At 44.9% G+C, this 72,089-nt stretch overlaps 1 protein-coding gene across 1 annotated transcript; it reads right to left on the reverse strand.

The window, feature by feature from the left end:
* Positions 1–6,577: 6,577 nt before the first annotated feature.
* On the reverse strand, positions 6,578–57,136 carry Y14 (RNA-binding (RRM/RBD/RNP motifs) family protein). The gene is made up of 5 exons (XM_086522239.1): positions 56,790–57,136; positions 55,788–55,924; positions 7,152–7,297; positions 6,956–7,063; positions 6,578–6,856 (listed from the first exon to the last, which is right to left on the reverse strand). The coding sequence occupies exons 1-4, from the start codon at positions 57,079–57,081 to the stop codon at positions 7,015–7,017; spliced, it is 624 nt and encodes a 207-aa protein (XP_086378365.1). The 5' UTR covers positions 57,082–57,136; the 3' UTR covers positions 6,578–6,856; positions 6,956–7,014.
* Between the last annotated feature and the right edge of the window lie 14,953 nt (positions 57,137–72,089).

Genomic DNA, 72,089 nt, shown 5'->3' on the forward strand with positions numbered 1-72,089 from the left:
TGTCCACGATCAAGCTTACATACAACCATTGTACTTGTACAGTAAATCTCTGTGTACTGCACTTTGGAGACCTGTTCAGAAACTTGTACGAAAAACCCCAAAACTTGTACGCATATGGTACGTGGATTGCGAACGAAGAGATTGTGATGCTCTTGCTCTCTTAGCCTCTCTTGTCTGCACCAAGCTCTGATACCATGTAAAGAATGAGGATGCAAGAGAGCTACACAAGATAAGCACAAAGCACACAGACATGGAAAGCTTCTTCTTCTTCTTCTTCTAGGCTTAGAAAAGAGAGTACAAAATGACTAAGTGCTAAAGCTGGAAAGTAACACATATGTACATGCGGTCACTAAGTGTGAACTCGCTAGAAGCGTACTAAACTGGCACTATAAGTGTAGTCCAGCTGTAGAATCACTGGCAGAGATCCTCCGGTCGGTCACCTAACACGCCAGTGAGTAATGCCGTAAGCGGCCAAGACCCGTAGTGGATGCCAACTCAAGATGTAGAGCTCGACATCTCAACAGATCCCCCATTTCCTTTTACAAATATTGCCACATCAGGCACCATTTATATGGTTTAAAATATCTTTATCAAAAAACGATTTTCAGGCGCTTTAACCAAGCTACAAAAAGGCAAAAACTAATTCCCCTACAATGGCCAAGAAACCAAACAGTACTTAGTATGATCATCAATGTATTTCAAGCCATCCTTTAATTACCTAGTTATGCAGTCGTCGCAGAAAAAAAATCAAAAAACAGGTATCGTTAGTTGGTAACTGCTCGGTTTAGCAAGAAAAACATTAATCGTATCTCATCAAGGTATCAAGGCGAGTACCAATCTGAGATGGTAGCTCAACAACTTCCATATTTGCTTAGTAAAAAGCCACCCTCACACCTCTTCTTGAAAAAATCACATAGAGGAGAATAAACCCATAGACTAAGTGAGGGGTCAGAGCACCCTCACTTTATATAGCACCTCCGGGAAAGTTCAAGGTGAAGATGCCCACGATCAAGTGTTCATTAGCTATTGCTTCCCAAGCCGCCCTATATGGCCACTCTTGCTTACATACGGGGTGCTAAGAGGGAGAGAGACGGGGGTATCATATGCATTGTAGTTAAGTGAGACAGACAGAGCCAGCGGACGTGAGGTTTAAGGTAATGAAAGTAGGTAAACATGTGTGTGTGTGTGTGTGTGTGTGTGTGTGTGTGTGTGTGTGTGTGTGTGTTTTGTTTGGAGGGGGGGGGGGGGGGGGGGGGGTGGTAATAGACAAAGGGGGTGAGAAAGTAAAAAAAGAGGAAGAAGAAAATGAGAAAGGAGAAAATGAAAGAGATAGTGTGTGTTTTGGTTTGGGGGGGGGGGGGGAGGAGAATAGACAAAGGGGGTGAGAAAGTAAAAGAAGAGGAAGAAGAAAATGAGAAAGGAGAGGAAGGAAAGAGAAATCAAAAGAGATAGTATGTGTTTGGGGGGGGGGGATAGACAAAGGGGGTGAGAAAGTAAAAGAAGAGGTTGAAGAAAATGAGAAAGGAGAGGAAGGAAAGAGAAATCAAAAGAGATAGTGTGTGTTTGGAGGGAGGGAGGGAGGGGGGGGGGGGCGGGGGGGGGGGGGGGGGGGGGGGGGGGGGGGGGGGGGTAGACAAAGGGGGTGAGAAAGTAAAAAAAGAGGAAGAAGAAAATGAGAAAGGAGAGGAAGGAAAGAGAAATAAAGAGAGATAGTGTGTGTGTGTGTGTGTGTGTGTGTGTGAGAGAGAGAGAGAGAGAGAGTGAGAGAGAGAGAGAGAGGCATAATTAGATAAAGGAAAAAGAAATCAAGAGAGATTGTGTGAGAGATGGAGAGGAAGGGGGGAACAAGCGCGCGTGAGAGAGACAGAGAGAGAGAGGGGGGGGGGGGGGGGGGTTGGAGGTTGGAAGAGGAGGTGGCTTGGAAGTTGGTGGTGCAATGTGGAGGAGCAAGAGGGGTTTTTGTGGCTCAAAAAAAATGCCCCTTGTCGTCGATGGTAGAGGCAGCAATGGTTGGCATTTGGTGGTAGTGAGTGGCAGGGGTGGAGGAGAGGGAAAAAGCTCGCACCAAAGCTCCCTTATTATCCTTCCGCAACTTGAGCTTCAGGCAAGGGACACAATCCTGTAGCATCCACAATAGAGAGGAGGGTGTTTGCGAGTTGCTTAAACACATCTATGTTGTGAGCAACACATAAGAAAGAGCCATTGGATTTAACACTATTGACCATGTGATGATAATCTACCCGCCTTTTTGGAACAAACAAAAGCTACAAAACACAGTTAAAGCATGTGTGTTTAAGGAAATGTGCTTCAAAACAAAGAAATGAATAACTAAAGACTTGCAGTTGCTCTGTAGATTGAAGAGGGGCCGTCGGCAATGGTCAAACAAGAACGTGCCCCTACATCGCTCTTGGTTGATAACTCAACCTTCACCATAGTGAAGAAAATGGTAGGCACAAAATCAAGATTAGGTGAATCTATGGCAAGCTATGCTCTGGAAAGAGAAGCAAGCTTTACTCAAATGTCTTGGCTTTTACAACAAGGGTGGTTGCATCCACATGGAATGCCCACAAGAATATGCCACCATCTTTCAACACTTTTCTCTTCACACAAGCTTTCTATGACTCCACAAATTTAGACTGGTAAATCTCAGTCACGACAAAAGTTATTGTGTGCTTATTTTATCAAGAATGTTAACTCTAACATATCGGCCATAATAACTTTTAACAATTTTAAATGGTGCCATATTTTGACACCACCTTCCCCTCCAAGGCAAAACAAAAGCTAATTGTATCAGATAATCATGAAATTGTAAGAAATTTCATGCTAGGGGCCAAAGCCAATTGTGAGATAAAAGAGTCACTAATAGACTCTTAATCATATTTGTTAAGAGGAAAGTGCACTCAAATTTCCAAATGACTTGGAAGCTTAACCTGTCAATAAAAAAGAGTAAGGACATACTCAAATTTCCTAATGACTTGGAACATGGAAGCTTAACCTGTCAATAACAAAAGAGTAAGGACATATTAAAGCATTTCACATGGATAAGAGAGATCAAAACAAGTACCTCGTACTTGAAGGAGCACTTTTCTAAATGCTTTGTTGGAGGATGATTTTTTGAGCTTGGACCTAGGATTGAGTTTTGTAGTGGTTGAACTTTCCTTAAAGACATTCTTAGAGTTAGGGGATAGTTTACAGAGACGATTTGGTGAAGTAGCCACCAATGCAGCACTAGCGACACCAAAAGGAGCCTCAAAGGCATCTTTCTTAACATCTATTCATTAATATCTACAAACAAGTTCTCAAATCAAAATAAGGCTCTAGTTCAAGTGCTCTTCTAACAATATTCAAAAAAAAGCAAAGGATATGGCGATCCATTTGTTCAGTTGTCGCGACAAGTAAGTGATGACTATAAAGAAAGAAGAAAAAAAAGGGACTTTATCGCCAATTTAAATAAGATAATGGTGTGCTCAAAGAAGCTTGATAGAAGAACATGCAGCCAAGATAGCCTAAATTCATTGTTAGCAAGCTAAAAGCAAATATAAGACTGAGAGTGAAAGAAACTAAAGCCACAGTCCAAAAAGATAAAGGAAAAGCAAACTTTATATACAAATAAATTTGAGAACGAGCTTGAATAATACCAAATCTTTTTCATTAAAGTTCTCGGTAGTGATTAATGATGATCATATTGCACTCAACTAAGAACTATTTAAAAACAACAATGCGTAGAAGAATGTGATAGTAAAAGACGAGAGAGAAGAAGAGTAGGAAGAGAGAAGAAAGCAAGGGATAGAAAGATAGAAGTTCAAAAAGAGGGAGATAGAGATCGATGAAATAGGAGAGAGATATAATTAAAGAAGAGAAAAATGAAATAGTTTCAAGTGTCATTTAGAGGCTAGAGAGAGAACAATTGAAAATTTTCTAAAATTAACTTAAATATAGCATTAAAAGATAGAAGACTCATGGATTTTTCTTTAAATATGTGTATTTATAAATGTAAGTCTAGACAAAACTTTGCCCTTCATTACCAGAGCTCAAGGTTTCTACAATGTCATCATCGCAAGCATTTCTATAATCATAAAGTACATCATGTCTGCAATCTCTTCAAGCCCTTTGCTCAGTCAAATCTCCAAGACAGTAGCTTGCATAGTGTGTGGCATGATATCTTTAATTTTACCATCATCAAGAATCCCATAAATATAAACTACCAAAAAAATTTGATCAGAATTTTTATTTATTTATTTCTAGCACTTTCGTTCTTAGCACCACAAAACCAAACATAAGGAGTGTCTCAAAAATTCATTGGATCAACAATGGAAAGCACATTTTGTGAAACAAAGCAAAATGAAGAAAAGCATTCCAAAAATAAGGAAGGTAGACCTAAGTTATCATCACTTAAAAAGCTTGAAAATTGCCATTGAAGCATGTTTGCTAATTGGAGCCAAATCCTATGACTTTCTATTCAAAAACTAGTCTTGCTTGGTTGGCCTTGTCGTGACAATTTATTCCTGCAAGATATAGTACAACACTATTGGAGAACTTTTTTAGCAAATAACACATCAAGACGAACATTAAAGAATTTTTTTCAACACATTTTTAAATGTGAATCATTTCCGAGCAGCATTCGACGTTGCCTTGCATTTAAAACTTTTTGTATCTCCTCTTGCATGCCAACAACTGCATAAGCTTATTCGTTAAGGTAAATGATTGACCACTATATATCCATGTGATTTACTAGAACAGACTACGGGAAAATATACAAAGCTTCAAATTTCCACACAAAGAAAACCACACTGTACTCTGCCTTCCAAGAGGTAACATTCTCGATAACAAGCTTGTCGAGCACGTGCTTTTGCAAACACACAACATTTGGCATACATGTTGATAAGCATTTCCAGAACATCAATATCTTTCGCCGTTGGGAAGTGTCTTTGTGAATTTGTTTAGCACATGCCTTCAACATGAAAGCATGGGCCAGTACGTTTAGAGGTGAGCCCTGGTTTTTCTCATAAAAAACCTGAAGCTTTGTGGCCTTGTCAGTGTCTTGCGTGTATATCAGACAACCAAATGCCATCCAACATACAACATTTCAGAGCAAACTCTCTGGGGGGGAAAACATTGTGCATTTAAATTGTAAGTGAACGTGTTATACCTAAGCACTTTCAAGCACATCTTTTTTCCAACAACCCCATGCCAGATTCACTTGCAATCTCATCGTGAATTTGTTTGCCCACCTCTAGCTCTCGAGTATTACCACATGCCTCCACACACAAGCATCGGGAGCAGATTTTGCTGCAAGGCTACATGAGCTGCAATAGAGGCTACAGAAGTGGAGGATGGGAGCACCATATGGTGGGGTGAGAATGGGCGAGGAGCAGAGAAAAAGACAGAGTTGGCTGCTACAGAGGTGAAGGAAAGACGGTGGCAAAGCATGATGATACATGCGAGTTAGGGTTTCTTGTGGCATTGAGAGGGGAGCTGAGGTTAATTGTCATGGGCCTGCAGCTGCCTGGCAGAGCTGTGAGGTGTGACTATAATAGTGGGTGCGGAAGGCCAACGAAGTGTAGTGGTCAAGGGTGCTGTATTATAGTGGAAAAGTGGGGCAGCAAGACCGAGTTGGCCAGCGCTGTGGATGTGGTAAGATCACGTTGGTACTGGCAAGATGGCTGCAGCAAAGCAGAGACTATAACATCTCCAATTGCCGGCATGGGAAGGGGCATCTGCATGGCACAAGGTTGTGTAATGCACCATATCCTCATTCTAGTATAACAGCAGGACCCTTTCACTGCTACATGCCAAGAACATCCACGCTCATATTATCCCCAATGTTATCACTTTGTCACTGCTCATCTTGAGGAGCTCGAGGTTCCACTCAAGTTTCTCTGTAAAACTGACGATCTGTGTACCTCATGGAACCCATTTGACTCTTCACCACTTTGTACTTGCGATGATGCCATTGATATAGATGCAGATAGTGTTGGTCTGGTTGGTCATCTATGAGATCTTGATCACAGACTAAAGCCCTTGGAGAGCTTGCGAGTAAGTATATTTAGCTGTCTACCTGATTACAGCCTCAGTCCCCCGCATGGCTGTGCTCGACCGTCCAAACTGCTGCAAAACACTTCATTCCAACATTCTACACATAGTTCCCCCCAGTCCTGTGATTTCCAGAAGTCTCACTTGCTCCACATGATCCTCACATGCATGTGCCGTGTGTACAAAGTGCAATGCTTTTAAATTAGCATACAGACCAAAAAAATTGATTGCAACAGGCGACAATAACAGGCATGAATGAAATACTTCAAGAGTGCTCATAGGGACACAAACTGTTCGGAAGTCCCCTCTCAAGGGAAACAACCCCAAAAAAATGACTTTATAAAAAAGGCATTTGATTTAGTTAAATATACTTGCCTCTAACACAAAATAACTTCACGAGCATGAATATGAACACAATATGATACCTACCACTACATTCAAGAATTGACTTTTTTAACTCTTCCAAACCGTGCACACAAACAGAGAGAGAGAGAGAGAGAGAGAGAGAGAGAGAGAGAGAGAGAGAGAGAGAGAACCAAGGAACTGTGCACACGGATAGACAAAATTACATTATGGTAAGTGTTTATCATTAGCAAGTTACTGTATATTGATTTCCACTATAAAGAAGCAAATGAACAAAAAAGCAGCAGCATCAGGTGCACACAGGGTGAAAGCAACAGGAGAGTTCTTCCAAAAACCAAAAGCCAGGTGGCTTGAAGTACATCGGTGCCTCATCAAACGTCATTGTCGTCCTTTAAACAGACAACACAGCTAATCCTCCTCCAAATCATCTTCAGTATTCAAGAACCATTCAAATAATTACCTGCATAAAAAGAGAACTATTAGCTCAATTGGAACTTCACAATATCTCATGTCTTAGCAGACCTCATCATAAAATAACACGAAAAAGTGGACCAAATACCTAGGGGTTCCCATACATTGCAACATACAAACTTGCATGTTGCTCAATGCACCATCCCTTTAATAGCGTCGTTTAGATGGGCTTCGCGAGCGATGTCCTCGAGGAGACCTGCAATACTCAGACCAAGGATGTCAGCACAGACACGTCACTACATCTCAGGGTTTTAGAGGCTCCTGCACATTCACATGATGCTCACCTTTTTCTTACATTGCGACGTCGAAGAGGCCCACTGCTAAAAGCCCAATCCACAGCAACAGTCTGTGTTAGAAGCTTTGCCCCATTCATCTGATTGATTGCAGCTTGTGCTTCCTGCTTCTTCTCATACTCTATCAAGGCATAACCCTAGGAGTGGACACAAGGCAAAGCCAAAAGGAAAAATTAGGTGATTCAGCTGGACATGGAGCAACCAACAACATTTAAAGATTAAAAAGATGTCACATTCCAATAGAAAAGAACTTGTATCCTTTTTCTATCAGTCATAAATTTCATTGAGATATCAGCTTTTAATCTCGTAAAGGAAAAGATGACTTCGAATCCAGTAATTGTTTTACCAAATCTCAGCAAGTCATTTGTGGTCTAGTGTGATGCATGTGGCATTAGTATTGGGGCAGTGTTAATGCAAGATGGTCGGGTAGTAGTTCATGAAAGCAGAATCTTGCAAGGGCCAGAAAAGACTACGCAAATCTATGAGAAAGAACTACTTGTTGTGATTCATGCGCTTTCTAGTTGGAAGCACTACCTGCTATGTGCTGACTTTGTTGTCCAAACAGATCATTAGACCTTGCGATACTTCTTGAAATAGTCAAAGTTATCTGAAAAGCATATACAATGGGCAGACTCTCTCTATGTTCCATATCAGATTGTGCATATGGAAGGCAAGCAGAATGTTGTGGTTGATGCATTGTCAAGAAAGCCACAAGTATCAGCTGGTGTCAATTCCTTATCATCATAAGCTTGATGACATGAAGGAATAGTATGCTACTGATGATAATTTTGCAAGGATCTTTGAACAGTTACAAGATGGTCAATGCCATGAGCACTATCTCCTCATGGACGATTTTCCGATGATGCATGGCAGACTACGTGTCACTAGGCCATTGCGACATAAAGTTATAGTTGAAACCACGTGCCACCGTATGCAGGGCATCGTGGTATAGATGAGACACTGAAAGCGGTCAAGACATTCTTTTATAGGCCTACTTTGAGGAGAGATCTGGATGCCTTTGTGGGAGCATGGTTGTTTCAAAACATGGGCACCACGCTCAAGTTTTCCTCCTCATTTCATCCACAAACTGATGGACAGTCAAAAGAGGCTCATTCTACTATCTTATATCTACTGAAATGTAATGTGTCAGATAATAAGGGCAAGTGGGATCAGTATTTACCCATGTTGGAGTATGCATACAACAATACGATGCATTCGTCAACAGGCAAGGCACATTTGAGATTGTTGAGGGTGGCAAAAAAGTTCCTCCTATTTTGCATACAAAGGACAAGATTTTCGAAACAGATCGATATGTTGAGAACATGAATCAAATGTAAAAGAAAATCAAGCTTGCCTTGGAGAAGACTCGGGCAAAGCAGAAAAGGGTTGTTGATTGTCACCGATGTGAATTGTTGATTTCACTTGGTAATTGGGTACTTTTACTGTTTGAAAAGGCAACGAAAGGTTATTTCCCAAGCTTAGCATGCGTTACTATGGGCCTTTTCAAGTACTTGACAAGATAAGCGATGTTGCTTATAGGTTGAAATTGCCAAACACTTGGAAGATTCATAGTGCGTTTCACATGACCCTTCACGGGTGATGTGCCGGACGATATGGCAGATAAAGATCAACCAGAAGAGAAGTTGAGGAACTTGATGAGATCCTGGTTCCTGAGCAGATTTTTGCACATAAGCAAAGAAAAGTTAAGGGAAACGTTGCACGACGATATTTGATGAAGTTTAGGAACTGTCCACCTATGGATGCACAGTGGATAGAGTGTGAATTGTAGAGTCACCGAATGTATTGCAACGTTAGCTTGAGGCCTTGTGTCACAAAGTGATGACGTGGCTGTCCGCTCTGCAAGAAACCCTAACCCTAAAATCAAAAACCCTAATTTTTGTTGAAACCCTAATCCTAACCCTAACCCTAATTTTTGCAGAAAATCAAAACCCTGATTTTATTGACGTGGCAATTGACACGTGGCAGCTGTACGGATCCCCGCGTTTTGCACCGCATATTGCGAAAAGCATCAGTGGCGGCAATCGCGGCACCTATGGATTCAAGCAAGGGTAAGTCGACTCCCTCTGCATCCAGAGATGCGGGAAGGGATCACAACAAAGATTTGCACGATGATGAGTATGGCCTGCCTCGGCCTACTAAGGCGGAGCGTCAAGAGATGAAGCGCCGACAATTGATCGGCGATGCAACAATGATGATGCTTAATTTTGCCAAGGACCCAAAAATGGCAAAATATATGAGCAAGACCTCTTTGGAGGAGGTGTACACGCAGTGGCAGAAAACCACAACACCACCCCCAAAACCCGCTCTCAAGAAACCTCCTGTTCCCAACAAGTAAACAGAGAAGGAATTAGAAGAGGTGGTGGATGCACGAATTGCTCAGCTTTTTGACACGCAAAACAAAGCTGAAAAGCACGGCAAAAAGCAAAAGAAAGGCATTGACTTCCCGAGCTATTGGTTCGTCAATCGACTTTTGAAAAGACAAAGAAACAGAAGAAGCGTGTTCGATTTGAAGGAGTACCGAGTTCTTCTTCTTCTTCTTCTTCTTTTGAGAGTCCTTCTAGCTCATCTGACTCGAGCGAAGAAGACCGAAAAGGCAAAAAGCGAAGCAACAAACAACGCTTCGGAAAGGGCAAGAAAAAGGCAAAGAAGTCAAAATCTCGCCCCATGAGTGACAATTCTACAGAGGACTCGTCTACAGACACTTCAAACTATGATGAGGGCAACTTCTATGCAACGAAGAAGAATTTCTATAAAGGCAACCAGTATGACTTTCTAGAAGACAAAAGCAAGAAAGTCCGAGAGTTTAAGGAAGGTGGACAGTCAATTAAATTTGACACGTTTTCTGGTTATAGAGATGCTTCGAAGGCTTTGTCTTTTGTATAGCAGTTTGACATCGCTTTCGCAGGAGGACGTTACTCAGAACACTCTACGATTCGAAGAGCTGCCTCTTACTTTAAGGGGAATGCTCGAACTTGGTGGTCCACGCTTCTATTAAGCAAGACTACGCCAATTAAATGGCTGAAATTCAAGAGGCTTTTTATTTCTTCTTGGTTGACTGGAGAGTATGAACGGGATATCCGAACTGCTTGAAACCATCTTCGGATGACCAAGAAAGATACAGTGGACGCTTATTGCGAGAGATTCTGGAGCTCTTTTCTACCTGCCTCTTCATTTAAGCAGATCTCGTTCAAGGAACAGATAGAGCGGTTCACCTTGGGTCTACCTACAGAGATCCGAGATCACTGCTTGGAACAGAAGTCAGCTTCTATTCAAGAGTTGATGAGTCATGCGAAACGGGGTTTTGCCATCCACTCTAGCAGTCTGACTTACCCCACTGTTGAGATCATGACACAAAGAGCTGAACAGACTTCGACAAATGAAAGTAGAAAGAGAAAGAGCAACTCAAAAAAGAAAGATGCACGACCCAAGCTTACTCCTCAGGAGAGAGCTCGCTTCATCCAGGAGGGGAAGTGCTTTGGATGCGGGGAAACTGGACATATCTCCGCGAAGTGCCATAAAAAGGCTCCGGAAGATCAAAATGACAAGGACGACGAAAGGATGAGAGTCAAAGAGCAGTTGAGGAACGTGACAGAAAAGGTAGATAACAAGCAGAATTGGTACCACATTGCGTGGCACCCGAACCGAATCAAATGAATGAAAGTACAAACTTTGCCGCTTTTGGGGCAAGGTGAAAGATCAGGAAGCTCTTTTGAAGAAGCCAAGGTCAACTTCTTTTCGATTGGAATTGGCGGCTCGATTTGGAATTACGCCCGATAGCTGAGGCCACAGGTGGAGGTAGTTCGAGTGGCACCCGATCAGGATGTTGCCATTACACCGAGCATTGGCAAACTTTGTTTGCAATGACAGGGGTGTTTAGGGCACGAGGAGTTTTACGTATTTGCCTTGCAAGGTTGTAACGTTCTACTTGAAATCCCTTTGTACCACCACAACAACGCCGTGGTTGACTACTGGGCCGAGAAAGCGACTTAGACAAATGAAGGGCTCAGAGATTGTACTTGATATACTTCAGCTTCTTTACTCGCTTTTTTTTTTTTTTGGGAGAGAATTGAACGATGGATGAAGGTCGAATATGTTTTGACCTGAACAAAACAACACTAAGATTTTCTCCACTCTCATGCCGATTGCTTCTCAGAGGGCCTGCCAAGCGAGTTACCACCACCGTATTGCTCTCCAATATTGTTGGTTATGAAGAAAGATGGATCTTGGAGAATGTGCATCGATTATAGAGCTCTCAACAAAATCACCATCAAGAACAGATTTCCGATTCCTAGGACGGATGATATACTTGACAAATTACAGGGATCCTCGTGCTTTAGCAGGATTGATTTGAAGAGTGGATATCATCATATCAAAATCTCACCGGGAGACGTCCACAAGACAGCCTTTCGGATGACTTTTGGGTTATTTAAGTTTTTGGTGATGCCTTTTGGCTTAACCAATGCTCCTGCGACATTTAACCGGTTGATGGACAGGATTTTCGAGAGTACACGCTATTTGTTGGCACTTTCTTTAACGATATCATTGTTTTCTCCAAGAATGAGACAGAACATAGAGATCATCTGCTTCAGGTCTTTCATGCATTACGAGATCACAAGTTAGTGATTAATGCAAAGAAAAGTGAATTTTTCCTCCCAGAGATACACTTTTTGGGACACATTGTCTCAAGAGCAGGAGTGCAAATGGATCCGGCCAAGATAGAAACTATCCGTTGAAGAATGTCCATGAAGTTAGAAGCTTCTTGGGACTGTGTTCGTACTACAGGCGGTTCATTCAAAAGTTTGCAGAGGGTGCTTACCCTTTGCATATCTTGACACAGAAAGGAGTCCCTTTCTCGTGGGGACCTACAGAAGTGACTGCCTTTCAGGAATTGAAACAGAATTTGACTACAGGACCAGTTTTTGACTTTGCCGGATTTGCAGAAGTCGTTTGACGTATTTTGTGATACTTGTGGTCGTAGTCTAGATGCGGTCTTAATGCAAAAAGGCCAATGTCATTGCCTATGAAAGCCGATTGTTTACAAGGCCGAAATTGACGGTACAAATATGTGAGAAAGAGCTTTTGGTGGCGGTGACATTACCTACTCGAAACCGATTTTACGGTTTTTCACAGATGATGGGAGTTTATGCTACTTCTTGTCATGGAAGTAGCTATCAGAAAAGCAGATGCGGTGGGCAAACTTTACTTCCGGATTGTCCATGTGCATGGACAGAAGAAATTGGTGGCAAATACTTTGTCCCAGAAGCCGTTGGTTCTGATTATGTCCGCAATACATCATAGGAACTTCGAGGATATGGTCACTTCGAGGATATGGTCGAACAGTACGCCACAGAACAGATTTTGCAGATGTATTCAGTTGAATACAAAAAGGGGAGATAGTAGCGGACTATTCCATTCGGGATGGCTACTTGATGAAGAAAACCATGTTGTGCATTACACAGCCGTTGAGGAAAAAGGTTCTAACTGAATGCCACTGTCCGCCTTTTTAAGATTGCTACCACCTTGAAAGGGGTAGAGAGATACTTTTTTGGCCGAGACTCAAGAAGGATGTGGATGAGTTTGTGCGCAATTGCTTGGTATCCCAGAAGGTCAAGTTTGACAGGCATAAAGCACAGGGATTGTTACAACCTTTGCCCATACCCACTCGCCCCTAGGGAAGTATTACAATGGTTTTCAACTCCCGAGAACACAACGTAGGCACGACTGTTTATTGCCCAAGTCTTCAAATTACATGGCATGCCTGAGACGATTGTCTCCGACATAGACCCCAGGTTCACGAGTTTGTTTCGGACAACTATTTGGGAGAACAGAGACGCAGTTGCAGTTCTCGTCATCGTTTCACCCGCAGACTGACGGGCAATCAGAGATTGCAAATTCAATGAAACACAATCAACTCTTTGATGGGGAAGGTGCCATTTGAGATTCTTGTATTTGCTACTAAGGTTCCACCCTTCCTTAGCACAAAAGATAAGATTTTTCTTTGAAGCCGACTAGTTCACGAGGGACTTGGTCCGGAAGGCTTTGCAGAAATTTCAGGAAAGACAGAAGAAGGCAACAGATCGCCATCGTCGCGATTTGAAATTGAAGGAGGATGATTGGGTGCTCTTACGTTTTGAGAAGGCACGCCTGAGAAACAAGAAGGGAAAGGAGAGGCTTTTTCCAAAGCTTAGTGTGAGATACTACGAACCTTTCCAGATCTCTAAAAAGATCAATGATGTCTCCTTCCGACTGAAACTGCCTAACACTTTATTCGCAATGCATTTCATGTGAGTCTCTTGAAACCTTTTATAGATGATGTGCCTGACGATGGGGAGCCCAATGAGCAATGTGAAGTAGAGAAAAACAAGGAGATTCTTGTTCCTGAACAGATTTTGGCACAAAGAATAGAAAGTAAGAAGGCGGTTCTTGGTTAAATTCAAGAACTATCCTACATTGGATGCAAAGTGGATGAAGGAGGAGGACCTAGCAGATACTCCTCAGATTGTGGAACTTTACCTCGAAGCTTTTGGTTTAGTATAGTCTACTCCAAATGGAACCCAGAATTCAGCTTGGCCACAGATCTGGTACAGTAGAATGCACAAGAGGAGAGTTACTTTGCTCCTTTGTCAACGGATGCCTTGATTTTAAAATTAGAGTCATTGATGTCTCTTTGAGCTTCAGGGATACTAAGAGCTGACAATATTCTGCAATATGACTTTATGAAATGGAATTCCGAGATATGAAACTTATTTGTTCTTGACTTGTTTTTAAGTGCAGGAACTGATAAACGAAATGACTGCAGCATTTTGATCTAAGTGATCTCAAATAGACATGGTTGCAATAGGGGTTAGTCAACCGGGCATCGATGAGGTCCTGAGCGGATCTAGATGCGATTGCTAACTACATTGCCGATAAATCATGGTCTAAGATCCGAATGAATGTTGAATGTCATGTGATGTCATGTGATGTCGAGTGATGTCCTGTGATGTGACTGTCAATTGGTACATGTGCTAGATGTGTGTTCCTAGTACGTAGGTACTAACAATCAATGTCTGCTACGCCAGTTTATGGAATCTGTCTGTTTTGCAGGTATAATCAAGGGCGATTACAATGCTTTTAAGAGGGGGGTATGTCACAAAGTGATGACGTGGCTGTCCGCTCCGCAAGAAACCCTACCCTAATTTTTGTTTAAAACCTAGCCCTAATTTCTACAGAAAATTGAAACCCTGATTTTGCTGACGTGGCAGTTGACACGAGGCAGTTGTACAGATCCCCAGGTTTTGCGACGCATGTTGCGGAAAGCATCAGTGGCGGCAATTTCAACTTTCTGGCAGATTTTGGCTGCTTTTCCCTACGCTTTGGAGAGAGAAAAAGCCACTCTTTGCTTTATTTTAGAGAGAGAGAGAGAGAGAGAGAGAGAGAGAGAAAGCATCCTTTTGCTTTTTGTTTACAAGCAAGAGAGAGGAAGAACCTTTGCTTTATTCACAAAGTGATCACGTGGCTGCCCGCTCTGCAAGAAACCCTAACCCTAAAATCAAAAACCCTAATTTTTATTGAAACCCTAACCCTAATCCTAGTTTTTGCAAAAAAATTGAAACCTTGATTTTGCTGACGCGACAGTTGACACGTAGCGGCTGTACAGATCCCCGCGTTTTGCGGCGCATATTGCGGAAAGCATCAGTGGTGGCAATTTCAGCTTTTTGGCAAATTTTGACTGCTTTTCCCTACGCTTTGGAGAGAGAAAAAGCCCCTCTTTGCTTTATTTTAGCAAGAGAGAGAGAGAGAGAGAGAGAGAGAGAGAGAGAGAGAGAGAGAGAGAGAGAGAGCATCCTTTTGCTTTTTGTTTACAAGCAAGAGAACCTTTGCTTTATTCTTCAAAAAAATCTTTTGAAGCTTTTGATTTTCAGCTTCTGGGGCAAAAGGGGCGCCAGTCTTTGGGGCCAATATCTCTAGGCACGGAACTCTGTCGGGCCAATGTCGAATAAAATTGTGAACTGTGAACTGTTTTTTAAAGTGGTTATTTGGTGCTGTCGTGGTAGATCCTTGACTTGGAGTGTCCAAGTCTGTTACACTCGGGTTACAACCTACGTATGCCCCAACTCAACGTGTTTGAAAGCGAGGTGATGATAGAGCTAGCATATTAAATGTACATACGGATTTAGTGCAATAGAAGTGTACATGTACATCACTCTACAAGTGTTAAAAGGTACAATGCTCACTTCTACAATGACCAAAGTATGAAGGTTTCATTAAGTCATTTGTATCTATGTTTCATGACCTTTCCTGCAGATACATGTGATGATAAAAGGACACTAAATCATCTATGGCATGTCTATCTGCATGCAATCAAGGACATTTGCGATTTCAAGAGGGGGTATGTCAGGAGGCTATGGCACCTATAACCGGCCCGTACAACGTAGAGGGCGGTACTATTTCAATTACCTGTTAACTTTACATAGAACACTGAGAAGGGAAGAGAACACAGTTGCGTCCAGCGACTAGAATGTCACTGCGCACACGAGACCGACACCCTGTAGGCCCCAAAGACTGGCGCCCCTTTCGGAATTTCTTTATTCAAATTAAGGTAGACGATCCGACCACTTAGCACAAGCTTTCACAAAGCTGTCCAAACCTGGCGAGGGCTGAAAACGCAGGTTTTCGACCGGATTTCGACAACATAACGGCGCAAAAACCCCTGTAGGTCAAAAACACCTGTCTAGGACGGATTCCCTCGATATCTGGAAGCTTTCTGGTGAGCTGTCACAGAAATTCAGAGGGCTGTAATTCTCTGTTTTTCACTGCCGGGAGCCCAAAAGCCTGTACACGCATCCCAAGGCTCTCACGAGGCTCCCCCGATGTTCCCTTGCAGTTTAGGTGCGAAACCCTAAACCTGCAGAAAAACACAGCAGGCTGTAATTCCCTGTTTCGGATCGTTTTTAGCGGAGCAAACATGCCTACGCGTGTCCCAAGGGCTCCCGCACGCAATGGGACAGTTCCCCTGTGAATTGGACGAGTTTTCACGCGAGAAAACTCTCCAAACTCGCAATCTTTCGTGATGGAACTGTGCATACCTGTTGGGGATTAGCAATTAGCTAATCCGGTTCCTGTTCAGAAGGCTCTTGCCTTGGCAAACGCGCATAAACCCCCAAAACTGTACATAGGTCAAATGAGAAGCCCACTAGTGGGGCATAACATACTGTACGTAGGGGAGAAAGAGAGCAGTATGTAGCGTGCGGGGCATCACTCCCGTCACCATACTGTGCATAGAGGGCAAGGTAAGCATTCCATAGCTTCTGTACCTGCTACAATCCACCTGAGGCTGAAAATGGCGCCCCTTTGTTGATATGCAGCTCGTTTTTGCCTCCCAGAGTGGCAGAATCGCTCACAGGCTGACACGTCGCCCAGTTTCCGAGTTTGGGCTTTCCCTGCTAAAAATATCTCAACCGGTGCGTCAGTTGACTTGGCAGCAGAGCAATAAAATGTTCCCCTTGTCATTCCAGAGCTAATGACGCGAACACATTTTCCGGTCAAAAATAGCAGTTCCCTAAATTTTAGGAGATGCTTCCATGGCATCCCTATCGGTCTCCTGACCATCATTGAAGACTACCATTTGACCAACATCTACAATGTGGGTTAATTTACTGGCCCCTTTCAACTTATAAAGTTGCAGTGACTTGACGAGTGGCCCAAATTCAAGTTTGGCGCACACGAGCTTCCATACTCATCAGAATTCAGTGCTAACTGGCCCGGGCAGTCCCTGTCTGACCGACCTAGATCCCCGATGTGAGAAACCCATTTGGCTGCAGCCGTTTCACACTGGCCATGCAATGTCCACTTGCACCTTTTCAAGGGTTTTGGGACAAACAAGTAAAAATAAAATAAATATATCTAATACTTATTTACGGAAGGCAACAGGAAAAATACACCTCCTGGTGACAGCAACCACTAACCTTAGTTGTTGGTTTCTTTCCCTTGATTTTTACTTAAGTTTTGGAACCCTCTTCTTGAAGTCACAAATGGTTGGACATTATATGGCCAATGTGAAACTGCCGATGGCCGAGAATTTCACCCGCAGCAATGAAGGGCACGTCCCCACAAGATGGTCGAGCCACTGAAATCCGAGGAGTAAAAGGATGGCTAGACTCGGTTCAAAGTCATTTAGGCCCCACACAACACTTATAAGTTGGTGGGTACTAGGAAATTAACTCGAGGCAAACTGGACACATGACAGTAGGAGGGCAACCTACAGGTCAACACACACTCAAAAATATATCACCCCAATTGGGGCGCCCAAAAATGAGAGGCGGTTAATTTTTAGGGTATTGTGAACTAAGTGGTGCAAGTGATTACAGCTTTAATGGAAAGCTTGCCTTCTCCCCTGTCTCATGTAGCGCGACGATTTGGCTTCTCAAATGACCATGTACAGTTCTGGGACTTTTATGCATGTTTCCCGAGGCAAGAGCCTTCTGTACAAGAACCAAATGCTAATGCCCCACAGGTATGCACACTTCCATCGCAAAGGATTGCAAAAACGGAGAGTTTTCTCGCATGAAAACTTGTGTAATTCAAAGGGGAAATGTCCCATTGCATGCAGGAGCACCTGAGACACACATAGACGTGTCCGCTCCGTTCAAAACGATCCAAAACAGAAAGTTACAGCCTGCTGTGTTTTTCTGCAGGTTTAGGGTTTTGCACCTAAACTGCAGGATATCGCCAAGGGAGCCTCGGGAAGGCCTTGGGATGCTTAAACAGGGCTTTGGGCACATGAGAGTGAAAAAACAGAGAAATACAACATGCTGAAATTGACCTGCAGCTCACCGGAAAGCTTCCAGAATGCGAGGGAAAGTCCTTGACGTGTACTTTTGACCTACAGGGGTTTTGCGCCGTTATGCTGGCGAAACTGGGTCAAAAACTGCAGACAGGTTTGGACACCTTGGTGAGAGTTAGGTGAAAGCGTTTGAATCGTCTATTTGCAAAAAGAAAAAAGAAATACCGAAAGGGGCGCCAATCTTTGGAGCCTGGAGCATTGTATTATACGAAGATAGACCTACAATCAGGCTATCATCAAATACGGATCAAACTGGAAGATATTCCTAAGACAAGCTTCCCTACGCGTTATGGTCACTACGAGTTTTTGGTCTTGCCTTTTGGTTTGACCAATGCTCTAGCTACGTTCCAACAGATGATGAATGATCTGCTGAGACCATTTTAGGGCAACTTCGTTGTTGTATTTCTCGATGATATCTTGATCTACAGCCGAAGTTTGTCTGAGCACCTAGTGCATATACACACTGTTCTCGAAGTACTGAGAACTGAGAAACTTTACGCTAAGGCCTCTAAGTGTGAATTCTTTAAGAAAGAGCTTCTGTACTTGGGTCACATCATTACTCGCGATGAAATTCGCGTCGACCCTGAAAAGTTGGATAAAGTGCGAAATTGGCCCATTCTTAAGAATGTGCGCAAAGTAAAGTCCTTTTTAGGCTTTACTGGATTCTTTCGCATGTTTATCAAGGATTACTAAAAAATTGCTGCTCCAGTTAACGCAACTTTTAAAAGGCGGGGTAAAGGGGCCAAAGACTTCGGATCCTCATCGTAAAGGTAATCCCCCTGTTGTCTAGAATGAGCGTCTCTCGACGAGAGCTTTCGGACACTAAAGCACTTGGTGACTACTGCGCCAATATTGCACATTGTGGATCCTAGCAAACCGTTTGAGGTTGAAACGGATGCTAGTGATTATGCTATTGGTGCGGCGTTATACCAAGATGGACGTCCTGTTGCGTTTGAAAGTAAGAAGCTTTCTGACGCTGAGATGCGTTATCCAACGTATGAAAAGAAGCTTTATGTTGTAGGCCACGCCCTGAGGAAATGGCGGCACTACTTGTATGGCTCTACGTTTGTTGCATGGACAGATCATCACTCCTTGCGCTATATCTGTGATCAGGGAGATCTCAGTGGCCGAAAGGCTAGATGGGTTGAGCTTATGCAAGAGTTTGACTTTGAGATCCATTATAGAAAAGGATCCAACAATCGAGTTGTCGATGCACTCAGCAGGATTCCTGAGGTCAATGCCTTGTCTATGGCTGAAATCTCGATGGATTTCTCTCTCTCTCTCTCCAAGGGCTATGTTGTTCCGATGGCCATTTTGACAAGATATGGAACGAGGTCGAAGTGGGGCATGGCTCGCATACAGGCTTGGGTGGTCCGGAGACCCAAGTGAGTCGTGCTGGAGAGACGAGACAGCGACAATATTCCATTAGAGGTGGACTATTGTTCAGAAATGGTAAAGTCTGCGTGTCGAAAATCGATGAGATTCGACAAAAGATTTTGTGAGAATGCCACGATGTTCCTAGCGTTGGGCACCCAGGCATCCAGAGAACTTTGGCTTTGGTCAAGCGATATTTCTATTGGCCAAGAATGCGCTCTTACATCGAGAGCTATGTGAAGAGATGCGCTCAGTGTCAGGTCAATAAGGCAGAGCGCCTTAGGAAAGCTGGCCTGCTACACCCATTGGAAATTCCAGATGCCAAGTGGCAAAGTATTTCCATGGACTTCATCGTTGGTTTGTCAAATACTAGTCGGGGCAATGACGCTATTTGGGTTGTGGTCGATAGACTCACAAAAATGGCAAAGTTTATACCAACTAAGTCGACAGTAAAAAGCCATGAGTTGGCGGTTTTATTTGTTGATCAGCTTTATAAGTTGTATGGTTTGTCAAAGGATATTGTCAGTGATCGAGATACTAAGTTAACTGGCCGATTTTGGTGAGATGTGTTTACTCATCTTCAAACAAAGTTGAGTATGTCGTCTTCTCACCATCCTGAGTCCGACGGACAAACTGAGAGGATGAATAAGACGTTAGAGGACATGTTGAGAGCCTATGTCTCTCATAGGCAGTCTGACTGGGAAAGGTATCTTCCACAGTTAGAGTTTGCCTATAATAGTAGCCAGCATTCTGCTATTGGATTTAGCCCATTCATGCTGATGTATGGATTCGAGCCTAAATCCCCGATTGCTATTGGCTTAGAGAAAGTTAAGGAACGCCAAGCTCGTGATTTCTTGTATGACATGAAGGAAATGCTCGAATTGGCTAAGGATAGTATAAGAACGGCTCGTGACCGAGTTACTACTTATGCTAATCAAAAGAGATCTCCAAGGGCTCTAGATGTGGGACAATGGGTCTATCTGAAGATACCTAAGGATTCCAAGACTATGCGAACAGGAAAGCATTATAAGCTTTCAACTAGATATTGTGGTCCATTCTTGATCACAAAGAAAATCGGCCAAGTTGCCTATAAGCTGGCTCTTCCTTCGGATGTTAGTGTACATCCAATGTTTCATGTCAGCCGCCTTAGAGTGAAATTGAGCGAAGCCGACGTTGTTGTGCCTATCGAGGAAAATGTATGGCAAGATATGCAAAATGAGTATATTCATCGAGAACCAAAAGCAGTTTTAATTCATCGTACCCGTCATTCGCGCCAAAAAGCTTGTGACGGGTACTTAATTAAATGGAAGGGTCAATCTGAAAGGTTTGCTACTTGGGAACCTGTTAGAGCTTTGAAGGCTCAATATCCCCACTTCATTGATAAGGACATCAATGGTTCTTAAGGGGGGAAGTATGTTATGTCCCGCTCACAGGAGCGGAGATCTAGCCCAGATGCCATCGGGCCAGTGTCCGGGCGGACGTAGTGTGAACAGGGAGGCCAAGGCCTCATTTGGAGTTATCGACCCCATTGGCAGAGTGACAGTGGTTAGCCCCCCACGAGGCTAGGAGTGCATGAGGTCACCTTGAGGAGGTGAGGCCGGATGGTATGGGACGCTCGGTCTTACAGGTGCACGCCTACGTCCTCGGACACTGGTCCCAACACGGGGGAGTTGCCGGATGGTGGCTATGGTCGGGTGGTTCGTCCGACGCGTATCTGTAGCCAGTCTATGTAGCCGTGAGATCCTATCTCCTTGTTTGTTTCACATGGGGTTTGGCATCATGCCTTGCATACCCCCAAACATTGTTCCTAGCATGGACAGCTGACTTTCAGGCGCATAACCAGCCATACTCTCGAACACAGATCCACCCCCAAAATACACAAGTTGTATCGTGGGTGGTGGAAAAACTGGATGCATTGCCTGGGTAACCAGTTCCCTATCCATTCAAGATAGCACACGGGCTCTGAAAGGTAGCGGGCTGAACTGGCAGCCTGTACAATAGGCTTCCTAACCAACTGTTCAAGGACGGAAGGAACTTGTTTTGGAGCCCCTGACTCTGCAACATGCGAGTGCTCCCTATCCTGCTCGAAGCATGAAGTACTTGGGCTTGAGCCTCAACAAGCTCTGTTCACGGTGTAGGTTCCTAAATTTGTTGTGGCACTGGTGGCGCTTGCAAGAACTCCATAAACCTTGGGTTTTGCACCAGTTGCGAAAACACATTCACCGCGGCAACAACTGAGTCCTAAACACATCATCCTCAAGTTGCCCAATCATAAAGCCTGTACTGGAGGAACGTTCACATCAACAGGAGGTACACATAGACGCGGCTGTAAACTCTCGCCAATCTCGAACATCATAGGAATTTCCTGTCTGTCCTTCGAAGAGGACCCCTGTTTAGGGGGATAAAACCCCCTTGGAATGGTTTTGTCGACCATAGTGTAATCCCGCGTTTCTGTACTATGTGTCTTTTCCCAAAACAATCAAGGCTCACTTCTTGAGGAAATAGTGATTCTGTCCTAACAACGGAACCATGAAACCGGCCCGCAGGGCGGTAGACTTTGGCTTTTACCCGAAATCCTTTACTTTAGACACACACAGAGAGAACTTTGGAAAGATAACCTGCGACACGAATTAACACTTAGAGCACACCACACGGCTCAGATGCTAGAATGCTCCGAGCAGACGCCGACATCCTGTAGGCCCCAAAATTGACGCCCCTTTCAGTATTTCTTTATACTTTAAGAGTGTAAATTACAAGAAGAGTCCTAGGAATTCTTTACCTGTATCCACCTAGATACCACCTGTTCTGGCAAAATTTTGACAGCATAACAACCCCAAAACTTGCCCAAAACCAATTCCCTTGCTCGAACTCACTTCCACTAACATAAACCCTTTGAATCCTGCGCAAAATCAGTAAATTCAGCACGCTGTATTTACTGGTTTTTGCCCTGTTTTCAGCCCTAAACAGTCCCTGAACTGTCCTCTATCATTGGCCCAATGGTTTTGGCATCCGTATGGCTAAAAAACAGTCTAGCTTCAGCACCTCAGCAAAAACGCATAAGACATCGTACATGAGTCAAATGCGGAGCCCTCTTGTGGGGCATCACATTACTACACGTAGGGAAGAGAGAGAGCAGTATAAGGTGTGCAGGACATGATTTCTTGCACTACACTCTACATGACAAGGAAAGCTTGTAGTCAATAGCTCTCAACCTGTGACAAAAGCTTCCAATATGAGCCCTCCCAGCTAGAAATCGAGCGCCCCTTCTTCTGCATGAGGAAAGTGCACGAAAAGGTGCCACTTGGCGCATTTACAAGCAATTTCTCGTTTCGGGGTTGCCGCTTAAAAATCTCTCGACTAGTTGCCCAATTGACTTTGCAGTAGAGTTCTAAAATGTTCCCCTTGTCATTCCGGAGGTAATGACACGAACAGATTTCATGGTCCAAAATACCAGTTCCCTAAATTTTGGGGGATGCTTCCGTTGGACTCCCACTGGTCATCTGACCATCTACCCCCACTGGGACTGCATCCAAAAATGCAATGTAGCCCAGTTGTCGGATACATTTCTTTGGTGACCACACCTTCGCTCTTTTTGGTATTAATAACCAATCTATGATCACGCAAGGCCTGAAAAACCTGCAGCAGATGGTGTCGATGCTCTGCTTCATTCTTGGAGAAAACTATAATATCATCAAAGAAAGAGCCCACAAAAGATCGATGCTCTCAAGAAATCCTATCCATCTTTCGGCTGAAAGCTGTTGGAGCATTGGTAAGTCCAAAAAGCATCACCAAAAATTCGTACAAACCAAAGCTTGTCCGAAAGGCCGTCTTGTAGACATCCCCCGGAGCGATTCTATTATGATGATATTCGCTTTTCAAATCAATCCTGCTGAAACAAGAGGATACGTGGCAACTACTAACCTTAGTTGTTGGTTTCTTTCCAATGATTTTTGTTTAATTTTTGAGACCCTCTTTTTGAAGTTGCAAATGGTCGGACATTGTATGGCCAATGTGAACGGTAGTCTCACCCGCAGACGGGAAGTTGGTCGGCACTGGAATTCGTATAGTAAGAGGATGTCTAGGCTCAGTTCAAGATCATGTAGGTCCCCCCGTCGCACTTAGCAAGTTGGTGGATACTAGGAAGTGAACTCAATAAAGGCCTAAAGTCAAGGTGTGACTACCAACAAAAAGTATCCGACAATTGGGCCACATTGCACTTTTGGATGCGGTCCCAATGAGGATAGATGGTCAAATGACCACAGGGAGCCCAACAGAATCATTTCCTAAAATTCAGGGAACTGCTATTTTGGGCCACGAAATGTGTTCGCGTCATTACCTCCGGAATGACTAGGGGAACACTTTACAACTCTGCCGCGAAGTCAACCGGGCAACCAGTCGGGAGATTTTTAGGCGGCAACCCCGAAACGGGAAAATGCTTGTAAATGCGCCAAGTGTCAATTTTTCATGCACTTTCCTCCTACAGGAAAAAAGGGCGCTGAATTTCATGCTAGGAGAGGCCTCATTTGCAAACTGTCACAGGTTAAGAGCTATGGAGTGCTTTCTTTCCCTCTCATGTACAGTGTGGTGCTAGGAGTGATTCCCTACACACTAACATTGCTCTCTCTCTCTCCCCTACGTGCGGTTATGGGATGCCCCACAAGAGGGCTCTTCATTTGATTGATGTACAACTGTGTGGGTTCATGCTTTGGAGTAGCAGTTAGCTACCCCTGTTCCTGGTCAAGGTGGCTAGGAGTGATGCCCTGCACATTACACATTGCTCTCTCTCCCCTACGTGCGGTTATGTGATGCCCCACAAGAGGGCTCTTCATTTGATTGATGTAGAGCTGTGTGGGTTCATGCGCAATTGCTGAGGCAAGAGCCTCTTGCACAGGTACTGGATTAGCTAGCAGCTAATCCCTCGCAGGTACAGGTGAATTCGGAGAGGTTTCACGTGAGAAATCTGCTCCGATTCAAAGGGCAAGTAGACCTACAGGTGCGGGAGCTCGAGGTCTTGCTACAGATGCGACCGGCACGTGCAATGGAGCCCAAAACAGGGAAGTACAGCCTGCTGTGTATTTTTGCAAGTGTAGGGTTTCGGCCCTAAACCGACCCTAATACACCCAAGAAATTCGGGGACGCGAGGGGACCGCTGTACAAGTGATCTGGTGCATTTTCGGGGCAGAAAACAGAGAATTCAGCGTGTTGCGGATTCTCGCCAGGTTTTGCAAAGTGTCCGTATGCGTCAGGAAAGTCATCTATTGCGTGGGGATACTGACTGTGAAGCGTCCTAGTACAGTTATGCTACCGAAATCGGGCCAGAACAGGTGTTTCTTAGCCTAGATTGTGCGGGGCAGCTTGTAGGAGATCACAGGTTTTATTCCCTCTGTTAAAGAATTTCAGGTGAAAGCCAACGCCTACCGCCCCACGGGCCGGTTTCAAGGTTCAATCGCCGGGATATCAATCACAATTTCCTCAAAGAGTGAGCCTCGGTTGTTTTAGGTAAAGACACAGAGTACAGGAACGCGGGATTACACTATGACCGACAAAGGGAAGGGCATTATGGAAGAGGGTTCCTCTTCACAGGACAGACAGGAAATTCCGCATGTACGCCCTGCGCTAAAAAGTAGTCAAATTAGGACTGATTTTCTGCTGCATTTTTAGGGTTTGCAAGTATGAACCAAGATGAGATAGGGAGAGGTCTCACGGTGGTAGATTTGCCACTAGATCTCCTACGGGAGTGATGTGGGTCTGCCAGGCGACACGCTGCTTGCCAATTCTGTGAGACGATTGCTTGGATTCTATGACGCATTGGTAAATCATCTTGAAATTTGAGCTTGCTTGGTCGTGGGTGGTACGTCACAGTGTTGTGGAATTATGCTCGTTTGCAGAGGCAAAGAGCCTCTTGCACATGTAAAAGTTAAGGTACAAGTTGCAAGATGCTATGTGGTGAAGTTCAACTATCCACCTATGGATGCAAAGTGGATGGAAGAGCATGAACTATCAGAGTCACCAAATATATTGCAGCTTTACCTTGAGGCCTTTGGGTTACAGCCTACGTATGCCCCAACCCAATGTCTGCAAAGGAGGGGTAATGATAGAGCTAGCACATCAAATGTACTCATGGATTCACTGCAACAGCAGTGTACAGTTTGGCAAAAGTATGAAGGTCTCATTAAGTCATTTGTACATATGTTTTGACAGTCTTTCTTGCAGATACATGCGATGATAAAAGGGTGCTTACCACGCAAGATCATCTATGGCATGTATTTATGGTATGCAATCGAGGACGTTTGTGATTTCAAGAGGGGGGGTATGTCACGAGGACGTGGCAATTGCTAACCTTAGTTGTTGGTTTCTTTCCAATAATTTTTGTTTAATTTTTGAGACCCTCTTTTTGAAGTTTCAAATGGTCGGACATTGTATGGCCAATGTGAACAGTAGTTTCACCCGCAGACGAGAAGTTGGTCGGCACTGGAATTCGTATAGTAAGAGGATGTCTAGGCTAAGTTCAAGATCATGTAGGTCCCCCCGTCGCACTTAGCAAGTTGGTGGATACTAGGAAGTGAACTCAATAAAGGCCTAAAGTCAAGGTGTGACTACCAACAAAAAGTATCCGACAGTTGGGCCACATTGCACTTTTGGATGCGGTCCAATGAGGATAGATGGTCAGATGACCACAGGGAGCCCAACGGAATCATTTCCTAAAATTCAGGGAACTGCTATTTTGGGCCACGGAATGTGTTTGCGTCATTACCTCCGGAATGACTAGGGGAACACTTTACAACTCTGCTGCGAAGTCAACCGGGCAACCGGTCGGGAGATTTTTAGGCGGCAACCCCGAAACGGGAAAATGCTTGTAAATGCGCCAAGTGTCAATTTTTCGGGCACTTTCCTCCTACAGAAAAAAGGGCGCTGAATTTCATGCTGGGAGAGGCCTCATTTGCAAACTGTCACAGGTTAAGAGCTATGGATGGAGTGCTTTCTTTCCCTCTCATGTACAGTGTGGTGCTAGGAGTGATGCCCTGCACACTACACACTGCTCTCTCTCCCCTACGTGCGGTTATGTGGTGCCCCACAAGAGGGCTCTTCATTTGACTGATGTACAGCTGTGTGGGTTCATGCTTTTGTGTTGAGGCAAGAGCCTCCTTGAGCAGGAACAAGGTTAGCTAACTGCTACTCCAAAGCAGGCACCGGTGAGGGTCATAACCTCACCGTACAGGTGCGTTTTCAGCGTTGTGTATGCGCTGTAAATTGACTGTTTTTCAGCCATACGGACGTCAGAACCATTGGGAATAGTGCCACACTGGCAGAGGACAGTTAGGGGACTGTTTGGGGCTGAAAACAGGGCAAAAATCAGTAAATACAGCGTGCTGAATTTACTGTTTTTGGGCAGGAATGAGAGGGTTTATGCCAGTGGAAGAGAGTTCCAACAGGGTGATTGGTTTCGCGCAAGTTTTGGAGCTGTTATGCTGCCGAAATTTGGCCAAAACAAGTGGTATCTAGCTTGATACAGATAAAGGATTCCCAAGACTCTTCTTTGTAATTTACCCTCCTAGAGAATAAAGAAATACCGAAAGGGGCGCCAATTTTGGGGCCTACAGGTTGTCGGCGTCTGCTCGGAGCATTCTAGCTTCCGAGCCGTGTGTGTTTTCAAATGTTAATCCCCGTCGCAGGTTCCCTTTGCATGTTCTCTCTCTGTGTGTGTCTAAAAGTAAAGAATTTCGGGTGAAAGCCAACGCCTACCGCCCTATGGGCCGGTTTCAAGATCCCTGAAGTCTGTCAAGAATATCATCGATCCTTGAATCGAGAATCTGTTCTTGATGGTGATTTTATTGAGAGCTCTATAGTCAATGCACATTCTCCAAGATTCTCGATTCTTGATGGTGATTTTATTGAGAGCTCTATAGTCAATGCACATTCTCCAAGATCCATCTTTCTTTAGTACTATTAAAATCGGAGAACAATAAGGTGAAGTACTAGGTTGGATGAGACCCTTTCAAGGTCTTTTACTTGGTTCATGCTTTCGTCATTCTGGGCTCTAACACGGTAAGGTCGACGGCTCAGTGGTGTGGTTCCACGGATTAGATCAATAGTGTGGTCCTCTAGACAAGATGGAGGTAACTCGTCTGGAAGCCTTCTGAGAAACAGTGAGCATGTATGTGCAGAAATTCTTGTCGTTCTTTGTCCAATTCAGACATGTTCGTTTGTTGTTCATCATTCAATTCTTTCAAATAGATCGAGTAACAAAAAGCATAGTCACAGGGGACGCCCATTTTTGGGCTTCCCGTCCCCAATTTTCTATCCCCACTTGCCGTCCCACCCTCTTTTTTACACTAAAAATCCATTTGAGCCCCGTCCCCCGTTCCTTGACGCGTCCCTTATGACTATGACAAAAAGACAAGATTTCATTTATTTTGAAACGACTGAAGCCGATACAATAGGGACGGACTCGCCCTTCAATTTTACATCAAGTACAATTTTCTTGCCCTTCTCATTGGTCAAAGTCGCTTTCTTGGCCTGATAGTCGACCACGGCGTTCTTATGGTACCAATGGATTCCTACGAGGACGTCTCACCCTTCCAAAGGCATGATGTAAAAGTCCTTGTGCCCTAAATAACCCTGACAATGCAAATTCGGTTTGCCAATGACAGGTGTTATGGCTACATCCTGTCCGGGCGCCTCTAGAACTGCCTTCGTCGATGGCCCCATCCTCTCGGGCGTAATCTCGAGTCGAGCTGCCAATTCAGGTGAAATGAAGTTGGCCTTGGCTCCTCCGTCCAAAAAGATAAGGGCTTCCTGATCTTTTACTTTGCCCCATACGCGGCAAAGTTTTGTACTTTCATCCATCTGACTTGGGTCGGTCCCCATGCAATCCGGTAGCAATCTTGCTTTCATATTGCCTTTTCTACCATGTTCTTCCACTGCTCTAGAACTGTCACGAGGACGTGGCAACTGTTAACTATGTCACAAGGACGTGGCAATTGCTAACCTTTAGTTGTTGATTTCTTTCCAATGATTTTTGTTCTATTTTTGAGACCCTCTTTTTGAAGTTGCAAATGGTCGGACATTGTGTGCCAATGTGAACGGTACTTTCACCGGCAGACGGGAAGTTGGTCGGCACTGGAATTCGTATAGTAAGAGGATGTCTAGGCTCAGTCCAAGATCATGTAGATCCCCCATCGCACTTAGCAAGTTGGTGGATACTAGGAAGTGAACTCAATAAAGGCATAAAATCAAGGTGGAACCGCCAAAGGAAAATACCCGACAGTTGAGCCACATTGCATTTTTGGATCCGGTCCCAATGGGGATAGATGGTCAGAAGACCAGTGGGAGCCCAACGGAAGCATCTCCTAAAAATTAGGAAACTAATATTTTGGGCCAACTTTCGGAATGACAAGGGGAACATTTTAGAACTCTGTTGTGAAGTCAACTGGGCAACCAATCGGGAGATTTTTAGGCGGCAACCCCGAAACGGGAAAATGCTTGTAATCGCGCCAAGTGGCACATTTCTGTGCACTTTCCTCTTGCAAAAAAATGGGCCCTAACTGGGAGGGCTCATTTGTGAAAACTGTCACAGCTTAAGAGCTATGGAGTGCTTCCTTTCCTCTCTATGTACAGTGTAGTGCTAGGAGTGATGACCTGCACATTACACACTGCTCTCTCTCTCCCCTACGTGCCAGGGCTCTTCATTTGACTGGTGTAGAGCTGTGTGGTTTCATGCTTTTGTGATGAGGCAAGAGCCTCCTTGAGCAAGAACAGGTGTAGCTAATTGCTACTCCAAAGCAGGCATCGGTGAGGGTCATAACCTCACCGTACAGGTGCAAATTCAGTACTGGTTATGCGCTGTATTTTGACTGTTTTTCAGCCATACGGACGCCAGAACCCTTGGGAATAGTGCCAAACTACTAGATGGCCGGTCGGGGACTGTTTAGGGATGAAAACAGGGCAAAAACCAATAAATACAGAGCTGAATTTACTGTTTTTGGGCAGGAATCGGAGGGTTTATGCCAGTGGAAGTGAGTTCCAGTAGGGGAATTGGTTTCGCGCACATTTTGGGGCTGTTATGCTGCGGAAATTTGGCCAAAACAAGTGGTATCTAGCTGGATACAGGTAAAGGATTCCCAGGACTCTACTTTGTAATTTACCCTCTCAAAGTATAAAGAAATACCGAAAGGGGCGCCAATTTTGGGGCCTACAGGTTGTCGGCGTCTGCTCGGAGCATTCTAGCTTCCGAGCCGTGTGTGCGCTTAAGTGTTAATTCTCGTCATAGGTTTCCTTTGCACGTTCTCTCTGTGTGTGTCTAAAGTAAAGATTTTCGGGTGAAAGCCAAAGCCTACCGCCCCACAGGCCGGTTTCATGGTTCCATTGCCAAGATATCAATCACTTTTTCCTGAAAGAGAGAGCCTCGGTTGTTTTGGGTAAAGACACAGAGTACAGGGGAACGCGGGATCACACTATGGCCCACAAAGGGAAGGGCATTATGGAAGAGGATTCCTCTTCGAAGGACAGATAGGAAGTTCCTATGGTGTTTGAGATTGGCGAGAGCTCACGGCCTCGTCAATCTGTACCTTCTGTTGATGTGAATGCCTCTCCAGTAGTACAGGGCTTTATGACTGGGCAACTTGAGGATGATGCGTTCAGGACTCAGTTGGTTGCCGCGGTGAATGTGTTTTCGCAACTAGAGCAGAACCCAAGGTTTATGGAGTTCTTGCAAGCGCCACCAATGCAACAGCAAAATAGGCAACCTACACCACGAATATAGCTTGTTGAGGCTCAAGCCCAAGTACTTCATGCCACTCAGCAGGATAGGGAACACTCGCATGTTGCGGAATCAGGGGCTCCAAAACAGGTTCCTCCCGTCCTTGAACTGGCGGTTAGGACGCCTATTCCACAGGCATGTGAGTTCAACCCGCCATCTATCAGAGCCCGCATGCTGTCTTGAATGGACAAGGAATTGGATACCAGGCTATGCACCCACTTTTTCCACCACCCACGATACATCCTAGGTATTTCGGGGGTGGATCTGTGTTTTAGAGTATGGCTGGTTATGCACCTGGAAGTCAGCCGTACATGCCATGAACAATGTTTCGGGGTATGCAAGATGCCAAACCCCATGTATGGTAGCATCGGCATGTAGCAAGGTTTTCAATGCAACCAGGGCCAATTTGGGGTGCCACAGGGTCATTTTCGCATGGCTTTGTTTTTCTGGACAGCAACCAGATATGGCACCTCTGACGCAAAATGTTAATGGCCAAGATGTGCCGATGATGCCTACTACAATGCCCATAAACAGACTATTCCTTATGACAGTTTGGGGGCACTGGAAAAGTGCGGCTGTTAAGTTCAACACTTTCAGTGGCTTCGAGGATAAAGCAAAGGCTCTCACTTTCCTCCAACAGTTTGATACAGCTTATGCAAGAGGGAATTTTACAGAGGCCTCTAAGCTCAAGAAAGCTGTCACTTTCTTGAAGGACAATGCGCTTACATGGTGAACCACATTGTTAATGCAAGGACAGGCACCCGCCACTTGGGTCTACTTCAAGCAAATGTTTGCATCTGCTTGGCTGTCAAATGAATTTGAAGCCAACATCATGACAGATTGGCACCGGCTTACTTCGGCTACATGCAAGAGCTTGCTGGAGTACAATCAGAGGTTTTGTAAAGCATTACTCTCAGTGACCTCCTATAGATTTGTGACCAGATAGAGAAGTATTGTTGTGGGCTGCCTAAAGGGCTTCAGGACTATTGTACCCAGAACAGAGTGACTACCCTCACTCAGCTTATGGAAGTTGCTGACACTCGTCTTGCCCTGGTGAAAGGAGAGGACAGTGGGTTTCCAAGCAACGAGAAAGGAGGGCAGCAAAAGAAAAATTCAGCGAAGAAGCCCTTTGTGCAAACGGCTCCTGAAGCGTCACAGGGGTCAAAAAAGGTCACCAGAGATAAGGATTCAGCCCAGACTTCTGGATCGCAGGCAAAGAAACAGAAAAGGAAGCCTTTTGCGCTCGAGGAAAATAAGGTCTTAATGGCTGAAAACAAATGCTTTATATGCGAGCAACCTGGTCACTTTGCTACAAATTGTCCCCAAAGGAAACGAACAGCTGACTCAGATGATAAAGACGACCAGAAAGACAAGAAGCCTAAACCCACGGTAGGTTTGGTGCTAGATATGGTGGGTGACATGCCCCAGTACAGATGCCAGTGAGTTATGTAGAGCATGGGGTAAAGTTAAGAGATCAGACGGCACTCCTCTTCTTTGATCCAAGTGCCAAAGCAAACTTTATCTCACCAGAGTTAGCTATGAAGCTGGGCATCAGAGCTGAAGAGATGGGGTACACAACAAAGACACGGTTGGCATGTCCTGGCCACTCAGAGTGTGTTACTCCCATTATTGGAAAGTTGTGTCTGCATATCCAGTCATATGTAGACACAGAAGAATTTTACATCATGCCATCGAAAGGGTGCGATGCGCTACTTTGAATTCCCTGGATGTTCAAAGTGCATGGCGTGTTGGATGCCTTCGGCAAGACGATCACCCTTCAGGATAGGGGCAAAACTCATGTTTTGGATGGCTCAGAGGGGAGTTTGTCCCTATTGTATCTGCTTTTGCTATCACTTCTGTAATAAAGAATCATCTTTCTGTGTACTTGATTTTTGCATGTGATGTCTCAGATAATGGTCAATCAAATTTATCTGTGATAGATAAAGCATTTTTGCAAAAGTTTAGTGACTTTTTTTCTGATTCATTACCGTCGCAATTACCGCTAGAGAGACCTAAGGACCATCGCATAGATTTGGTGCCGGGGTATAGCCCACCAAATAGACCTCCCTAAAACGTTAGAGCGCTGTAGTAGAAAGAGATAATGGGTCAGGTTGAGGAGTTATTAGAGAAGGGGCTGATTCAGCGTAGTTCTTCACCCTTTTCCTCCTCGGTGCTTGACACGAGGACGTGGCAACTACTAACCTTAGTTGTTGGTTTCTTTCCAATTATTTTTGTTTTATTCTTGAGACCCTCTTTTTTAAGTTGCAAATGGTCGGACATTGTATGGCCAATGTGAACGGTAGTTTCACCCGCACACGGGAAGTGGGTCAGCACTGGAATTCGTATAGTAAGAGGATGTCTAGGCACAGTACAAGATCATGTAGGTCCCCTTGTGGCACTTAGCAAGTTGGTGGATACTAGGAAGTGAAGTCAATAAAGGCATAAAATCGAGGTGGGATCACCAACTGAAAGTATCCGATAGTTGGGCCACATTGCACTTTTGGATGCGGCCCCAATAAGGATAGATGGTCAGATGACTAGTGAGAGCCCAACGGAAGCATCTCCTAAAAATTAGGGACCTGCTATTCTGGGCCGTGAAATGTGTTCGCGCCATTACCTTTGATATGACAAGGGGAACATTTTACAACTCTACCGCGAAGTCAAATGGGCAACCAGTCGGGAGATTTTTTGGCGGCAACCCCAAAACACGGAAAAGCTTGTAATCGCGCCAAGTGGCACAATTTAGTGCACCTGCATCATACAGGAAAAGTGGCGCTGGTTTTTAAGCTGGGAGAGGCCTTACTTTGCATTTGGTCACAGGTTAAGACCTATGGGGTGCATGCTTTTCCCTCTATGTACAGTGTGGTGCTAGGAGTGATGAACTGCACACTACACACTGCTCTCTCTCTCCCTTACGTGCAGTTATGTGATGCCCCACAGGAGGGCTCTTCATTTGACTGATGTACAACTGTGTGGTTTCATGCTTTTGTGCTGAGGGAAGAGCCTCCTTGAGCAGGAACAGGAGTTGCTAACTGCTACTCCAAAAGCAGCACCGGTGAGGGTGATAACCTCACCATACAGGTGCAATTTCAGCGCTGGTTATGCACTGTATTTTGACTGGTTTTCAGCCATACGGACGCCAGAACCATTGGGAACAGTGCCGCACTCACAATGGACAGTTCGGGGACTATTTAGGGCTGAAAACAGGGCAAAAACCAGTGAATACAGCGTGCTGAATTTACTGTTTTTGGGCAGGAATCAGAGGGTTTATGCCAATGGAAGTGAGTTCCACCAGGGGAATTGGTTTCGCGCAAGTTTTGGGGCTGTTATGTTCCCGAAATTTGGCCAAAACAGGTGGTATCTAGTTGGATACAGGTAAAGAATTCCCAAGACTCTACTTTGTAATTTACCCTCTCAAAGTATAAAGAAATACCGAAAGGGGCGCCAATTTTGGGGCCTACAGGTTGTCGGCGTCTGCTCGGAGCATGCTAGCTTCCGAGCCATGTGTGTGCTTAAGTGTTAATTCCCGTCACACAGGTTCCATTTGCAAAGTACTCTTTCTCTGTGTGTTTAAAGTAAGGTAAAGAATTTCGGGTGAAGGCCAAAGCCTACCACCCCACGGGCCGGTTTCAAGGTTGCATTGCCGGATATCGATCACTTTTTCCTCCAGAAGTGAGCCTGGTTATTTTGGGTAAAGACACAGAGTACAGGAACACGGGATTAGACTATGGCCGACAAAGGGAAGGGCATTATGGAAGAGGGTTCCTCTTCACAGAACAGACAAGAAATTCCGCATGTTCGCCCTGCCAAAAAGTGGTCAAATTAGGGCTGATTTTCTGTTGCGTTTTTAGGGTTTGCAAGTATGAACCAAGATGACATAGGGAGAGGTCTCACGGTGGTAGATTGGCCACTAGATCTCCTGCGGGAGTGATGTGGGTCTGCCAAGTGGCACGTCGCTCGCCGATTCTATGAGACGATTGCTTGGATTTTTTGACGCATTGGTAAATCATCTTGAAAGTTGAGCTTACTTGGTCGTGGGTGGTGTCACGAGGACGTGGCAGTTATTAACCATGTCACAGAGATGTGGCAACTGCTAACCTTGGTTGTTGGTTTCTTTCCAATGGGGTTTATTTTATTTGTTTTGAGACCCTCTTTTTGAAGTAGCAAACGGTCGGACATTGTATGGCCAATGTGAACGGTAGATTCACCCGCAGACGGGAAGTGGTCGGCACTGGAATTCGTATGGTAAGAGGATGTCTAGGCTCAGAGCACGATCATATAGGTCCCCCCGTCGCACTTAGCAAGTTGGTGGATACTAGGAAGTGAACTCAATTAAGGCGTAAAGTCAAGGTGGGACTACCAACAAAAAGTATCAGACAGTTGGGCCACATTGCATTTTTGGATGCGGTCCCAATGAGGATAGATGGTCAGAAGACCAGTGGGAGCCCAACGGAAGCATCTCCTAAAATTTAGGGAACTGCTATTTTGGGCCACGAAATGTGTTCGCGTCATTACCTTCGGTATGACTAGGGGAACACTTTACAACTCTGCCGCGAAGTCAACTGACGCACCAGTTGAGATATTTTTAGCAGGGAAAGCCCAAACTCGGAAACTGGGCGACGTGTCAGCTTGTGAGCGATTCTGCCACTGTGGGAGGCAAAAACGAGCTGCATATCATCAAAGGGGGCGCCATTTTCAGCCACAGGCGGATTGCAACAGGTACAGAAGCTATGGAATGCTTACCTTGCCCTCTATGCACAGTATGGTGACGGGAGTGATGCCCCGCACGCTACATACTGCTCTCTTTCTCCCCTACGTGCAGTTATGTGATGCCCCACAAGAGGGCTACTCATTTGACTGATGTACAGTTGTGTGGGTTCATGCTTTTGTGCTGAGGCAAGAGCCTCCTTGAGCAGGAACAGGGGTAGCTAACTGCTGCTCCAAAGCAGGCACTGGTGAGAGTCATAACCTCACCGTACAGGTGCAAAATCAGCGCTGTGTATGCGCTGTAATTTGACTGTTTTTCAGCCATACGGACGCCAGGATCATTGGGAATCGTGCCCCACTGGCAAAGGACAGTTAGGGGACTGTTTGGGGCTGAAAACAGGGCAAAAACCAGTAAATACAGCGTGCTGAATTTACTGTTTTTGGACAGGAATCAGAGGGTATACGTCAGTGCAAGCGAGTTCCAGCAGGGGAATGGGTTTCGCGCAAGTTTTGGGGCTGTTATGCTGCCGAAATTTGGCCAAATCAAATGGTATCTAGGTGGATACACGTGAAGGATTCCCAGGACCTTACCTTGTAATTTACCCTCCTAAAGAATAAAGAAATACCAAAAGGGGCGCCAATTTTGGGGCCTACAGGTTGTCGGCGTCTGCTCGGAGCATTCTAGCTTCTGAGCCGTGTGTGTATTCAAGTGTTAACTCCCGTCGCAGGTTTTCTTTGCAAAGTGCTCTGTGTGTGTGCATAAAGTAAAGAATTTCGGGTGAAAGCCAACGCCTACCGCCCTACGGGCCGGTTTCATGGTTCCACTGCCGGGACATCAATCACTTTTTCCTCAAAGAGTGAGCCTGGATTGTTCAGGGTAAAGACACACAGTGCAAGAACGCGGGGATTACACTATGGCCGACAAGGGAAAGGGAATTATGGAAGAGGGTTCCTCTCCAAAGGACAGGCAGGAGATTCCTATGGTTTTTGAGATTGGCGAGAGCTCACGGCCACGTCAGTCTGTACCTCTTGTCAACGTGAATGTCCCTCCAGTAGTAAAGGGCTTTATGACAGGGCAACTTGAGGATGATGCGTTTAAGACTCAGTTAGTTGCCGCGGTGAATGTCTTTTCGCAGCTGGTGCAGAATCCGAGGTTTATGGAATTCTTGCAAGCGCCACCAGTGCAACAGCAAAATAGGCAACCTACGCCGCGTACGGAGCTTGTTGAAGCTCAAGCCCAGGTACTTCATGAGGCGCAGGAGGAAAGGGAACACTCGCATGTTGCGGAGTCGGGGGCTCCAAAGCAGGTTCCTCCCGTGCTTGAACAGGTGGCTAGAACGCCTATTCCACAGGTTATGCCAGTTCAGCCCGCCACCTTTCAAAGCCAGCATGCTGTCTTGAATGGACAGGGAGCTGGATAACAGGCTATGCACTCAGTTTTTCCACCACCCACGGTACATCCTGAGTATTTCAGGGGTGGATCAGTGTTCCAAAGTATGGCTGGTTATGCGTCTGGAAGTCAGCCGTACATGCCAGGAACAGTGTTCGGGGGTATGCAAGGCATCATGCCAAACCCCATGTATGGTACTATCGGCATGCAGCAAGGTTTCCACGGCAACCAGGGCCAGTTTGGGGTGCCACAGGGTCATTTTGGCATGGCTGGTTTTTCTGGACAGCAGTCAGATATCGCACCTCTGACGCAAAATGTGAATGGCCAACACGTGCCGATCATGCCTAGTACAGTGCCCATGTTGCAGACCATTCTGTATGACAATTTGGGGGCACTAGAGAAGCCGAAGGCTTACAAAGAGGGTGGTGCAGCAGTAAAGTTCAGTACCTTCAGTGGTTTCGAGGACAAGACAAAGGCACTCACTTTCCTCCAGCAGTTTGATACAGCTTATGCGGGAGGGAATTTTACAGAGGCCTCGAAGGTCAGGAAAGCTGCCACTTTCTTAAAGGACAATGCGCTTACATGGTGGACGACATTGTTAATGCAAGGACAGGCACCCGCCACTTGGGTTTACTTCAAGCAAATGTTTGCATCTGCTTGGCTATCAAATGAATTTGAAGCCGATGTCTTGACAGATTGGCACCAGCTTACGGCAGCTTCGTGGAGCTTGCTGGAGTACAATAGGAGGTTTTGTAAAGCATTACTCTCAGTGACCTCCTACAGATTTGTGCCATTGACAGAGCAGATAGAGAAGTATTGTTGTGGGCTGCCTAAAGGGCTTCGCGATTATTGTACAAAGAATAGAGTGGCTACCCTTACTCAGCTTATGGAAGTTGCGAACACTGGTCTTGCCCTGTTGAAAGGAGAGGACAGTGGATTTCCGAGCAGTGATAAAGGAGGGCAGCAAAAGAAAAATTCAGCGAAGAAGCCCTTTGTGAAGACGGCTCCTGATGCGTCACAGGGGTCAAAACAGGCCACCAAGGACAAGGATTCAGCTGGGACTTCTGGAGCGCAGGCAAAGAAACAGAAAAGGAAGCCTTTTGTGCGCAAGTCGCTCGAGGAAAAGAAGGTCCTAATGGCTGAGAACAAATGCTTTATATGCGAGCAGCCTGGTCACTTTTCTATCAATTGTCCACAAAGGAAAAGGCCAGCTGACTCAGAGGATAAAGAAGACAAGAAAGGCAAGAAGCCTAAACCCACGGCAGGTTTAGTGCCAGACATGGTGGGTGACAGGCCCAGCACAGATGCCAGTGAGTTATGCAGGGCATGGGGTAAAGTTAGGGATCAGACGGCACTCATCTTCTTTGATCCAGGTGCCAAAGCCAACTTTATCTCCCCAGAGTTAGCTATGAAGCTCGGCATCAAAGCTGAAGAGATGGGGTACACAGCAGAGGCAGGGTTGGCATGTCCTGGCCACTCAGAGTGTGTTACTCCCATCATTGGAAAACTGCGTCTGCATATTCAGTCGTATGTGGACACTGAAGAGTTTTACATCATGCCGCTGGAAGGTTGTGACGCCTTGTTGGGGATCCCGTGGATGTTCCGAGTGCATGGAGTCTTGGATGCCTACAACAAAAAGATCACTGTACAGCATAGGGGCAAAACTCACATCTTGGATGTAAAGCTTAAAGGAGAGTCAGTCCCTATTGTATCTGCTTCTGCTATCACTTCTGTAATAAAGAATCATCTTTCTGTGTACTTGATTTTTGCACGTGATGTCTCAGATAAGGATCAGTCAAATTTATCTGTGTTAGATAAAGAAAGGTCAACATTTTTGCAAAAGTTTAGTGACTGTTTTTCTGATTCATTATCGTCGCAATTGCCGCCAGAGAGACCTGAGGACCATCGGATAGATTTGGTGCTAGGGTGTAGCCCACCAAATAGACCTCCCTACAGGGTTAGTGCGGCGCAACAGAAAGAGATTATGGGCCAGGTTGAGGAGTTATTAGAGAAGGGGCTGATTCAGCCTAGTTCTTCACCCTTTTGCTCCCCAGTGCTCCTAGTGCAGAAGAAGGATGGCTCATGGCGCATGTGTATTGATTACCGTGCGTTGAATAAGAATACCATCAAGAATAGGTTTCCTATTCCTCGCATTGATGATATTCTCGATCGTTTAGAGGGTGCTGCAATTTTCAGCAGGATAGACCTGAAGAGTGGGTACCATCAGATTCGTATAAGCCTAGAGGATGTGCACAAGACTGCGTTTAGAACGACATATGGTCTTTATGAGTTTCTAGTGATGCCGTTTGGGCTAACAAATGCTCCTGCCACGTTCAACAGAATGATGGACCGGATTTTCCGCTCGCATCAACAGTTTGTTGGAACATTCTTCGATGACATGATTGTGTATTCGAAGAATGAAGAGGAGCATAGGCATCACTTGACCATTGTGTTCGAAGAGCTGCGCAGTCACAGGTTACTTGTCAATCCTAAGAAAAGTGAATTCTTCCTTGAAGAGATCCACTTTCTGGGCCACATAGTCTCAAAGGATGGTGTTAGAATGGATCCCGCAAAGGTCGAAGCTATCAAGACATGGCCAGACTTGAAGACTGTGCACGATGTCAGAAGCTTCTTGGGATTGTGTTCCTACTATAGAAGGTTTATCAGAAATTTTGCAGAGATAGCATCGCCTCTTCACGCATTGCAAAAGAAAGAGGTCACTTTCAGATGGACCCAAAAAGAGATTTCAGCTTTTAGTCTCTTAAAGGAAAAGTTGACTTCAGATCCAGTTATTGTTTTGCCAGATCTTAGGAAGTCATTTGTGGTCCAGTGTGACGCGTGTGGCAGTAGCATCGGAGCAGTGCTAATGCAAGATGGACGGGTAGTAGCCTATGAAAGCCGAATTTTGCAAGGGCCAGAGAGAACTATGCAAGTCTATGAGAAAGAGCTCTTGGCCGTGATTCATGCGCTTTCTAGCTGGAAGCACTACCTCTTAGGTGCTGATTTTGTTGTCCAAACAGATCATCAGACCTTGCGATACTTCTTGACACAGTCAAAGTTATCCGAAAAGCATATGCGATGGGCAAACATTCTTTCCATGTTCCACTTCCAGATTATGCATGTGGAAGGCAAGAAGAATGTTGTGGCTGATGCGTTATCAAGAAACCCACAAATTTCAGCTGTGTCAATTCCTTATCATCATGAGTTAGATGACATGAAGGAACAATATACTGCTGATGAAGATTTTGCAAGGATCTTTGAACAGTTACAAGAGGGGCAACATCACGAGCACTACCTCCTCAGAGATGGTTTTATGATGATACATGGCAGACTTTGTGTCACTAGGCCACTGCGACAAAAGGTCATGGAAGAGAGTCATGTCCCACCGTATGCCGAGCATCGTGGCATTGATGCAACAGTTAAAGCGATAGAGACGTTCTTCTATTGGCCTACCTTGCGGAGAGATGTGGATGCCTTTGTGCGAGCATGCATAGTTTGCCAAAAGGTCAAGTTTGACAGGCAAAAGGCACCAGGGTTGTTACAACCACTCCCGATTCCGGATAAGCCATGGGAAAGCATTGCTATGGACTTTATCTTTGATCTTCCAAGGACGACAACAGGGAATGATGGTATATGGACCATTATCTGCAGGTTCAGCAAGCAGGCCCATTTTATCCCTGTCAGGAAGAAGATAAAATCTGATTAGATGGCACGCTTGTTCATGTACAATGTGTTTAAGTACCATGGTATGCCACAATCGATTATCAGTGATCGTGATCCTCGCATGACCAGTTTGTTCTGGAGAGGATTGTTTGAGAACATGGGTACTACGCTCAAGTTCTCGTCTTCGTTTCATCCACAAACTGATGGACAGTCAAAAGAGGCCAATTCTACTGTCTTAGATCTGCTGAAATGCTATGTGTCAGATAATAAGGGCAAGTGGGAATAGTATTTGCCTATGCTTGAGTATGCGTACAATAATACGGTGCATTCGTCTACTGGCAAAGCACCTTTTGAGATTGTTGAAGGCGGCAAAAAGGTTCCTCCCATTTTGCATACAAAGGACAAGATCTTTGAGGCAGATCGATATGTTGAGAACTTGGATGAGATGTATAAGAAGATTAAAGTTGCCTTGGAGAAGACTCAGGCAAAACAGAAAAAGGTTGCTGATCGTCACCGTCGTGAATTGCTACTATCACCTGGTGATTGGGTTCTTTTAAGGTTCGAAAAGGCAAGGTTAAAGAAGATGAAGGGTAAGGAACGGCTGTTTCCTAAGCTCAGCATGCGTTACTATGGGCCTTTTCAAGTGCTTGACAAGATCAGCGATGTGGCTTACAGGCTGAAATTGCCTGATGCGTGGAAGATTCATAATGCGTTTCACGTGAGTCTTCTAAGACCCTTCGTGGGTGATGTGCCAGAAGATATGTCAATTGAGGATCAGCCAGAAGTTGAGGAACTTGATGAGATCCTGGTACCTGAGCAAGTTTTGGCACATAAGGACAGAAAAGTTAAAGGACAAGTTGCAAGACGCTATTTGGTGAAGTTCAAGAACTATCCGCCTATGGATGCAAAGTGGATGGAAGAGCATGAACTGTCAGAGTCACCAAATGTATTGCAGCTTTACCTTGAAGCCTTTGGGTTACATCCTACTTATGCCCCAACCCAACGTGTGCAAAGGAGGGGTAATGATAGAGCTAGTACATCAAATGTACATATGAATTCAGTGCCATAGATGAAAATGGCAAAAGTATGAAGGCCTCATTAAGTCATTTGTATCTATGTATGCTACGACCTTTCTTGCGGATACATGCGATGATAAAAGAGTGTTAATAGCACAAGATCATCAGTGGCGTGTATTTATGGTATGCAATCGAGGACGTTTGCGATTTCAAGAGGGGGGTATGTCACGAGGACGTGGCAGTTATTAACCATGTCACAGAGATGTGGCAACTGCTAACCTTGGTTGTTGGTTTCTTTCCAATGGGGTTTATTTTATTTGTTTTGAGACCCACTTTTTGAAGTAGCAAACGGTCGGACATTGTATGGCCAATGTGAACGGTAGATTCACCCGCAGACGGGAAGTGGTCGGCACTGAAATTCGTATGGTAAGAGGATGTCTAGGCTCAGAGCAAGATCATATAGGTCCCCCCGTCGCACTTAGCAAGTTGGTGGATACTAGGAAGTAAACTCAATTAAGGCGTAAAGTCAAGGTGGGACTACCAACAAAAAGTATCCGACAGTTGGGCCACATTGCATTTTTGGATGCGGTCCCAATGAGGATAGATGGTCAGAAGACCAGTGGGAGCCCAACGGAAGCATCTCCTAAAATTTAGGGAACTGCTATTTTGGGCCACGAAATGTGTTCGCGTCATTACCTTCGGTATGACTAGGGGAACACTTTACAACTCTGCCGCGAAGTCAACTGACACACCAGTTGAGATATTTTTAGCAGGGAAAGCCCAAACTCGAAAACTGGGCGACGTGTCAGCTTGTGAGCGATTCTGCCACTCTGGGAGGCAAAAACGAGCTGCATATCATCAAAGGGGGCGCCATTTTCAGCCACAGGCGGATTGCAACAGGTACAGAAGCTATGGAATGCTTACCTTGCCCTCTATGCACAGTATGGTGACGGGAGTGATGCCCCGCACGCTACATACTGCTCTCTTTCTCCCCTACGTGCAGTTATGTGATGCCCCACAAGAGGGCTACTCATTTGACTGATGTACAGTTGTGTGGGTTCATGCTTTTGTGCTGAGGCAAGAGCCTCCTTGAGCAAGAACAGGGGTAGCTAACTGCTGCTCCAAAGCAAGCACTGGTGAGGGTCATAACCTCACCGTACAGGTGCAAAATCAGCGCTGTGTATGCGCTGTAATTTGACTGTTTTTCAGCCATACGGACGCCAGGATCATTGGGAATCGTGCCCCACTGGCAAAGGACAGTTAGGGGACTGTTTGGGGCTGAAAACAGGGCAAAAACCAGAAAATACAGCGTGCTGAATTTACTGTTTTTGGACAGGAATCAGAGGGTATACGTCAGTGCAAGCGAGTTCCAGCAGGGGAATGGGTTTCGCGCAAGTTTTGGGGCTGTTATGCTGCCGAAATTTGGCCAAATCAAATGGTATCTAGGTGGATACACGTGAAGGATTCCCAGGACCTTACCTTGTAATTTACCCTCCTGCAGGTAAAAAGTTAAGGGACAGGTTGCAAGATGCTATGTGGTGAAGTTCAAGAACTAATTACCTATGGATGGAAAGTGGATGAAAGAGAATGAACTGTCATAGTCACCAAATGTATTGCAGCTTTACCATGAGGTCTTTGGGTTACAGCCTACTTATGCCCAGACCCAACGTGTGCAAAGGAGGGATAATGATAGAGCTAGCACATCATATGTACATATGAATTCAATGTAATAGATAGAAATGACAAAAGTATGAAGGTCTCATTAAGTCATTTGTATCTATGTGTTACGACCTTTCTTGCGAATACATGCGATGATAAAAGAGTGCTAACAACACAAGATCATCAGTGGCATGTATTTATGGTATGCAATCGAGGACGTTTGCAATTTCAAGAGGGGGGTATGTCACAAGGACTTGGCAACTGCTAACCTTAGTTGTTAGTATCTTTCCAATGATTTTTGTTTTATTTTTGAGACCGTCTTTTTGAAGTTGCAAATGGTCGGACATTGTATGGCCAATGTGAACGGTAGTTTCACCCGCAGACGGGAAGTGGGCGAACACTGGAATTCGTATAGTAAGAGGATGTCTAGGCTCAGTACAAGATCATGTAGGTAGCCCCCTCGGCCTTAGCAAGTTGGTGGATACTAGGAAGTGAACTCAATAAAGGCATAAAGTCAAGGTAGAATCACCGACTGAAAAAATACCCGATAGTCGGGCCACATTGCACTTTTGGATGCGGTCCCAATGAGGATAGATGGTCAGATGACTAGTGGGAGCCCAACAAAAGCATCTCCTAAAAATTAAGAAACTGCTATTTTGGGTCGTGAAATGTGTTCGCGTCATTACCTTCGGTATGACAAGGGGAACATTTTACTACTCTGCCGCGAAGTCAGCTGGACAACTAGTCGGGAGATTTTTAGGCGGCAACCCCGAAACAGGCAAAAGCTTGTAAACGTGTCAAGTGGCATACAAGAAAAGTGGCGCTGATTTTTAAGCTGGTAGAGGCCTCACTTTGCATTTGGTCACAAGTTAAGAGCTATGGAGTGCATGCTTTCCCCTCTATGTACAATGTGGTGCTAGGAGTGATGACCTGCACACTACACACTGCTCTCCCCCCCCCTACGTGCAGTTATGTGATGCCCCACAGGAGGGCTCTTCATTTGATTGAGGTACAGCTGTGTGGTTTCATGCTTTTGTGTTGAGGTAAGAGCCTTCTTGAGCAGGAACAAGAGTAGCTAACTGCTACTCCAAAAGGAAGCACCGGTGAGGGTGATAACCTCACCGTACAGCTGCAATTTCAGCCCTAGTTATGCACTGAATTTTGACTGGTTTTCAGCCAGAGGGACCCCAAAACCATTGGGAACAGTGCCCCACTGACAGTGGACAGTCCGGGGATTGTTTAGGGCTGAAAATAGGGCAAAAACCAGTAAATACAGCGTGCTGAATTTAATGTTTTTGGGCAGGAATCAGAGGGTTTATGCCAGTGGAAGTGAGTTCCACCGTGGGAATTGGTTTCCCGCAAGTTTTGGAGCTGTTATGTTGCCGAAATTTGGCCAGAACAGGTGGTATCTAGTTGGATACAGGTAAAGAATTCCCAGGACTCTACTTTCCCTCTGCAAAGTACTCTTTCTCTCTGTGTGTTTGAAATAAAGTAAAGAATTTCGGGTGAAAGCCAAAGCCTACCGTCCCACCGGCCGGTTTCAGTGCTCCTAGTGCAGAAAAAGGATGGCTCATGGCGCATGTGTATTGATTACCGTGCGCCGAATAAGAAATCAAGAATAGGTTTCCTATTCCTAGAATTGATGATATTCTCGATTGTTTAGAGGGTGCTCCAATTTTCAACATGATAGATCTTAAGAGTGGGTACCATCACATTCGGATAAGGCCAGAGGATGTGCACAGACTGCGTTTAGAACGACATTTGGTCTTAATGAGTTTCTAGTGATGCCGTTCGGGCTAACAAATGCTCCTGCCACGTTCAACAGAATGATGGACCGGATTTTCCGCTCGCATCAACAGTTTGTTGGGACGTTCTTCGATGACATGATAGTCTATTCGAAGAATGAAGAGGAGCATAGGCGTCACTTGACCATTGTGTTCGAAGAGCTTCGCAGTCACAGGCTACTTGTCAATCCTAAGAAAGTGAATTCTTCTTGGAAGAGATCCACTTTCTTGGCCACATAGTCTCAAAGGATGGTGTCAGAATGGATCCCGCAAAGGTTGAAGCTATCAAAACATGGCCAGACTTGAAGATTGTGCACGATGTCAGAAGCTTCTTGGGATTGTGTTCCTACTATAGAAGGTTTATCAGGAATTTTGCACAGATAGCATCGCCTCTTCACGCATTGCAAAAGAAAGAGGTCACTTTCAAATGGACCCAAAAAGAGATTTCAGCTTTTAGTCTCTTAAAGGAAAAGGTGACTTCAAATCCAGTCATTGTTTTGCCAGATCTCAGGAAATCATTTGTGGTCCAGTGTGACGCGTGTGGCAGTAGCATCGGAGCAGTGCTAATGCAAGATGGACGAGTACTAGCTTATGAAAGCAAAATTTTGCAAGGGCCAGAGAAGACCATGCAAGTCTATGAGAAAGAGCTCTTGGCCGTGATTCATGCGCTTTCTAGCTGGAAGCACTACCTCTTAGGTGTTGATTTTGTTGTCCAAACAGACCATCAGACCTTGCGATACTTCTTGACACAGTCAAAGTTATCCGAAAAGCATATGCGATGGGCAAACATTCTTTCTATGTTCCACTTCTACTTAATGCACGTGGAAGGCAAGAAGAATGTTGTGGCTGATGCGTTATCAAGGAAGCCACAAATTTCAGCTGTGTCGATTCCTTGTCATCATTTGGATGACGTGAAGGAACAGTAAGCTGCTGATAAAGATTTTGCAAGGATCTTTGAGCAGTTACAAGAGGGGCAACATCATGAGCACTACTTCCTCAGGGATGATTTTATGATGATGCGTGGCAGACTTTGTGTTGCTAGGCCATTGCGACATAAGGTCATGGAAGAGAGTCATGTCCCACCGTATGCAGGGCATCGTGGTATTGATGCGACAGTTAAAGCGGTAGAGACATTCTTCTATTGGCCTACCTTGAGGAGAGATGTGGATGCCTTTGAACGAGCATACCTCATTTGCCAAAAGGTCAAGTTTGACAGGCAAAAGGCACCAGGGTTATTACAACCATTGCCGATTCTGGATAAGCCATGGGAAAGCATTGCTATGGACTTTATCTTTGATCTTCCAAGAACGCCAACAGGGAATGATGGTATATGGACCATTATCTGCAGGTTCAGCAAGCTGGCCCATTTTGTCCCTGTCACGAAGAAGATAAAATCTGATTAGATGGCACGCTTGTTCATGTACAATGTGTTTAAGTACCATGGTATGCCCGTTCGATTATCAGTGATCGTTATCCTCGAATGACAAGTTTGTTTTGGAGAGGATTGTTTGAGAACATGGGCACTACGCTCAAGTTCTCGTCTTCGTTTCATCCACAAACTGGTGGATAGTCAGAAGAGGCTAATTCTATTGTCTTAGATCTGCTGAAATGCTATGTGTCAGATAATAAGGGCAAGTGGGAACAGTATTTGCTTATGCTTGAGTATGCGTACAACAATACGGTGCATTCGTCCACAAGCAAGGCACCTTTTGAGATTGTTGAAGGCGGCAAAAAAGTTCCTTCCATTTTGCATACAAAGGACAAGATTTTTGAGGCAGATTGATATATTGAGAACATGGATGAAATGTATAAGAAAATTAATGCTAGGTGCAGCGGAATGAATGTTTGAACTTTGCTCAAAATGAGTGCTATGAACTGTGCTCAAGGTTTCCTTTTACTTATGGAAGGGAGAGCCTTCCGTTCCTTTAGTGAGAGAGTGCAATGAACACAAACAAAGTGAATGGACACTGTGAATGGAAGTGCATGAGACTAAGAGATAGAGAGAGAAGAGAATATGACACCAGAGACGTTGTAAAACCCTCCTCCGAAGACCCCACTCTCTATGGCGAGAGCGGTCTACTTATGATTGCACAAATCTCTACAATGCTTGGACTTGCCGACGATGAGGACAACGACGAGGACGGCTGAAAACTGAAAACGCTAAGGGCTGAAATCTGCAAATCTGGTATCTGCTGATTCTGACTCTATGTCGATGACGATGTCGATGGCGACGATGCAACGACGACGCGCTGCAACGCAGATGCTGAAATCTGCGTTTTCCGGGCAGAAACTGCAAACTTCGATGGATCCCACCCTGTGATGAGAAACTGCTGCGGGAAGGTGAGATCTACCAGGTTCGGGACTTGATCTGCGAGTGCTAAAGGCTGAAAACTGAAAACGCTGGTCCTATGGCTGATTCTATCGCGATGATCTGCAAAAACGCTGAGGTTGATCTGCAAGCCAAAAACGCTAGGGCTGAAAACTGACCTTGCGGGGAAATCTGCTAACGCTAGGAAATCTGTTTGTGTTGCGGTGGGAATCTGCTAACGCTAGGGCTGATCTGCTGTTTACTGTCGTCGGGAATGTGCAATTGCAAAAACGCTGGCTAATCTGGTGCAAAAACACTAGGCCTTCTGTTGAGAGAAAACGCCAAAGTTGTCACGAGGGTTGGTCTTGCTGAGAAGTTGCTTGTTGAGCAAGGTGCTCTTGCTGCCTCTTCTGCCAATTAGTGCTAGTCTAGGTTTGCTTATATACAAACTTACTCAATTTGCCCTACCTACTTTCCAACAAAAGTCACTTAAAAATAATAAGTGAAAAATGTCAAAAATAGGGAAAATAGGCTAAATGCACTGGAAAATTTTCCCTGAAGGATTCAAATGGATTCTGATGGAAATGCTTATGATTATGTTCTGCAACCAGAGGATATGCATCTACACTAAGTGAATGGTCATGCACGATCTGCGAACAGACTCACAAAAGTGCCAGATCACTTCCTATTCTAGATTGACTGAACCCTTGTCATGCTGTAGCTTGTCCACGGACACATAGGGTTGGATGTGTCACGTGACATCCCCTCCTTTTCATAGTGAGGTACTGATACCGAACTGGCGTCGAGGGAGATCACCAATAGCATTCGGAATCCTGGAAGGGACTCTTCGCCGGCCCACTCTGATGTGTGGGGTGTGCGGTACTTGAACTTCATAAAGGTCTGCAACGCTTGCTTCTTTGGGCCGCGCCGAAAGCGACACAAAGTCTTCTATGGCTCCTTCAATGCTTCAAATTCGTCTAGAGTCATGCTTCCGTCTTCTTCAAGAATCTCCATGAATGAAAATTCTTGAAACCATTTCCAACACAAAACCATGAACATACCCAAAGTGAGTGGAAAAAATCTTGTCTTCCTCAAAGATTGTGCATGCAATGTAGATGAACCAATAGACAGTGTCAAACCGTTCACCACACGCGTGCAAACAATGAGATCGAATCTTTCTCTTGTGATCTAAAGCAATCAACTGTGGCAATTCACAATGGAAATGCCCATGCTTGGAGCTCATACTTTCATGTGCTCGTTCTACGAATGTGTCATGCCAAGGAAGAGACATGGAAAGTGACTTCCTTGAATGCATACTTTTCAGCTTTTCATGAACAATCCGCATACATTCGTTCTCATCCATGAGTGAAATGTGTTCAACGTACAATAAGTCATGCCTAGGAAAAGGGATCACATAAAGACGCTGACGAGAATACAGGAAACGATCACGAATGAAACACTCGAACAATGCGAGCTGACGAATCATGCGAACACATAATACTTCCTATAAGGGTTCTTTGGACCTAGGCTCGAGAGCCAAGATCGATTCTTCCCGAGGGGGTTCTTTGGACCTAGGCTTGAAAGCCAAGATCGATCCTTCGTGATTGATCGAATCTGCAATGAGGTTAGCTTCACTAGAGAAAGTATCCACTAACACTCATCCATGTGAACAATCACATATCTTCATGTTCATGCTTGTGAGAAATCACATCTTGATCATGCAAATCATCATGCTTGTCATTATCATCTAAATCAGCATGCTTATCATCATGCAAATCCTATGTGTCATGCTTGGGAGAAGAAGAGATTGAGAGAGTCTCCTTTTCCCGAATCTCTTGCATCTGTGCCTAAACTTGAGAAAAGAGTCACAAGAATTCTTTCATGTGTTCTTGTCTTGCTTTGGCTGCCTATCTTTCTGCTTTTCTTTCTGCGTGTCTGCGATCCATTTCTGCCATTCTTTCTGCATTTCTTGCTTCGCGTTCTAACTTCCTGTCCATAAACGTCTGCTCCAACTCCTCCATAGGAGTTAGTGCAATCCTTGTAGTAAATATGGAAGGGGGAGGGTCGAAAAAACCTCCTGGTGGGGAAAATTCTTCTTCGCCTCTCTCAAGCTCATCACCTCCAAGCGAAGTATCCATTCCGCTTCGAGTGATGACCATCCACTAAAGTCGTGGGTTCTTATGGGTTCTTGTGGTCTTGGATTCTTAAGTTCACGAGGAACTTGGGTTCTTGAGGGTCTTGAGGTTCTTGAGGGTTTTCTTTCGCTTGCAATTTGAGTTTGAGAAGGAGCTTCTCTTCACCCGAGTTCTTCTCTTTTCTGCGGACGGACCCCTTGGCGGCCTTGCGCTCACACCAAGGTTGCTTTTTCCCACCTCACGTCGATTGGCCGGCCGCTAAGTGCATGGTCCGCTCTCAATGAGTGAAAAGAGGCACAAGGGGAGGCTAGACGAGCCCTTCTTTCTTGGGTTTCCTGTCACTCTTCAAAAACACGATTAGGAATCGACACGCCCAAGCGAACTTGGGTTCGTGCGACCGCAACAAGCAAAAAAAGTTCTTGTGATTCTTGTGAAAACGCTAAGGGCTGAAATCTGCAAATCTAGTATCTGCTGAATTCTGACTATATATCGATGACGATGTCGATGTCGATGGCGACGATGCAACGACGACGCGCTAAAAACGCAGATGCTGAAATCTATGTTTTCCGGGCTGAAAACTGCAAACTTCGATGGATCCCACCGTGAGGCGAGGAACTGTTGTGGGAAGGTGAGATCTGCGAGGTACGGGACTTGATCTGCGAGTGCTAAAGGCTGAAAACTGAAAACGCTAGTCCTATGGCTGATTCTGTCGCGATGATCTACAAAAACGCTAAGGTTGATCTGCAAACCAAAAACGCTAGGTTGAAAACTGACCTTGCGGGGAAATCTGCTAACGCTAGGAAATCTGCTGAGTTGCGGTGGGAATTTGCTAACGCTAGGACTGATCTACTGTCTACTGTCGCCAAGAATCTGCAATTGCAAAAACACTGGTTGATCTGGTGCAAAAACGCGAGGCCTTTTGTTGAGAGAAAACGCCAGAGTTGTTGCAAGAGTTGTCGCGAGTGTTGGTCTTGCTGAGAAGTTGCCTGTTGAGCAAGGTGCTGTAAAACTGCCTCTTCTACCAATTAGTGCTAGTCTAGGTTTGCTTATATACAAACTTACTCAATTTGCCCTACCTACTTTCCAACAAAAGTCACTTAAAAATAATAAGTGAAAAATGTCAAAAATAGGGAAAATAGGCTAAATGCACTGGAAAATTTTCCCTGAAGGATTCAAATGGATTCTGATGGAAATGCTTATAATCATGTTGTGTGCAACCAGAGGATATGCATCTACACTAAGTGACTGGTCATGCACGGCCTGCGAACAAACTCACAAAAGTGCCATATCACTTCCTATTCTAGACTGACTGAACCCTGCTCATGCTGTAGCTTGTCCACGGACACATAGGGTTGGATGTGTCACGTGACAATTAAAGTTGCCTTAAAGAAGACTCAGGCAAAACAAAAAAAGGCTGCTGATCATCACCGACGTTAATTGTTGTTATCACATGGTCATTGGGTTCTATTAAGGTTCGAAAAGGTAAGGTTAAAGAAGATGAAGGACAAGGAATGGTTGTTTCCTAAGCTCAGTACGCGTTACTATGGGCCTATCCAAGTGCTTAACAAGATCAACAATGTGGCTAACAAACTGAAATTGCCTGTTGCGTGGAAGATTCATAATGCGTTTCACTGAGTCTTCTAAGACCCTTCGTGGGTGATGTGCCAGAAGATATGCCAGATGAGGATCAGCCAAAAGTTGAGGAACTTGTGAGATCTTGGTACCTGAGCAAGTTTTGGCACATAAGGACAAAAAAGTTAAGGACAGGTTGCAAGACGCTATTTGGTGAAGTTCAAGAACTATCCGCCTATGGATGCAAAGTGGATGGAAGAGCATGAATTGTCAGTCACCAAATGTATTGCAGCTTTACCTCGAAGCCTTTGGGTTACAACCTACTTATGCCCCAACCCAACATGTGCAAAGGAGGGGTAATGATAGGGCTAGAACATCAAATGTACATATGAATCCAGTGTAATAGATGAAAATGACAAAAGTATGAAAGTCTTATTAAGTCATTTGTATCTATGTGTTACGACCTTTCTTGCGGATACATGCGATGATAAAAGAGTGATAACAACACAAGATCATCAGTGGTGTGTATTTATGGTATGCAATCGAGGACGTTTGCGATTTCAAGAGGGGGGTATGTCACGAGGACGTGGCACCTGTTAACTATGTCACGAGGACGTGGCAATTGCTAACTTTAGTTGTTGGTTTCTTTCAAATGATTTTTGTTTAATTTTTGAGACCCTCTTTTTCAAGTTGCAAATGGTCGGACATTGTATGGCCAATGTGAACGGTAGTTTCACCCGCAGACAGGAAGTTGGTCGGCACTGGAATTTGTATAGTAAGAGGATGTCTAGGCTCAATCCAAGATCATGTAGGTCCCCTCGTCGCACTTAGCAAGTTAGTGGATACTAGGAAGTGAACTCAATAAAGGCATAAGTCAAGGTGGGACTACCAAAGGAAAATACCCGTCGGTTGGGCTACATTGCATTTTTGGATGCGGGCCCAATGGGGATAGATGGTCAGAAGACCAGGGGGAGCCCAACGAAAGCATCTCCTAAAAATTAGAAAACTGCTATTTTGGGCCATGAAATGTGTTCACGTCATTACCTTCGGAATGACAAGGGAAACATTCTAGAACTCTACTGCGAAGTCAACTGGGTAACCAATCGGGAGATTTTTAGGCGGCAACCCCCAAATGGGAAAATGCTTGTAATCACGCCAAGTGGCACATTTCTGTGCACTTTAAAATGGGCTCTGAAGTTTGTAGCTGAGAGGGCTCATTTGTGAAACCTGTCACAGGTTAAGAGCTATGGAGTGCTACCTTTCCTCTCTATATACAGTGTGGTGCTAGGAGTGATGACCTGCACACTACACACTGCTCTCTCTCTCCCCTACGTGCAATTATGTGATGCCCCACAAGAGGGCTCTTCATTTGACTGATATACAGCTGTGTGGTTTCATGCTTTTGTGTTGAGGCAAGAGCCTCCTTGAGCAAGAACAGGGGTAGCTAATTGCTACTCCAAAGCAGGCACCGGTGAGGGTCATAACCTCACCGTACAAGTGCGAATTCAGCGCTGGTTATGCGCTGTATTTTGACTGTTTTTCAGCCATACGGACGCCAGAACCCACGAGAAAAGTGCCCTGCTGCTAGAGGGCCGTTTGGGGACTGTTTAGGGCTGAAAACAGGGCAAAAACCAGTAGATACAGCGAGCTGAATTTACTGTTTTTGGGCAGAAATCAGAGGGGTTATGCCAGTGGAAGTGAGTTCCAACAGAGGAATTGGTTTCACGCAAGTTTTGGGGCTGTTATGCTGCGGAAATTTGGTCAAAACAGGTGGTATCTAGCTAGATACAGGCAAAGAATTCCCAGGACTCTACTTTGTAGTTTACCCTCTCAAAGTATAAAGAAATACCGAAAGGGGCGCCAATCTTGGGGCCTACAAGTTGTCGACGTCTGCTCGGAGCATTCTAGCTTCCGAGCCGTGTGTGTGCTTAAGTGTTAATTCCCGTCGCAGGTTTTCTTTGCACGTTCTCTCTGTATGTGTGTTAAGAATTTCGGGTGAAAGCCAAAGCCTACCGCCCCACGGACCGGTTTCAAGAACTCTCAGAGCCTTTCTTTAGTCTGTCCTCGTTGTGCCTTTTTTGGGGCACTCTGCGGAGTATGCCTTTGTTCTCCACAACCACAACACTTCCCTCTTCGAGATAGTCGGGTCTCTGTTCCGCAGTCAAACGGGGTCGTGCATCTCTTTTTCTGGGAGTTGTTCTTCTTTCTATTATCATTTGTCGAGGTCTGTTTGGTCCTCTGAGTCAGAACTTCATCAGTGGGGTAGGTCAAGTTACCCGAATGTATCGAGAATGCCCGCTTAGCATGTCTCATTAGTTGTTGTATGGACTCTGACTTTTGTTCAAGAAAGTAATCTCAAATCACTGTAGGGAGTCCGCAGCAAACCGCTAAGCTTATTCTTTGAAAGTGACCTTCTCAAACGAAGAGGTCGAAGAAAAGAATCCCAAAACCTTTCACAATATGCGTCCAAAGTGTCACCCTTGGTCACCCGAAGACGGTTCCAAGCGGTTCTCACATCTCGTTCATACTCCTAAGTCAACCAAGAAGAAATGAAAAGCCGTTTAAACTACAACCACTTGGTCGGGGCTTCTTTCCTAAGAAGAAGAGTGGACCACCATGTTCGTGCATTTCCCTTCAAAAACGATGCTGCTCTCCTAATCTTGGATTGCTTTGAGTAATGCCCTCCGGAGAAGGCTATATCAAATTGCTGAATGAAAGCTTTGAAGCCTTCGGAGCATCTCGAAACCCAGAAAAGGATTCAAATTTCACTGATTGTCCACCCTCTTTAAATTCATGTCTTTTTGTTCTTGTCTTCGAGGAAATCATACTGGATTGCCTCTGTAAAAGTGTTTCTTCTTTGCATAAAACATGTGGTCGTCGGAGTCCGAACAGTCAAGGGATGACTCCACCGTAGAGCTATCAGAAACTAGTAGGAATCTGATCTTTACCTTTTTCTTGTTCTTTCTATTTCTTACTTCGCTTCTTGCCCTTTCTGTCCTCCTCGCTCGAGTCGAAAGAGGAAGAGGTGGAAGAACTGTCGGAAGAAAAGGAAGAAGAACTGGGTAGTCCTTCGAAACACACATGCTTCTTTTGTTTTCCTGCAATTGCAAAAGAAGCCCAAGTAACTGGGGTAGTCAGTCCCCTTGTTGTGCTTCTTCAATTGCTTCTTCCGTGAACATCCTCGGAGTAGGAGTAGGAGGTTTCTTGATTGCCGGCTTGAATGATGTCTTAATGATTTTTTGCCACTGGGTATACACTTTATCCATCCACTGGTGGGTCAAAAATTTTGCATATTGGGGATCCTTGGCAAACCGAAGTATCTGCTTTGCGCACTCGTCAACCCGCTCTTGACGTTGCATCTCCATGAGTTCATTCTGCGAGGGCCGAGGTAGCCCGAAGCCATTCTCCGCTAAATCACTTGAATTTTCGGTACTGCCTCCCACCTCAGGGGTAGGAAATGGAGTTGTCTGGGTATCTTCGAAATCTCCAAGTAGAAGAGAAATCAGCCACGCTTTGATACCATTGTAACAAACTTGGGCACCCCAAGTTTAGGTTCTGTCGCGCCACAATAGAGATTCACTTAAAAACACTTCACAATTAATGAGTCGACACGGCCCGGCGTAGTTCCGTGCCAAGAGAGATTGGCCCCAAAGACTAGCGTCCCTTTCGGTATTTCTTTTCGTATTAATCTTTAAGCAAAGTACAACTCTCGCGGGTCCTCAGCTCTCGGACTCTACGTCTAGATGCCCTTAGAAGTAAGGCCCTTGGGCTCCTTATAAACTTACAGAGGGATGCTAAAAGCAAAGCCCCAAAAGCCATAAACTCAATAGCAAAGTCTTCCAAGAGCATCTGCAGGAAAAGCAGTCAACGCAATTTCCAAACGGCTGTCAATGCAAAAAGCGGAATTCCGTACATTCTGCCACGTCAGCCAATCAACACTATTTTCGAGATCCGTATTGTCTGTCAGCCACGTCATCAATTTGTAACAGTGCACCTTAGTATGATCACCAATTAGTAGTCACCGGTTATGGTGGCCCACCTAGTGGGTTAGAACACAGATAGTGCACACTGCCACCTAGAAAGATAAGCCATCATAGCATCTCCGACTTGTAACTTGTGCATATCAAGATCATACTTGCACATAGAAAGGGTTGATGCCTTGAAGTGTGGGTTACATCCGTTAGAAAAGATAGATACGATCAATAACATGGCATGATCATGAAGATTGCTGATTTTCCACATGTGGGCCGAATGCATTGCATGCTTTTATCTTCTCATAGAAGTGTTAAATTCATGTTTTGAAGCAAAAACTATATTATACTCGGAAAGAGATTTCATTTGATACCCATGTTGACATGTATTTTTAGCAATTCCAAGATGGAAGCTTCTAGAAGATTCTAGAAGGAAGGTTCCAGAAGGAGGACCAGTGGCAGGACACTTGTCACAACCTTTCCAGAAGATGACACTTGTTGCAGAGAGCTTCCACAGGAGGACACTTGTCACAAATGTGTGAACTTTTTGGCACATGGCAGGACACATGTCCCAATGCTACTCAACTTGGCCCGCCTTCTTCAAGAGGCAACTTCGCCTATAAATAGGGCTTGTTTCTCCTCACTTGAGTATGGCCTACCTTGCTAAAAATTACCTCTACATCAGCCCAAGAAAGCCTCTATACTGATTTTATCAACACTCTCTACATTTACCTTCATCTCCCCTACAATGAGCCTTTTCTCTCTCTCTTTAGCTTGCTGTTTTTAAGCCAGAAATTCTGCAAATCTGAAATTTCAGCTCTTCTCTTGAAGTCTAAAGCTATCCCTCTTTCCCACGACTTGCACGGGGCTCTTACAAAGGTCCACGACAATAACCTATCCCAGTGATATAGATTTTGAAGCATCATGGAATCTCAAAACTACTACTTACCAACTCTAAGAAGGTGCAACCCTAAGAGGCCGACAAATATCTGTAAAAATTCTTCCACTAGGATTGCCAATGTTGGAATTTTTAGCAAGCCCAGACTACTTCAACAAGAATTTCACTAGGCAAAGCAAGGCAGAGCACAAAATCTCATGAAAGATGACAATGACTCTCTGATTGGAACAGCAAGACAAAACTGTTGAAAGTAAGAAGTAAATGAGGTCACGATTTCAGTTGAGCAATTGAGCAGTTAATAAAGGGTGCTCACAAGCTCAATAAACCCAATATTGATTCAGGAATAATGCAAGGATGTCAACAAAAGAAAACCATGCTCATTTGATTACATGCTACTGCAAGATAGCCAAACACATCGATTCACCAACTGGAGTACATCAATTTGCCAAACACAGAAGGTAATGTAACAATAAATATACAAAATAAAGGGGAAGAGGGTTTTTTTTTTTTTTTGGGGGGGGGGGGGGGGGGGGGGAGAGTGATACCTTCACATATCCAGTTCGACGATCTAAATTAAGATGCAAGTTCTTTATCTCCCCAAATTCACCAAAAAATTCATGCAAATCATCCTCCTGGGCCTCCTCATGTACACCAGTGACCAAAACTATCCAGCCCTCAATAGCTGTGATCCATCCAGTACACAAAGTTTATGAGCAGAAGGCCAACCAAAAGATACTCATCAAGTACACACCAATCGAAAAACAAGCTGACATTAATGCCCACAACAAGAGACAAAGTGTGAAAGAGAAGCCACAATATCAAGATGGGCAAAGATCAAATTGTTCCCACTGCTGAGGAAAACAAACAGGTGATGTTACTACACGAAAGATCAGGTATACACCTTGCTTGTGCCCTCTTTAGACTGTATTCTGTGATTTACATCAACGAGAAGAGAAAGAGACCCGTCTCAAAGTTTGCCTGTGTAATGTGCCCTTGACCAGTCGGCACTAGCCTGGCCTGCTGAGCGCTCTCTACTTCTAGCAAAATGCAATTCAGGATCCTACCAACCTTCATTTTATACCATCTCCAATTGGCAGTAAACATACCGATAAGCCTGACCAGTCTTCAAAAACAGAAGATCAACAACAGGAACCCATTTCTATGTGCCTACGAATGGGCTGACTCTGCTTTAATTCCACCTTGTCCCATGTTGTAGACAGCCAAATAAAGATTGCAAAAGTAGTTTGCTTTCGTGCAGGAATTCCAGAGATTCAAATGAAAGGGCCTCTAAAATTTTAACGGGCTGACTTTGCTTTATTTCCACCTGCTCCCAGGTTGTAAACAGCCAAGATACTATAGGGCAAACATGCACAGTACTTCTGAAGAAGCAAAACTCTCAAAGTTGCAAAACTAGTTTGGTTTGTGCAGAAAATTGACAGATTTCCTGCAGAGTGAAAGGGCCCCTAAAATCTTCTTAGTACCAGCCAAAAACGTTCTGTTTGTTGAGGGAAACTAGAAGTAACAGAAAAGAGAGTCTGACGGCATACATTTCTGAGGCCCAGGGCCACCATCGGAATAAAGAGATTCAAACTCCTTGCCAGAGAACCTGTTGGAGCGTTCTGCATCGGCTCTGTCACGAAACCCTCGACCCTTGGTCTTCTTGAAGGCGCCGAACGCAGCCTGCGAAGTACCAGCAGAGCCAGAGGTAATCGTGGACTTCAGCTTTGGGGCCGCCGGGGCCGGCACTGCCTCTCCTTCCTCCATCGCTGTGTCCTCATCCAGAAGATCGTCTTCCACATCTGGCTCGAAATCCACAGCGTCCATATCCTGCGCTGCCATTCCACCCAGCTAGGGCTGTCAAGAAACTCCACACTTCACGAATTGCGTGAAGTTGTGAACTATTTTTACCTTGATTCCCTAATCTATATCTATATCTATATCTTATATCTATACTACTTACTAATAGATGATAGATGATGGGGGAAGGGATTCCCTAATCTATATCTATATCTATATCTTATATCTATACTAATTACTAATAGATGATGGGGGAAGGGATTCCGGCTCCCTTCCCCAGACACGTGGCGACAGGAGAATGCTCCGGCAGTGTTCCCTGCACCAACCTGCAACTGAGCGAGATAGAGAGAGAGAGAAGTTGCTTTTCGATCAGTGCTCTCTGAGGCTCTGAGGCAGAAAAGTAGAGAGAGAGAGAGAGCTCTGGCCATCCAATGCCTGGCCCTCGGAAGCTTGGACCCTCGCCATATGGAAGAGGAGCTCCGGCCTAAGCGGGTAAGTCATGAATAGAAGATCAACAAACGAGAGAGAGAGAGAGAGAGAGAGCAAGCGAGCGAGCTGGACGATGGCACCAAAAGCACGAAGCCGAGGGAGAAGCACCATCAGGAGCACGGGATTAGCTGAGCGGGCTTCGCATCCGCGGCTCAAGGAGATGCACGAAGCGCAACAGGAGGAGCAGGGAACGCCATAGCTGAGCGGGCTTCACACCCGCGGCTCAGACAGAAGCCATACTCTCATTAATTGCTAGAGGCCTCTTGTCACGCACAGTACAAATCGGACATCCGTGGGACAGCATGACTAGGTCGGCGGCCGGCGACCTACCGTGTTGTCCCTCGACACGTGCTCGGAACCAGTAGATGAGGAGAGCAGGGCGGGGAGCTCGGGAAGGGATTCCGAAAGCAACGGAGGATGCCAGCATTTGGGAGGAAAATTTGCCAAAATACCCCTCTATTTTGCGGAAATTTTCAAAATACCCCTTAAATTTAAAAAATTCCCCAAGGTGCCCCCAATATTTTGTCATAAATTCCCCGAATGCCCTTCAATTTTCCAAAATTCCCTTGGTTGTGAGTGTAAATTTTTTCTGAAGATGACTAATTGTCTATCGTACAAGATGCTAAAACTAGAATTTGAGTCGGTTTTGAAGGCTTTGGAGATGGATTCTTTTGCGAGGGAATCCGGCACAAATTACATGCTAGGCACTCAAAAAACCGCCTCTCAATTGTCAAAAAGGAATAAAGATTAGAAAATCTTGAACAATCCAACAAAAATAGATACAAGGGTATTTTGGGAATTTTATAAATTTGCGGTGTATTTCGGGAATTTCCACAAATTAGAGGGGTATTTTAATGATTTTCCCAAATCAATTTCACAAACATACAAAACTACCTTGAGGGTAGATTCAGAGAGGGGATCTTCCAAAATACCCCGCAAAGGAACTCTATTTTCTTCAATTTGCCAAACCCATTTTCTCCTTCTCACTGGTGAGCTCACTGTGCTTTCCTACCTTCTACAAGAGAGTACACACACACACACACACACACACACACACACACACACACACAGCATGCAAATTTAGATTCATTCCGGTCCCTCCCTCGGCCACGTGTCATCACCTCTTTTCTCCGACAGAGTGACACCTATAGCCCGAGAGAGAGAGAGAGAGAGAGAGAGAGAGAGCTAGCTAGCCCGAGTTTGATGGAGAATCTATGAAGAGCAGTACTACTTTAGAACTTGGGCTCTTAAAGAAAGAGGCAACATTCCTCTCACCTTAGTGCTCAAGAGTCGACTCTTCTAAAGCTTCCCTCACTTCAATACCCTGCTCGCGTGAGAGAGAGAGAGAGAGAGAGAGAGACGAGCAGACTTGCAAGCTTTGGCTTGGGTCGGTATGTCTTCTTCGCCATCTCCAAACATGCAAGCATTGCTTCTTGTTGACCTTCGGTGCGTGTGTAGAGGTTTGATCACCATCACACTCCCCCGCTTGCAGTCCTGTGTGTGCTCGCTTGCAGTCACTCCTATCTGCCACGTGCTATTGCGCACCACTATTATATGCTCCCAAAGTCGTGATGCTGAGGTGCACTCTTGCACCCGCTACTGTAGGTTACGACGTCTTGCTAGGCCCGCCATTACAACCAGAGGCCATGTTTGTAGGCTATATGAGAGCACTTGGAGCCCATAATACAGTGTGTGTGTGTGCGCGCTCATGCGGGCACGCCAACCATGTCTTTTATGGCTGCTTCCTTGGCCTGCCCAAGGCACTACATGTTGTCCATACTAAGTATAATGGGGGAAGGGATTCCGGCTCCCTTCCCCGTACACGTGGCGGAATGTCTTGCATCCGGCGGGTCCCGACTCTCGACCGTTGCTCCTCCCCACTATCCCAGACGCCATTCAAAAGCCACCGCGCATAGGAGTTTGAGAGCACAGCAAGCTGCAACGTTGTACGAGTTTGAGGGAAAACTATGAGTCTCTGAGGACGCCCGTCGCACGAGTTTGGTTTGAGGGCTGACAGCGCACGAGTTTGAGGGCAGACAGTGACCAAGCCTTAGGCAACGCAGAAACGGCCCAAGCCCCATGGGCCATGAGAGAGAGAGAGAGAGAGAGAGAGAGAGAGAGAGAGAGAGAGAGAGAGAGAGAGAGAGAGAGAGAGAGAGAGAGAGAGAGAGAGAGAGAGAGAGAGAGAGAGAGAGAACGCCATCTCTGGCTGCTGCTGCTGCTAGAGTCTGACATCACGCTAAAGAGGAGAGACCTACCTTCTACAAGAGTGTGCGTACACACACACACACTGAGAGCATGCAAATTTAGATTCATTCCGGTCCCTCCCTCGGCCACGTGTCATCACCTCTTTTCTCCGACAGAGTGACACCTGTAGCGGGAGAGAGAGAGAGAGAGAGAGAGAGAGAGAGAGAGAGAGAGAGAGAGAGAGAGAGAGAGAGAGAGAGAGAGAGAGCGCTAGCCTGAGTTTGAGGGAGAATTTATAAAGAGAGATGAGCAGAGTTGCAAGCTTTGGCTTGGGTCGCTATATCTTCTTCGCCATCTCCAAACATGCAAGCATTGCTTCTTGTTGACCTTCGGCGCGTGTGCAGAGGTTTGATCACCATCACACTCCCCCGCTTGCAGTTTTGTGTGTGCTCGCTTGCAGTCACTCCTGTCTGCCATGTGCTACTGCGCACCACTATTATATGCTGCCAAAGTCGTGCTGCAGAGGTGCACTCTTGCACCCACTACTGTAGGTTACGATAGCGTCTTGCTAGGCCCGCCGTTACAACCAGAGGCCATGTTTGCAGGCTATATGAGAGAACTTGGAGCCCATAATACTATGTGTGTGTGTGTGTGCGCGCGCATGCGGGCACGCCAACCATGTCTTTTATGGCTGCTTCCTTGGCCTGCCCAAGGCACTACATGTTGTCCATACTAAGTATAATGGGGGAAGGGATTCCGGCTCCCTCCCCTGGACACGTGGCGGAATGTCTTGCATCCGGCTAGTCTCGACTCTCGACCGTTGCTCCTCCTCACTGTCTCAGACGCCATTCAGAAGCCACCTGCATCGGAGTTTGAGAGCGCAACAGGTTGCAACGTCGTACGAGTTTGAGAAAAAACTATGAGTCTCTGAGGGCGCCGTCGCACGAGTTTGGTTTAAGGGCTAACATTGCACGAGTTTGAGGGCAGACAGTGACCGAGCCTTAGGCAACGCAGAAACGGCCCAAGCCCCATGGGCCGAGAGAGAGAGAGAGAGAGAGAGAGAGAGAGAGAGAGAGAGAGAGAGAGAGAGAGAGAGAGAGAGAGAGAGAGAGAGAGAGAGAGAGAGAGAGAGAGAGAGAGAGAGAGAGAGAGAGAGAGAGAGAGAGAGAGAGAGAGAGAGAGAGAAAGAACGAAAGAAAGAGAGAACGCCATCTCTAGCTGCTGCTGCTGTTAGAGTCTGACATTGCGCTAAAGAGGAGAGACCTACCTTCTACAAGAGTGTGCGTACACACACACACACACACACACACACACACACACACAGCATGCAAATTTAGATTCATTCCGGTCCCTCCCTCGGCGACGTGTCATCACCTCTTTTCTCCGACAGAGTGACACCTGTAGCAGGAGAGAGAGAGAGAGAGAGAGAGAGAGAGAGAGAGAGAGAGAGGAGAGAGAGAGAGAGAGAGAGAGAGAGAGAGAGAGAGAGAGAGAGAGAGAGAGAGAGAGAGAGAGAGAGAGAGAGAGAGAGAGAGAGAGAGAGAGAGAGAGAGAGAGAGAGAGAGAACGTTATCTCTGGTTGCTGCTGCTACTGGAGTCTGACATCGCGCTAAAGAGGGGGGGAGAGAGAGAGAGAGAGAGAGAGAGAGAGAGAGAGAGAGAATTATGGGAAAATTTCCAAAGTACCCTATAATTTGTGGAAATTCCAAAATACCCTTCCAAAAACAAGCACATGTCTTCTGAAGCTTCTTTGTGCAAGCCAGTAAATTCGATTTCCCATGCAAACCGGACTAGCATATTCAAGAGCAGCACTATGCACCAGTGTTCGGGAAAAATGTGTCTCTGCATAATATCGTGCCGTTTGCAATTTCAAAAATGCCGGTTGAGGGTAAGGAGAAAAGGAGAAATTATGCCCACAAATAGAGAACAATAGTGTTAAAACCCAAAAAATAAGCCTAATTCTCTAAAATTTTCTCTTGGCAAATTCAAGGTAAGGAATTTTGTATGTTTGGAAAAATGGTTTTTTTCGAACACTGCTATGTACCGATCATGCTCTTCTCCATGAAAAATTTGCAGAATCAAAGACTTGAACGGGAAGATCAAGATCCATATCAAAAGGCCTGCTTCGATCAGCTATAGCTTTCTGCCCTTTGATGACAACATTGAAGCCGTTGATAGGAGAGCCTGTAAAGAGCCCGACGAGATAGGGTGCCAACCGGGAAAGGAAAGGGGGGATGCACACATGCGCATGTGTAAGGGGGGTAACAAATGAAACTGTGTGACATGGGGCAATTTCAAAAATTCCCAAAGTACCCCCAGTATACTTGAAATTGGAAACGGCACGATATTAAGCAGACACATTTTTTGCGAACATTGGTCAATGGTAACTTGCATGCATTCTTGGCCCGTACAGGAGGAGAGAGAGAGAGAGAGAGAGAGAGAGAGGGTACTGGTGAGTGGCAGTGTTCGCATTTTTCCAAGCATACAAATTTCCTTTTTCCTTGAGAGAGAGAGAGAGAGCGAGAGAGAATTTTTCTCTGTTTTGGGGCAGAATTTCTCCTTTCCCCCTTGCCCTCAACATACATTTTTGAAATCGAAAACGACGCGATATTAAGCTGAGACACATTTTTCCCGAACACTGGTCAGTGGTAACTAGCATGCATTCTTGGCCCGTACAGGAGAGAGAGAGAGAGAGAGAGAGAGAGAGAGAGAGAGAGAGAGAGAGAGAGAGAGAGAGAGAGAGAGAGAGAGAGAGAGAGAGAGAGAGAGAGAGATAATATTACCAAGTTACCAATGGGGAGCAAGGTTAGCAAACGCTACCGATAAGCAATGAAAGAAAGATCATTTTTCCAAACATACAAAATTCCATTCCTTCGTTTTGTCAAGAGGAAATTTCACGATATTATATTTTTTTTTTGGGGTTTTTACACTATATTTGTCTATTTTGAGGCATAATTTTTCTTTTATTCCTTGCCCTCAATCGGCATTTTTTCAATTGATAACGGCACGATATTAAGTTGGGACACATTTTCCCGAACATCTATCTATACTATAAAAGAAGGAGGGATTCCGGTCCCCCACCCCCTCGGCCACATGACGGAACGAGCTTCATCTGGCAGTGTAGACTATAGTTGTGCGCTCGAAAAGAGAGGGACAGGGACTACCTGCGCAAAAAGAGAGAGAGAGAGAGAGAGAGAGATATGGTGGTCGGTAGACAGCATCCCAACGTGTTGGTCTAGGGGACGCTAGGCATGGGCAAGACCTCCATGGCATCGCTGCTTACAAAGGCTGCCCATCTGTGCCACATCAATGTGGGCGAGGTGGTGAAGGAGAAACACCTGCACGATGGCTGGGATCCCGATCTCCTCTTCCATATCCTTAACGAAGACCTGCTTTGCAACAAGCTCGAAGAACGTATGAAAAGGGGTGGGAATATAGTAGATTATCATGGTTGCGACTCGCGAGTTTTTCCCAGAGAGATGGTTCGATCTGGTGGTAGTGCATAGGCTATTTAGGCCAAAAGTTCAAAGCAACCTTGAATGCGAAATTTTTCAAGTAATACGAGAAGAAGCATAAGAAAGTTGAGTTGCGTTGATGTCTTCAAAGACATGAGGAAGGGGGGGGGGGGGGGGGGGGGGGGGGGGGGGGGGAGGGGGGGGAGAGGAGAGAGAGAGAGGAGAGAGAGGAGAGAGAGAGAGTAATCAACGTTCAGAGGCTAGAAACCTCGCGTGTTGTACCTCTCTCTCATAGCCTTCGACACGCCTGCGCATCTCTCTCAAAATCTGTGTTCGGACACGTTTCAGCATTTCCTCTGTCCGGCAATGTTCATTGCTACACAATATGAGAGAGAGAGAGAGAGAGAGAGAGAGAGAGAGAGAGAGAGAGAGAGAGAGAGAGAGAGAGAGAGAGAGAGAGAGAGAGAGAGAGAGAGAGAGAGAGAGAGAGATAAAGAGAGAGAGAGAGAGAGAGAGAGAGAGAGAGAGAGAGAGAAGAAGAAGAAGATTTGAATGTCGTAGGAAACTAGAGACTTTTAAGATCTATCCAATGAGGAGAGTTGAACTCAAGGCCTATTATTCAAGAGAGAGAATTTATGGCCGCAATTGAATCAGAGCCCTTGCTTTTCAGTGTTGCCTCTATACAATTTTTAGCGTCCCCATGCCTCCCATCTCTTGCCCTTCTCTAAGCACCAGTGGTTTTGTGAACACTGAGCAGCGCCAAGAAAGCAGCAATACTCGCTACACACAAAAGCATGGAGGGGAAGAGTCCAATAGGTCCTCGAAGAGCTTCCTATCCGCAATGCTGTCCCATGGAGTGCATTGATTGCAGGTTATGTCCAACAGGGTCAGTGTCAGAAGCTCTGGGCTATTTTCAACAGAGGCAAAGAGCAAGAATCTCTCCAAATGCAATCACGTACGCTTGCACCCTAAAGGCATGTGGCATTACACAAGATGTTGATATGGGAAAAAGAATTCACAATGATATTGTTAGTCAGGGGTTGTTGAAAGAAAACGTCATGCTTGGCTGCCTTGGTCGACATGTATGCCAAATTTGGTATACTTCATAAAGCACAAAAAGTTATTGAGGAGCTTCCTGTCCTCGATGTCATCTCTTGGAATGCAATGATTGTGAGATATGCCCAACTTGGCCAAGAAGCTCTGGGTTTTTTTTGGCAAATGCGAAGTGAGAGTGTCTCTCTAGATGCAATCGCATACACTTGCATCTTGAAGCTTTGGCCCATCTTTGGCATATGCAAAGTAAGGGTCTCTCTCCATTCGCTTGGCCAAGAAGCTCTTGGATGTTTGGTAGATGCAAAGCGAGGTTCAAAGTGACGAGGAGAAGGATTGTGCGTTGATCTTTTCCTCTTGGGAGGAGTGGGCGATCGTCTAGACCACCGTCTTCATGGGGCCACATCTTCAGAGGAACTTAAAGTTTCATTGCTTTCTTGCTCTTTGGAATCCTCCTCTTGTATGGGAGAGAGTCTTATTTTGGGGGTCTCTTCAAGAGGCCTCCTAAGCTCTCTCTCCTCTTGGAGAGGAAGTGAAATTCCATAAGCGCAAAGTTGTTGAGTAAATTCCGCTTGCAAAGCAGGATTGCCCATAGCTTGCTGCAACCTAGTAACGAGATAATTGACAAACATGGGGGCATTGAATCATTAGCACCTTCATGTGCAAAATCAAAGCTATCAATGTTCATTCTACTCTCTTGGTTATTTTCAGCCATGTTAACAAAATTTGTGTACATGAGAAGTGGAGTAGGTCTAACATAGCTGAGTTTTTGAGGGCTAGTTCCTTTCAGACTTCTTATGGCTCAATAATGGTAAAGCCGTAGGCAAGTCTAAAAAGACTCCATTATTAAGTCCAAAGCTCTCGAGGTGTGCACCATATCCCACATACTGGGCTCAACAAAACTGATAATAGATCCCAGTTCCACTTGCCCTAATATAATTAACAAAATCAACCATTTATAGGCTACTTAAGGACCTATTCTTAAGCAAGAAAAGAGAAACCACATGCTCTGATACCAATGTAATGGAATTGGCCTATTAACTTGAGAGTAGCAAAAATTAGAAAGAGTCTTTTGTGAAACTAGTTTGTGAGCATAGCAGGTGAACATAATTGATGGTAGCAACATATACATAGCATTTAGTTAACTTGGCATGAACAATACTTTTGCAAGAGTGAGAATTTAGAGAACATGACAATAATTGAGGACAGGATTTATGTGGAGCCGGCCCCCTCCAATAGGCATTTGTATTATGATTTCTCTCATCAAGAGAGACTTGTTACAATACAATCTTTGTGTTCCTTGTGACCTAGGTGATGCAATGAAGATGGAAAGATTCATGCATCACAAGCATAGCATAAACTTTGTGGAAAGCTTTAACTATCCCAAGCCTGAGTCCCAAGACGTCAAACACCTTCGAAGGTGGAGAGAGCTAGTAGGGAATGAGGGTAGGGAAGAGGAAGAAGAAACATTTCATAGGAGAAAGATTCAGTTCCTCATTTATCATCACTCTTCTTGCTAGCATACATAAAAGCATAATAATGAAGATGGAGAGGATGGCAAGCTTAAGCATTGAAGCATGGCTCTTGGTTGGATTTTCATTCCATAGCCAAGAGTGTTAGACTCTCAACCTCTCTACTTGCTCGGAGAAGGAGAGGGAGCTCTTGCACTTTGCACTTCACACAATGAGGGTGTGGGTGTGTGTGTGTGGGAGAGTATACCCGCCAAGCATGCCCCTAGCTTCCTTGGTTGACCCTCCCCCCCCCCCCCCCCCCCCCCCCCCCCCCCCCCCCCCCCCCCCCCCCCCCCCCCCCCCCTTGTAGCTCATGCTTGAAGCTCATTACACCTCTTCAGGCCTAGCCAATCACAAGCAAGAGGTAAATCAAGTAACAAGGGTAGCCTTGGGACAAGTGTCCCCCTTTCCCTTTTGAGAGAGAGGACTTGATAAATGTAAAAACAATCAATTAAATCAAGTAACAAGGGTAGCCTTGGGACAAGTGTCCCCCTTTCCCTTTTGAGAGAGAGGACTTGATAAATGTAAAAACAATTAATTAGATCTTCTAAATTATCATTGGACCCCTTGGGTGGCCAATTGATAGGCTTCAGGCACACTATGAGGGCAACATGAGGAGGAACTTGACAAGTGTGCCTTTTGCTTTCTTTGTACCAAGCATGCCTTGTGTGAGTGTGTGTGCGTGTTCTCTCTCATCCCCCCTCTTGTAGGGCTCGTCACCTCCTTGTAGGGATTAGTGTTGACTTTTGCACACCTCAAGCCACTCAACTTTGGACCTGATTCCCACCACAAGCTTGGCCCTTAAGCCCCTCAAGCTTGGGTTGGGTTCCTACCTCAAGTACAACCCTAACATCTCAAGCATGACAAGCACCTCAAGCATCTCAGTCATCAAGTACCTCAAGCACCGTAGTCATCAAGCACCTCAAGCACCTTAAGATTGGGTCGGGTTCCCACCTCAAGCTTAGCCCTAGCTTACCTAAGGTCAAAGGACTTTTACACTAACTATTGGAGATCTTCAATGAAACTAACCCTAAGGTCTTTATGCTCCATTGATTAGCCTTGCTCTTTCATAGACCATCTCTCATTTGGGCCCCTTTACCATTGGCCCCGTGTTGAGATAGATCTATAAGCACATGTCTATATCCTAACCCTTGTTCCAGTTTATTGTCCCACATAAAATGATCAGTTTAATATGAGAAAATCATTTGGGTTGGTTAGATATTAGATTTTATGACATTGCCTCTCTTTTGAAAGCATAGTCATCGTCGACTAGAGAATGGCTGGAATAATTTAGGTTGCTTCCCTCTATCGTACTTGGTCTTTTTGCATACTACAACTTATAAAACATACTCTTGTATGTCCACTTTCATGGTAGGCCAATAGAAATATGTCTCTACTCTTTGAAGAGTAGGTTGAATACCTCTATGCCCCGCATAGGGAGGAGCATGGGATTCATACATAACTTTCTCACAAAGGGAATGGGTAGCACATAGCCTATTGCCGTGGAGAAGATAACCATCTTGCAAGGTCAATGGTGAAGGAGTACGAGCGGAAGTGCGACGCGAGAGAGAGTGCGAGAAGAAGAGCACGATGATATGGTGAACTCACTCTACTGTAATGTGTAGAGCATAGTGAGTTCTTATTAGGTTTTTACAAAAGAATATGTGTACATACCTGGTAGCCCGCCCACTTACCTGGGCGACCACATTGGGCTTTATACCCCAACAACCTTTCACTTAAAGTCCAATGTGGTACTTTAAGTGTGAGAGAAGCTACTATACAAGCTAATATACAAGAGATGTAGAGAAGTGATGTACTACCCTACACCTAACTACTTGCGAAAATGCGCAAAGCTCTCTGAGGGAAGTCCTTTTGTAAGTAGATCAGCAGGATTTTATGTGGTGTGAAATTTGACAAGCTGAAGCTGCTTATCCTCGAGCATTTCCTTGATGAAATGATACTTCACATCCACATGCTTTGTCTTTGAGTGATAAACTGGATTGCGAGCCAATTGTATAGCACTTTGACTATCACAATATAACACCGTCATCTCTTCTTTGATTCCCAAATCTGTTACTAGTCGATTAAGCCAAATTGATTCTTTGCATGCCTCTGATGCTGCAACATATTCAGCCTCTGTAGTAGACTGAGTAACACAATCTTGTAATCTAGAACGCCATGATACTGCTCCACTAGCCAATGTAAAGACATACCCTGACGTAGACCTTCGGTTGTCTAAGTCACCTGCATAATCTGAGTCTGTAAAACCCTTTACACTTAGCTCCTGACTCCCATAGCATATACGCATACTCTTTGTAGCTTTCAGGTATCTCAATATTCCTTTCACTGCCTCCCAATGTTTCTTGCCTGGGTTTGACATGTATCGACTTACTACTCCCACTGCAAATGCAATGTCTGGGCGAGTAGCAATCATTGCATACATTAAACTACCCACTGCAGATGCATATGGAATCTTATCCATTTCAGCCTGTTCTTCCTCAGACACAGGACAATCTTGTTTGCTAAGTTTCACATATGGTGGCAATGGAACACTCGATGCCTTTCCCTTCTCCATATTGAAACGTTGCAAAACCTTGTCAATTTACTCTGTTTGAGATAACCAAATCAACTTCTTTGATCTGTCTCTCTCAATGTGCATACCAAGTATATGACTTGCCTCACCCATGTCTTTCATGTCAAACGATTTTGCCATCTTTGACTTCAAAGCTGAAATTTCTTCCAAGTGCTTGCCAGCAATCAACATGTCATCCACATACAAAATAAGGATCAGCCAACTGCCATCCTTAGCCTTCCTTGTATATAGACAGTGATCGAACTCACTACGTTTGTAGCCTTGAAAAAGCATAAACTTGTGGAACTTATGGTACCATGCCCTCGGTGATTGTTTTAAGCCATAAAGACTCTTTAACAACTGGCATACCAAATCTTCCTTGCCTTTCTCAACAAACCCTTCTGGCTGCTGCATGTAAATTTCCACATCTAAATCACCATGCAAGAACGCTGTCTTGACATCCATTTGGTGCAACACCAAATCTAATATGGCAACCAATGCAAGAAAGCATCTCAATGTAGTCATCTTGACCACCGGAGAGAAGACTTCATCAAAGTCAATGCCTTGTTCTTGCTTAAAGCCCTTGGCAACAAGCCTTGCTTTGTACTTTGGCTGACTATCACGAGCGGACTATCATGCAGAGCTATCATCTCTGACTGCATGGCCGATTGCCAATTCTCGGAGTCCTTCATTTTCACTGCTTCCTTGTAACATGAAGGCTCACTGCAATCAGTCAACATGACATAGTTCATAGATGGAACAAACCTATCAGGAGGTCGCGTGATACGTCCAGATCTACGCACAATAGGTGGCTCAGGCTCAGCCACAACCTGTGGTTCCACTCTATCCTGTCCTTGCTCCTCTTGAGCCCTGACATTTTGTCTTGCACGTGCAGGTCCATCTTCTTGGAAGACAACTCTTCTAATCTCCTCAACCCTCTCTGGTTTAGAATGATATTTGGTTCGTTAAAGTGAACATCATTGCTGCGGATAACCTTTCTGGATTCGGGATCCCAAAGTCTGTACCCCATCTCACCAGAATTACCATAGCCTAGAAAGATGCACTTTCTACTCTTTGGCTCAAGTTTGTTCCTAAATTCCTTTGGAACATGAGTATATGCCTCACAGCCAAAGACTCTGAGATGCTTGTATGAGGGCATTTTGCCTGACCATACCATCTCTGGCACTGAATCCTTATGCAAAACCTTGCTAGGAGATCTATTTATAAGATGAACAATTGTTGATACAGCTTCAGCCCAAAACCCATTTGGCAGCTGTGCATTAGACAACATACTTCTGACCTTCTCTTGTATGGTCCTATTCATCCTCTCAGCAACACCATTTTGAGGAGGATTGTAAGGAGCAGTAAGTTCACGTTTTATACCTTTTGACTCACAAAAGTCCTGAAAGGCCTTTGAAACATACTCTCCACCATTGTCAGTGCGTAAGCATTTAAGCTTCTTGCCACTCTAACTCTCCACAAGTGTCACAAACGTTTTGAAAACACTAAACACTTCATCCTTGTGCTTGAGAAAGTAAACCCATACTTTCCTCAAGTAATCATCTATAAATGTCATAAAGTAAGAAGCTCCCCCTAGAGATAGGTTAGGCATAGGTCCACACAATCACTATGAACAAGTGCCAACTGTGTATCTCTTCTACTGCTTCTATGCTTATGTGGCTGCTGTGTTTGCTTACCATACAGACAATGTTCACTGAATTCAAAATCATTAAATGAAAATCCAGGCAAATAACCAAAACGAGACAAGATTTCCATTCCCTTCTTGGACATATGTCCTAACCGGCTATGCCACAAAGAAACATTCGGCTGCTCGGTTACATTGATTAAATTTTTAGAGACATTTGATACATAAATCATGTAAAGTCCTCCAGACTTTACTCCATGTGCTACTGTCATAGAACCCTTGGATATCTTCCACATGTTCTGTCCAAAAGTGGTGACGTAGCCAACATCATCAAGTAAACCTGTGCTGATCAAGCTCTTTGTAATTGCGGTAACATGTCTCACATTCTTCAGTGTGAAAGAAGAGCCATTCTGAAACTTCAATTGAACATCTCCAACACCTAAGATCTCACATGTCTGCCCATTGCCTAGCCGAACATGATCTTTAGTGGTCACATAAGATGTAAACCACTCCTTGTTTGGAGACACATGAAGTGATGCCCCTGAGTCTATAATCCAGTCAATCAGTGCATTTCCATCAGATGTTGTAAGAAGGGCTGAGTCCATTGTATTCTTCAAGAAGTAGATGTCTCCTGACACTAGACTGTCATCCTCTGCAAGAGTGTTTGTCACATTTATTTCTTGAATCTTCACTGAGGACTTGTTCTTCTCACCATGGTCTTCAGCTTTCTCTTTGCCTTTTTCTGCTTTCCATTCTCTGCAGTCTCTTTTCATGTGACCCTTCTTGCCACAATGGTAGCATTCTATGTCACTCTTGCCTTTAGCACTGCTTGCTACGAGAACGATTCCTCTTTCCACCTTTGTACTTTTCTTTGTTCCTTCCCCTGACAACTAAGGCTGTTCCTTTGCCTTTGTCCATTGTCTTTCTATTGGTTTCTTCAGTAAGCAGACTTCCTTCTACACCTGCTATGTTCAAACCACCTGGAGGTGCAGAATTACTCAAAGCTGTGCGAAAAGTGTCCCAACTTTTCGGCAATGTGATCAACAGGAACATAGCTCTAACAGGTTCATCAAACTTGACACCTTGAGTTGACAACTGACTGTAGATGGTGTTGAATTCATTCAGATGATTGGACATAGGTGTTCCTTCTTTCATCTTCAAGTCAACAAGCTTCTTAAGCCAGTATACCTGTGAATCTGCACTCTGCTTCTCATAAAGATCACTCAGCTTTGTCCATGCTTCATAAGCTAATATCTCGTCTGCTACATTGAAGTAAACGCTTTCTGCCAAAGTCAACATAATGGTAGAAAGTGCCAATTCATCCATTTCGCTCCATTCATCTTCGTCCATATCTTGTGGTTTTATCCCCTTGAGCTTTATAGGTTTTATCTGCTTCTTTTGTACCAACACGTGCCAAATCTGCTTCTTCCACAATGGGAAATTGGTTCCATCCAACTTCTTGATATTGTAAAGAGCAGTGTCCTGTGATCCAGCCATAGCTACGCTTCACATTAGTTTACTTTCCTAGGAAAAATTCAGCAGAGTTTCCCCTGTAAACTAACCTCTGAACCAATATCAACCTGTCAAATGAACCAAGAAAGCTTCAGATTCTGCTGAAATTTTGGCAGTCTCCTTTGTAAAATGGCTTTGGTGTACTAAAAAACAGACCAAAAAACAGCTTAAAAAACACTGTCTCTCTGACACTGTAAGCTGCGGGTAAACCTGTCCTGCACCTGTACTGTCCTGTAAGCATAGACTGCGACAATGCCTCAACGGCAGTAAAGCAAAGATGCAATCCCAACTGTCTAATAACTCATAGTCAATACATCCTAGCTGCCTATCTAAGGGTGCTCGAGGGATCGCTCCAAGACCTGTATCACCGAAAGGATCTCAACATTCGAGAATCCCCCAGCTCAATAAAACCTCACTCGACCCTCAACAAAGGCTGCAGTAAATCTGACAATACATAGACTTCCCACAAAATCATACATCCACAAATTTCCCACTATATGTTGTAACCGCTGCAGCGGTTGTTTGTTGCGTGACTCAAAGCCAGCAAACCCTCAACAAACATACATCATCTCTGACAATACATCCCATGTGGAAGTACCTGCAATGTCAGGATGAAATCTCGAATATCA

Source organism: Adiantum capillus-veneris, chromosome 10, assembly GCF_014529385.1.
Source record: "Adiantum capillus-veneris isolate H3 chromosome 10, ASM1452938v2, whole genome shotgun sequence".
Classification (NCBI taxonomy): domain Eukaryota; kingdom Viridiplantae; phylum Streptophyta; class Polypodiopsida; order Polypodiales; family Pteridaceae; genus Adiantum; species Adiantum capillus-veneris.

Excerpts from the sequence above, each read along its gene's own strand:
- Y14 (XM_086522239.1), bottom strand. The coding sequence starts at position 57,081 with ATGGCAGCGCAGGATATGGACGCTGTGGATTTCGAGCCAGATGTGGAA. Across the intron at positions 55,925-56,789 it reads TGGCCCTGGGCCTCAGAAAT|CTATTGAGGGCTGGATAGTT; the intron begins GTATGCCGTCAG and ends GATGGATCACAG. Across the intron at positions 7,298-55,787 it reads GTCGAACTGGATATGTGAAG|GGTTATGCCTTGATAGAGTA; the intron begins GTATCACTCTCC and ends GTCCACTCCTAG.